This window comes from Ailuropoda melanoleuca, chromosome 2 (assembly GCF_002007445.2).
Source record: "Ailuropoda melanoleuca isolate Jingjing chromosome 2, ASM200744v2, whole genome shotgun sequence".
Lineage (NCBI taxonomy): Eukaryota > Metazoa > Chordata > Mammalia > Carnivora > Ursidae > Ailuropoda > Ailuropoda melanoleuca.
Genome location: NC_048219.1, coordinates 82,628,974 through 82,699,772, shown reverse-complemented (window position 1 = coordinate 82,699,772; position 70,799 = coordinate 82,628,974). Strand labels below are relative to the sequence as shown.

At 47.8% G+C, this 70,799-nt stretch overlaps 2 protein-coding genes across 4 annotated transcripts in view; both read left to right on the top strand.

Annotated features, from left to right (window-relative positions):
* Positions 1-10,510, top strand: part of IGSF3 (immunoglobulin superfamily member 3) — a 93,376-nt gene extending 82,866 nt beyond the window's left edge. For both annotated transcript variants that reach the window (XM_034654158.1, XM_034654159.1), the window contains 3 exons: positions 1,228-1,635; positions 5,019-5,486; positions 7,265-10,510. In XM_034654158.1, the coding sequence (XP_034510049.1) occupies positions 1,228-1,635; positions 5,019-5,486; positions 7,265-7,515 (1,127 nt within the window). In that variant the 3' untranslated portion in view covers positions 7,516-10,510. The remainder of the gene's footprint in view (positions 1-1,227; positions 1,636-5,018; positions 5,487-7,264) is intronic.
* Positions 10,511-14,474: 3,964 nt separating this feature from the next.
* On the top strand, positions 14,475-57,389 carry CD58 (CD58 molecule). Of its 2 annotated transcripts, XM_011230299.3 has the most exons (6): positions 14,475-14,632; positions 31,390-31,680; positions 39,459-39,722; positions 46,868-46,945; positions 49,353-49,389; positions 53,577-57,389. In XM_011230299.3, the coding sequence occupies exons 1-6, from the start codon at positions 14,563-14,565 to the stop codon at positions 53,584-53,586; spliced, it is 750 nt and encodes a 249-aa protein (XP_011228601.1). In that variant the 5' UTR covers positions 14,475-14,562; the 3' UTR covers positions 53,587-57,389. The 2 variants fall into 2 exon arrangements, with proteins under 2 accessions (XP_011228601.1, XP_019659722.1); XM_019804163.2 differs by lacking the exon at positions 49,353-49,389.
* Positions 57,390-70,799: the final 13,410 nt, after the last annotated feature.

The window sequence follows — 70,799 nt, the reverse complement described above, 5'->3', positions numbered from 1 at the left end:
TTTTGGAAAACACACAAAAAGAGAAGAAAATAATCTTTCAAGCCAGAGACAACCAGAGTTAATATCTTCATACACATGCACACACATGCACACCTATATGTACATGTATATTTTCAGGAGACTGGTTATTTAAAATATTTTTTCTGTTATTTTTTTTTAAGATTTTGTTTATTTGTGAGAGAGCGAGTGAGCGGGGCGGGGAGGCAGAGGGAGAGGGAGAGAGAGAATCTCTAGCAGAGTCTGCCCTAAGTGTGGAGCCTGACACGGGGCTTGGTCTCATGACCCTGAGATCGTGACCTGACCTAAAACCTTCACCAAATGAGTCAGCCAGGCACCCGTTTTTTCTGTTATTTTAATTTTTTGACCTTTTAATTACAAAAGTTACTGCATTGCATGGCAAAATATTCCGACAGTTTTGAAGTGTAAAAAAAGTAAAAAGTGCTCGTGCATGGCCCTACCCCCTTCTCAGGTATCACTCAGGAGGTGTCCTTCCCCAGGTGCTTCTATGCTTTTACAGTTTTGTAGGTTTTTGACCCCCCTGGTCCAGATAGGCTCATCAGCACCTTTTATGAAATCACACGCACGTCATCAGGCATACCATCATCAGTGACACTTTTTCTCTGGAGGAGAATCTGATTGGCTGAGTTTTCAAGTCACCGGTTCCATCAGTATCAGGCTTCTCTTTACTAAGGTCAGATCTGTTCTGTTCTTACTTTCTTGGGTTCTCTCTCAAGGTGAGAACTGCAGTTCGTAAGCCAACTCAGAAACATATTTAACTGTCTCGTCTGCAGTTCTTTTGTGGTGGACAGTCCAGCATATTCTAACCATCATGTGGTCAGTTTTCAGAATTTGCTCTTGGTTCAAAAGGGAGTTTCACCATGCCCTTTCCTGCCTGGCCCTTCCCAGCCAGCCCATAGGCTCATGGGCTGCTCTCATTTGGATGTGGAGTTATCTATACCTCATGCTTGTCCTGTCCTATGCATCTGAACCAATGAGATAGAAATTGGGGGACAGTGTTTCCATGAACTGCTTGCAATCCACACACTCGGACATGTGATCAGGGGACTCAGAACGTGCAGGGCGCTGCACCTGGGAAACATTTCTGCTAACTGAGTGGGCCGCTGCCCTTCAGTACAGGGAAGGCACCCATGGGCTTGCACGTGGGAAGGGTGCATGCGAGTTGCCTGTTGTTCTGTGAAGCTAATACGTTTTTCCTTACCTTTCTAGACAGCCGCCTGAGGCTCAGCCAAGCGCAGGGGAATCTGTCAGTCCTGGAGACACAGCAGGTGCAGCTGGAGTGTGTGGTGTTGAACCGCACCAGTGTGACCTCCCAGCTCGTGGTGGAGTGGTTTGTGTGGAAGCCCAACCACCCGGAGCGGGAGACCGTGGCCCACCTGAGCCGCGAGGCTACCTTCCACTATGGGGAGCAGGCGGCCAAAAACAACTTGAAGGGGCGGCTGCATTTGGAGAGTCCTTCCCCCGGTGTGTACCGGCTCTTCATCCAGAACGTGGCCGTGCAGGACAGCGGGACCTACAGCTGCCGTGTGGAGGAGTGGCTGCCCAGCCCCAGCGGCGTGTGGTATAAGCGGGCAGAGGACACTGCTGGACAGATGGCTGTGACGGTCATGCGGCCAGGTGAGGGTTCATGTCCCCAGACCCTCAGTCTCTGAGTATTTCCCCTCTCAGTGTCATACTTTGCGCACTGCACGAAAGTAGAGTATTAATACATTGTTCACAGTTAAATATATGAGCGTTTACATTTTGCATTTGCATTCAGAATTGTCTCACATTTTTCCCCCTAGTGAATGGAAAACGGCACGTCTGGCTTTGGCCTAAAGTGATTCTGTTTCTTAACCAGAATAGCATTTTTTCAATTAATTGTTTCAGAACATAGACTATTTTCTTTTTAAAGAGTACATTCCAACTCAGAAGGTGATGTGTCAATATGCAAAAATCTTGAAATAGTAGCCATGTGGCTTAAAAAAATTAACCTTGTGGATTTTCAGTGGAGGAGAATTGGTTCACGTGCTTTAAATAGAAAGAGTATCCTTTAAATAGGAAAAGGTGAAATTCAGTCTCTCGCTTCCCAATAATTTTGTTGGTACCAGTGACGACTCTGGGTGGCCTTTCTTGTCCTTGTTGTCGTTTCTAAAGTAGCTAAATGCACATAATTACTCCGTACCCTCATGGTTACACATTTCAACCCATAGTGACAGCAGAGGTAGGGCTGGAGTCCTGGGTCCCCAGCGACACCACACCCTCATTCATCTTAGTCCCAGCAACAAGTCAGTGGTCCCCCGGAGGATATGGAGCAGAAATGAACCGGTGGCCTGTGTCAGTGTGAGCACTTTGTCTCGTTCGTTTCCGGCGCATGCCAGTGTTCCTATTTGTGGCCTGTTGGAAGCCTTCGTCATGTTTGCACATCTCCCTAGAGCAGCCCTTTTTGTGGGCGGGACACTGGAGCCCCGCAGCTGCACTGGCCCCATGTGTCACGGAACACACTTCGGCAGTGAATACGCCCTTTGTTCTGGGAAAGGGGCATTATCTCACTGCTCTGTGTCTTGCCTACGCTGGACGGGAAATCACCTCTGCTTTGAGTTACGCATAGTTCCCGTGAGCTTTATTTTTTTTTTCTTTTTACCATGCCTAGAAACTGCTGCGTGTCTTCTCCTCCCAAAGGTGAAACTGTAGAGAGGTGGCAGCTGAACACACTTCTCCCCCAACACCCACCCATTTGCACGTCCCCACACCAGGGCTGCAGGGAGATCAGGGGGAGACAGACATTTATGGAGCACCATTTGCGTTCCTGCCTAACGTACAGGGGAGAGGGAGAGGCAGACTTCTTTTTGGGGGCTTATACCTGAAACAGGAAAGAGCGCTCAAGTCTGCACAGGGAGGTGGTTTGTCCTATTCTAGAAGGGGACAGACATGGGCAACCAAATTAGTAGAGGCGTATGTTAAGGGGGGTGTGTAGGCAAGTGGACATTAGTTTCATTCAGAAAACTTGCATTGGGTCATTACTGCAGACAAGGTACCCGAACGAGTCAGGAAACTTAAATTAAAACTCAAATGCTTAAATTGTAGGCATTGATGGGGGACTGCGTGGTGCAGTCCGTTAAGCATCAACTCTTGGTTTCAGCTCAGGTCGTGATCTCAGGGTCGTGAGATCAAGCCCTGCATCGGGCTCCACGCTCAGTACAGTCTGCTAGAGATTCTCCCTCTTCTCCTGCTCGTGCTCTCTCTCTCTCTCTCAAATAAATAAATAAATCTTTAGATTGTAAGCATTCAGATGAGAAGAAAACAAAGGGAGAGTAGATGGGGAAGAGGCCCTTCCAGGGAGCTAAACGTCCAGTGGTCTCTGATCATCTTGCCATTTTGGGTGCACTGCATCTCGTTGGCCAGCCGCCAGGAGCTTTAGGACAGTAGTGTGGTGGACTCTGCAAAGCAGAGGTGTCCTAGGCCACCCCTTGATCTGCACTGTTTCTCTCTGATGGCGCTGGGGTTGCAGTCAGCCATGCTATCTGGAAGGATGAGCCCATAAGCCAAGGAGCGTGCGTCGCCTACAAACGGATATTCTGTGCCCTACCAGCGTGCTCTCCCCCATGGGAGCTGGGCCGAGGCGCTGTTCCCATCCCCTGTTGCCGGTTCCCAAGCCTTTCTGTGCCCGCGATGCACACCGAGATTCTAGATGGGCCATGGGGGGTGGGGAGGGGCTTGGCAGAGCCCCACAAAGCTGGGGGGACCCCCAGGCTTTTGTTCACCTGTGAGCAACATTAAGCCAATTCATTGAAAGCCGAGGACAATACCTGGGAAATGCTCCTATTTGGTCTTCATGCAGGCAGAATCCGATTTGGTATCTCTACTTTTCTTGCCGTTATGTTGGCATCTTTCATGAGCATTTCATAAACAGAGTCAAACAGGCCATTTAGGAGGTAGGGAATGGATTATTTGTTTAGTACCTGCCCCTGTGAGCCAAAAAAAAGAGGGCAGCAGCAAAATAAAAAAGCGGATTATGGCTGCCTGGTGGTGTCTGTGACGTGTGACTCACCTGCTTGGGTACCTCTCCCTGGCCATTCTGTGTCTCCCATCTCAGTCAGGAGTATGCTGTCTGTGCCATCCTTTTGGGGCAGTCCAGGCTCAGGGCGAGGGGCCCCTTAGGCTTCGGGCTTGAATCCTTGGAGAATTCTTACCTCCCCAGGTCCACTGTGGCATAGATAACGGTCCACATGTGTACAGTTCAAACTCAGAAGGTGCTGAGGGGTGAATGAGTTTCCCAGGGCTGCCATAACAAATTAGCACTGACTTCGCAGCTTAAAACAACAACGGTTTATTCTCTGAAAGTTCTGGAGGCTAGAAGTCTAGAAGCAAGTTGTCAGCAGAGCCAGGCCCCCCCTGAAGCATCTAGGGAAGAATCCTTCCTTGCCTCTGCTGGCTTCTCATGGCCCCAAGTGTCCCCCGGCTTGTGTCTGCATTGTTTCAATCTCTGCCTCTCTGTGTGTCCCCTTGTCTTCTTATCGGGACACCAGTCATTGGATTAGGGCCCACCCTAAATCCAATGTGAGTTCGTTACATCTGCAAAGACCCTATTTCTAATCAAGGCCACATTCTGAGGTTCCAGATAGCCATGAATTTTAGGGGGACCCTTCAGCCCCTGCTAGAGGTTACAGTGAAAATAAGTGTCCCTTCCTCTCCGAGTTCCCATAAGCATCCATGCTAAGAGCTTGTGAATTTTTCTGTGGATATTCAACACAAATATAAACAGATACATGTGTCGGAATAAAACATATTTTCTCCCGCATGCAGTGCCTCATAGGGTACTCAGTGTTCTACAGCCTAGCAGTCTTTCTCGACTCTCCTTCCCCCTCTCCAGGCACATGGCCCCACCTTGCTCCTTTCAATAGGTATGTGTTGTATATTACTATGTTACTAGAGTGTATTTGGTGATGGACATTTAGGTTATTTTGAGCAAAGAAATTAAAACAGCCTCTTCTTCCTTTTTTTGCCCCTCGTCTCCCCAGATGCTGCCCTGCAGGTGGACACGGTGGTCCCCAATGCCACCGTGTCTGAGAAGGCAGCTTTCCAGCTGGACTGCAGCATTGTTTCTCGGTCAAGTCAGGACTCCCGCTTTGCCGTGGCCTGGTACTCTCTGAGGACTAAAGCTGGAGGGGAAAGAGATGGCCCTGGCCTGGGCGAACAGGAGGAGGAAGGGGACGAGGAGGAGGAAGAGGACCCAACAGAGCGGACAGCCCTGTTGAGTGTGGGCCCAGATGCTGTCTTTGGCCCGGAGGGCAGCCCCTGGGAGGGCAGGCTTCGCTTCCAGAGGCTCTCCCCCTTGCTCTATCGGCTCACTGTGCTGCAGGCGAGCCCCCAGGACACGGGCAACTACTCCTGCCGCGTGGAGGAGTGGCTGCCCAGCCCTCAGAAGGAGTGGTACCGGCTGACGGAAGAGGAGTCGGCGCCCATTGGCATCCGGGTTCTGGACACAAGTGAGTGTGCCCAGGTTACAGGGGAAGGTTGTCTCTGTTGGTTCCAACCGTTGCTTCTAACTGTTGATTCCAATGGTCTGGAAGAATAAATTCAGAGCTCAATTATGGGTTAATAAGCAGTTTTCCATACCAGTTAATAAGCAGCTTTGCCATACCAGTTTGTATAATTGACCCTTGAGGATGGGAGTTAAAGTGAGAGCGTACCATCCAATAAACTGCCTAATCAACTTGATGTTCCACCAGATTCTATTTTAGGAAGATTTCATTATCCAAGTATCTTGTTAGATGTTACGGTGTCTCTCTTTAGAATATCCAGCCTAGTCCCACTTTAGCCAGTTGGCATGTTTCAGACTTGTAAGAAGGACAAAAAAAATGAAGCCCGAGTACATCACTGCTCTGTTTTTCTCAAGTTCCTGGCTCGTGTGTATTTTGGAGGGTGACTTGGAGGTTGAGCTGGATTTTGCTTGATTGGCTGAGATGACCAGTGATCCTACAGGGCCCTGCTCACCATCAGCTGTTGTTCCAGAAGGTTCAGAGCTCAGACTTCTCATCAGATCAAGGGACTCCATGGCCAGAGCCTGGAAGAAATAATTGCTGACCTGAATGATTTGTTCTCACAAGGCACTCTTTTAAGTTGCCCTCCTGTCAAAGTGTGGCATAGAGCAGACTGTAGATAACGTTTGTCATTGTAGAATTGGCCTGCAACACAGAAATAAAAACTCTGCTAGAAATCGTAACTTCTTTTCCATTTCAGCCAAAACATTTTACCGGGTAATTTTGATTTGAGGTTTTTCGTTTTGTCAGCTTTTTCTTTTCTTTGACTACCTCCCGTTTAGGAGATGGAACCATATGAGATGGAGGTTTTGTAGATCAAAAGTGGGTGACTATCAGCAATTTCATATACTTTGGAAATCTCATAAGTTTAAGTGTGTGTTGAATTTCTGAATAATACTGAGCGATAGCTATACAGTAGAAAGGAAAGCAGAGAAAAGCCTAAATCGTGCTCAGACCCCCTAATAATCTACGGAATAACCCAAAAGTACAAGCGAAGAAACCGTGTCGACCACAGTTTATCTGCCCACTGTGAATGTCCCTATTAAGTTTTATAGCACATAGACGTCAGCAGCAGCCTTATTTTCCAGAGAAAACAGTCTCCTACTCCAGAGCAGACCTCGACTGGGTCTGGGGCATGGGGCTTGGTGGGGGATGGGTTTCATTCCTTTCCAGATTCAGGAATAACTAGCACTGAATTCTATGCAGCCACAGACACACTGTGGACATTTGTAAATGGTCCATAATGGCATTTCAATTGATAATGTTAGGCAGGTAAGGATCATTTCTGGTAAAACTGCTCTCAAAAGCTGGCGGGGGTAGAGAACGTGTCCCGTCCCAAAGTAGGACGTTTGAAGCAGAACTGAGTGCAAAGGGACATGTAAAGTATCACTGGGCAGGCGGCGCAGACTGGGGCGGAGTCAGCTGCCCCATCATCTAGACGCAGTTGGGTTCGCAATCGATAAACTGCATTTGATTCTGTGGCTCTCCGAGCAGCCAGTACTGGCTCCCGGCAGGAGACGGAGGCGTTGCTTTGAGTGAACTTCCAGCTGTGATGGGAAGAGACCTACTGTGAGAGCAAGGCTGGGGGGGGCGTGCTCTCCCCTCCCTTAGCAGCAGCCGGGGAAGACAGGGTGGGTGCGGGGGTTGGGTTGCGCTGGGCGAGGGCTTCGGGAAGAGGGCGGCGGTCCAGGCTCCCAGCCCTCACGCTCTCGCCTCCGTTCCAGGTTCCACGCTGCAGTCCATCATCTGCTCCAATGACGCGCTTTTCTACTTCGTCTTCTTCTACCCTTTCCCCATCTTTGGTATCCTCATCATCACCATCCTGTTGGTGCGCTTCAAGAGCCGGAACTCCAGCAAGAACTCAGATGGGAAGAATGGGGTGCCCCTGTTGTGGATCAAAGAGCCACACCTCAACTACTCCCCCACTTGCCTGGAGCCCCCTGTGCTCAGTATCCACCCGGGAGCCATAGACTAAGGGCAGCCCAGCGGACCTCAGCCACGGAGGAGCTGAGACCCTCCCTTCCTGCCTCTTGCTCTGTGATCGCGCAGCAGACCGCACCCAACCTCTGGAGTGCTCTCGCCCGAAGACTGTCAGACTTGAGAAGTGTTTGAAGTCCCCATCGGTCCCAGAGACAGACTGCCTCTAGGTGGCAGTCTTGGTTGGTTAGCTGTTCTGGAGCAGATGTCCTTATCCTGCAGAATTAGGCTCCTTGTTTTTGTTTTCGGTAATGTAGTGAGTAGCTCCAGGTGCCACGTCTACTCACCGATTTATATAGTATTCGCAGATAGATGTTACAGGGGTTCTTATTCTTTGTAATGGACTCTTTTTAATCCCTTTGGTTCACCCTTTTTGGATTCCGTAATGTGACGGACGAATTTCTCTTTAACATACCACTAGTGGCAAAAGGAAGGATGAACTTTATGGCACAAAGGAATCTCTTCCAAGACTTATTGTTTTTGCATACTTGAAAACGCTACCCGTGGATCAGAACACACCCGAACGTTTTTTACTTTCTTAACGAGACTTGAAAATTATGCGTAGTGTGGGCCCAATTTGTATCTTATCTTTTCCCTCAGCTGGAGTGGTTGGGACCACTTTGTAGTCAAGATGAAAGCGTTGAATTTTGCTTCAAAGAACTGTGTACGTACAGGAGAAATCCGGCATAACCCCATTAGGAGTAGACAGTGTCCGACTAGCCTGTCAGGGAGGCAAAAAATAGGCTTCATCCCAAGCTTGCCAAAAAAAAAAAAAAAAAAAAAAAAAAAAAAAAAAAAAAGAAAAGAAAAAAAAAACACTTTGTTGGAGAATAAGTCAAAAGCTGCAAACAGCACACACTTTGCCAGCTAAAGTGGGCAGAGGGCTGCTTTTAGCAGCTACTGACTTTCAGATTGATCAAAGCTGGTGATTAGCGAAGGAGGGAAAAGAGGCTAGTGGTTGCCTTGATCTGTATGCAGGAGCCTTCTCTAACTGATAACTGTGAGTGGCTGGGCTTCTATCCTAAGGTGCTTTGCCAAACTCTTAAGGGGAAGTGGCCAGGGAGACTGAAAGGGGGACAGTGCTGAGCTGAACACATCAGGCCCCAAGCAGCTACCACAGGACACCTTATACCGGAGCGCACGGGGCAGGCTGGCAGCTAAGTTCCTGCGAGGGTCAGTGGTAGGATGGGGTGGCTTCCAGAGCCTGACCTTGGAGACCAGGGGAAGAATGACTGCCACGCTGGAGATACAAAGACTAGGTTTTTCTTCTTCCCTCCAGGTAGATTTTCCTCCAAGAGAACGATGTCTTCCTTATTCACCATTTCTCTCGGCCTGTATCTTACTGCCGTAAGAATATCTGCCCAGGAGAGGTCAGACACAGCCCTTTTGTGACCCATTCAGATGACCTCGTCTCAGTGGAGAAGTGGTCACATGCCTGTGTGGGTGTTTGCTCTTCCCCTTCTTAGATCTTGTTTGTGGTTTTGGGCGATTTGGTTGTTCGTTGCTATGGTGGCGATTCATTCCAATGCCCACTAAAGCCCATCAAGGCCAGTGTCACCCCTGTTCCTTTATGGGGCAACGTGCTTGGCTCCCCTGGAGCACCATTCATGGGTTACAAGTGTTGCCTCTTGCTCACTCCATGGGAGGAGTGTTTATGCCCTGGGGCTTCTCTGTTTTGCCAGCCACAAGCACCATCTCCTTTCCTCTTAAACTTGCATCTTGAATCCCAAGGGAATTCCCAGTTTAGAAAAAGGCCACCAGGGATTCTGGAGCTAAGTCTAACCAGAGAGATTCTTGTCTGTTCTGAGGCTTAATGGACTCCACGGGAGGCCATGGGGGTGCCGATCCGGATTGGGGTCTTTGGGGGGTACAGGTGGCGTGGGTGCTCAGCAGATGATCTGCGATGCCATAGCTGTGGGAAAGCCAGGCGAACGACAGGCTTGCGTAGACCTGCCTCCTCTCCCCCGCTGCCCCGCCAGTGCTCTCCTATGAGACCGTGTGTGGGCGCCGCCACCTGCATCCCTCTGTTACAGCCTGTGTGCTCATTCGCATTTCTTACGTATGCTGCATCAACGCTGCGGGGGTACGGAGTCTGCTGGCTCAGCGGTGCAGGAAGAAGACAGTCCTTTGCCCCATTGCTTCCTTTCAGGCACGTGGGCCTTCTGTGGAAAATCGGCCCCTAATTAGCCTGAGTCAATGAGGGAAGATGACTTACTTTCCTCTGGGACAAGGGAAAGATGCCAGAGGGCTGGCTGGGACTGGGTGCTTAACGGACTACAAAGAGTTGACTTTGCTTTGGTTCACAGCTGTAGGAAAGTAGGTAATGCACGGAATTAAATATGTGAAGCAGTTGCAGGAAATTTGAAAGGAAGAAAAGAAACCGAAGCCAGTATTTTGATAATTGGGTTTTTTGGGGTTTTTTGTCCCCCTGTGTATTTTCTCTTGGGCTGGGGGATACCATCAAAGGGTGAGCTTTTCAGCTTTCTGTGAAAATCCCCAGGACCTTGTTGGGCTGTTTCTATGGAAATGTGGTGTCAGAGAGTGGTAATGGTGCCCTCCAGTGGCTGGAGACCTCATTGCACACGGCCTCCCGGAGTTCTAGGCCATGGACCAGGAGAGGAAAACTACCAGCTGTTCTCTGGACTTCTCTACAGCTACAATGTTGCATTCATGAGAAACTGCACTGTGCTAGGCCCATCCCAGGACATGGATATGACCACACCCTCCTTCATCAGGGTGTATCTGTAGCAGGTTTTCATATTCTTTTCAAACAATGGTTTCTCTGCGTTTATTGTTGAAAAAACAGGTAGGGTAAGGAAACTACCCACGCATGATGTAGAGAGCTGTTGATTTGTTTTTGTTTTTGTTTATTTTGGTTTTTGGTTTTTTTTAAAGGAAAACTATTTGTAAAATGTTGCACTAAAATGTTTTATATACACTTCAGAGACCTGTAGTAAATTATGTTGAAAATATGGCTGTTTACAGTTACTGGAGCCCGCTGTCCTTTCTCTTACCGGCCTCTCTCCTCCATGAAACTGAGCCCTGGGGGTGTGGAGTTCTGCCCCTGGCATTGGCCTGCTAGGCTCAAGGGTCAAGAATTGCAGACTTTATTACCCTGCCCTGCCCCCAGCCTAAAGAGTGCCTTTGTACAAATGATGGGGGGGGGGTGGGGAACAACAACCGTTCCCAAGACGCTTTACTGCCATCTGCGGAAGATGAATCATAATAAATGTACACAACTACCTGTCAAGGCCACGCTCTCCCCTGATCTGTGCGCACACCACACACCTGGAGGCCTGATAGGCAGATTCAGAAGGCAGAGCTCCTTAACCAGCTTTCCTTTTTGGGGGAGGGGGGGCGGAAGGGGTGGGAGGAGACTGATGGAGAAGGAGGGCAGGAACGGGGAACAACCTTCCCCTTGGCTATGGAGGGCCTCTGCAGCAAGACCACACCACCTTTCTCAAACGATGGAGTATTGTCGGACCATGGAATTGTTAGCAAGCATCTTCCAGGAGGCAGGAACCCAGCAGGAGCTGTGTCTTCCTGCTCAGGGGGCCTTCCTGCACAGCACACCACACATTCCCCGCGACACCCCAACGCTAGGATGGTACGGAGGAGTTCACCACTTCTGCAAAGTGAGAATGATAGAATGATTCAAACCACAGCAGTGATACAGGATTCGGCAGAACCCATCTGTAATTTTTTACATTGCACTGAATATGCAAAAGAAACTAGATAGCGGGTAAGAAGCAGAGGGAGGTGCTTCCTTTTCTCTTAAAAAATCAAACCTTTCAAAGGCTTTAATGTGTGCTTTCCTCTGCTCCACGGCCCCATCTGCTGCATCCTTATCAACTTCTTGCAGCTGCTGGCCTGGCCAGGAGTTGAAATGGGATTGTTTATCCCTTGGGTACCCAGAATGGTTCCATGTTATGTCTTACGTATTTCTTTTGCCTATTTTTTCTCCCAACTGCTGTCTTTCTGCCAGGGAACATTTTTAAAAGGGAAATGGAGTTATTGTGGAAGAAGATTTTCCCATCCATGCCTTTGGTGCAAATCTGCCCAGTGTTTATATAAGTGAAGTGAATGTACATTTCCGCAAGAGGCAGGGACAATTTCCATGTATGCAAGATTAGGAGCTGTGTTTTGCTCAGTTCATTCTGGGATTTCTAAGCTTCCCAGGGGGTAGTTCCAAGGTTGGCAAAAACCAGAGCCAGAGGACCAGAGAGGGACACGCTAGGAAGAGCAGCAACCCCATGCCATGTGAGCAGGCTGGAGGAGCCCTCCTTTCTTAACTCGAGTTCCTGATTTATCTACAGTGACAAACAGGTACGTCTGGACCTCAATACCGGCCACAGCAAGAAAAATACATCCACTCTCCTTTTGGGGGCAAGTCTTCAGTATAGGAATAGAGACTTTTTGGCCCATTGCCTAACTCAGGTCCACCTTTTGGAGCCACTTTTGACTCCAGATGAAGTCTGCTAGACTGTGCGTAGAAACTCCTCTAAAAATGCTTGGTATAAGGGGCACCTGGCTGGCTCAGTCGGTAGAGCATGTGACTCTTAATCTTGGGGTTTGGGGTTTGAGCTCCACGTTGGGTGTGAAATAAATATTTCAAAAAAATTGCTTGATAGAAGCACAGCATTTCTCTTAATGAAAAAGCTGGCACTGCATGCTGGTCTTGGTCAGAGCAGCATCTAACCAAAGAAGACCTAATGAATCATTCCTCACCCAAAGGCTGGAGACCATGACCTGAGACATACTTCCCAGCCCCATGTGACTGGGCAGAACTTTCCCCAGCCCTGCTGGGTCGGCAGCGCCGGCTGGCCAGTCCAGTCAAGAGCATGGCTACCTATCCAAAAGTTGCATCCTATTCCTGTATGAGAGGATAAGCGTGGCCCTCTAGATTTAACTTCAGTTGGACTCCCAGTTCTGCCCCTTACTGTGTGTCCTTGAGCAAGTCATTTACCTTCTCTGAGTCTCCATTTCCTCATCTGTGAAAATAGGGACAGCCAGAAGATTAAATTAATTCAGGTAATGCCCTTAATACGAGGCCTGGCTTAGTAAGTGCTCAGCAGATGTTTGCTGTTATTATCACTTCTCAGTTCAAAAATATTCAGAGGCTCTCCACTGTCTAAAAGTTTGACCCCCTCCTAACTTTCTTAGTTGGCCTGAGCTCCCACCAGCCCAGAACAGAACAGAAACTTGATTCTCTCGCATTTTGTGCTGTACACTGCGCCTGCCTCATGTCCCCAGTATGTACGGATGGTAGGGAATGTCTTAAGGTAGGATGCTTCCTGATACATGACATTGGTCCCAGAAATTTCACTGATAGAGATACCCTTTTAAGATGTAAGGTATTATTTTTTATTTTTATTTATTTATTTTTAAAGATTTTATTTATTTGACAGACAGAGACACAGCAAGAGAGGGAACACAAGCAGGGGGATTGGGAGAGGGAGAAGCAGGTTTCCCACTGAGCAGGGCTCGATCCCAGGACCCTGGGATCATGACCTGCGCCGAAGGCAGGCATTTAATGACTGAGCCACCCAGGCGCTCCTAAGATATTTTTTTAAAGTAGGTTCCACACCCAGCGTGGAGCCCAGCACAGGGCTTGAACTCACAACCCTGAGATCAAGACCTGAGCTGAGATCAAGAGTCAGGTGCTTAACTGAGCCACCCAAGGCGCCCCTAGATACCTTTTAGGATTTTATGCCTGACCTAAGAACTAATGAATTCTTACAGTATAGTTCAACTGTCTTGAGTGGTTTTATGGTCCTCACTTGAGCATGATGGAGACGACAGCAACAATAAAGCACATTTCCCCTCAGTTTCACAAGGTGGTGTTTATTAGGACATCAGGGTGTCCTGTTCACCGGAAGAGCTTCAGAGTTCCCTTAGCTCCCACAGCTGGCAGGGGAATTCATGTGCTTCTCTCTGAAAGGGGGCAGACAAGAAAGCCATGTGAGGAGCTGATTCGGGGAGTCATTTGGTCTGGGGCCTGACAGATTTAAGGGACGACAAGCCAATCAAGAAGACTAACCACTAGGAGGCGCCTGGGTGGCGCTGTCGTTTAAGCGTCTGCCTTCGGCACAGGTGGTACATAGGTCCTGCATCCCCCCGCTCTCTCTCTCTCTCTCTCTCTCTCTCCCCCCCTTCCCCCTCCCAAACAATTCTTTAAAAAAAAAAAAAAAAAGATTAACCACTAACGTGGGGTGTTCCAGGAGTCTTTTGCAACTTGGGGTGGGGGGTGATTTCCGAGGAGGCCGAACAGTGAGGGGGCGACCAAACCTGACTCCTCAGCCTAAGGGAAAGTCCACAGCTGAGATGGAGGAAGAGGAAAACAGAGGAAACCGAGAAGGGAGAAACCCAAGGCTAGAAGTCCCGGCTCCGGAGAAAGGGACGGTTGGGGGTGGGGAGCAGGCTTAAGGAAAAGATGACCTGAACTTGAATGAGACAGGCGGGACCGGCTGCACCAGGTAATCCCGCACTTTCTAGCAATTGCCCAAAACGTCCCGTTTCCTTTCGTTTTAATGTTCCAGGACGGTGACTGGCAGGGGACTCAAGCTCCGCGCCGCTGCTGCTGCTGCTGGAAAGAGCTGAAGGAAGTGCTTCGGAGCCTTCCAGTCCTTTGGCAGAGTTCTCCTGTCACCGTAGGGGCTTTGCGGGGGCGACAGCTCCCCCTTCCCCGCTCCCCGACACCCCCAGTTACAGTGTTGCCTCCGTCACGTCCCAAACGACCAGGAAAAGTGCTGGAGCAGCGGGAGGAACGAAGATAAGCCTGGTTTTAAAGACGCAAGCCACTTTGAAGGAAGAGCTGCATAGAGCAGACGGGAGGAGGCCGAGCGACTTTGGGGACTTGGGGGAGCAGAGGAAGCTGGCGCGGCGGGCGGGGAGGGGCCAGGCCGGGAGGGGCGGGGCCTGGGCGGGACTCGGGCCGGGCGCCGCGGGCACCGGGCGTCGCAGGGGCGGGGCCGCGGGAAGCTGCTCGGGAACTAACTAGTAAACTCCTGCGCAGTCCGGCCCCCAGAGGCCCGCGGGACGCGCCATGACCGCAGGGAGAGCCAGGGGCTGGGCCGCGGGGGTCCTCGGCGTGGTCTGCCTGGTGCTCCAGTTGGGTGAGTGGAGGCCTCCCCCGGGCCTTGGCCGGGGCTGGGCAGCGCTGCCGGTGTCGCTGGCTTCAGGGCTCCGAGGCTGGGTGGACGGGCGGGGCCCGAGGCGGCCACTACTGGCTTGAGGAGAAGAAACGCAGCCAGCGGGACCTTGTCCGGCAGAGCTGTCACTTCAAGGCTCCTCTGGGTAGTCAGGAAGCAACTTTGACCTTAGGCACCGGAATCCTCGTTTGGAGGAGGGACGGGACTCCGTCCGGCTCGCTCACTTCTCCGGTGGTTTCTTAAGAATCCTTAACCCCCAACTCCCCCAAGCCCTTTCACCTCCCCACTTTGGTGTTCTCCGGAAGGGTGTGCCTTTGCTGAGGTTCCAGTGACTGCTAAGCCACTTGACCCCACCACCACCCCCGGGGTGCCGTCGCCAAGCCCTTGGACGGCCCTTTTCACTGCTTCCGCAGCCGGTGAGCTCTCCCAGGACGGGTCGCCGCAGCGGGTTCCACCTACCCAAAGAACGCGGCTTATCCGCGGCGCGCCGGGTGGGGCGCAGGAGCCGCTACAGCCGAATGGTTTCCGTGTTCCCCTTTCTCCTCCGATGCCCCGCCGCGTTTGAGTTGCGCTCCTGTGGGAAGGGTACCGGGCCTGGGACAGGGACCCGCCAAGAGAAATGTCTGAATCGGTCCAGGATTCCGAAGCAGGGCGGCTGGTGCTCCTTTCCCGTCCCTTGAAAAACGTAAAAGAACTCTGTGCATCTAGAACTGCGTTCTTCCCTTTCCCACTTCTTCAGCCAGATTAACAGCCCCATGAAATAAGTATGTGTCACCATTTTTTACCTCCCCACATTTATAAACCCCCCCCCCCACACACACACAGTCATACCAAACCCCTGGAGCATAGTAATAAAAGCTTAACTAGTTCTTTCCTTGAGGGTTTCCCGTGGAGGCCCCCTTTGCACATACTACAGATCAGTCTTGCAGTCCTCATTCTGCACTAAGCTTCCATTGAGTACCTATGGGGTACGTGTCTATGGAGGACCGCCTAGCGGGGAGGGGTTGAGAGGTCTCAAAAGTGCCTACGTTCTAAGGCACAAAAGTAAATGTCCTAAGACAGGCTGAGCATAAAGTGCTATGGGCGTGCACAGGGAAGGGAGCAACGTCTTTTGTGAAATCAATATCTCTTGTGAAGCAAAGACTTCATGGAAGAGAGGGTATTTGAACCTGGCGTCTGAGGATAGATGGTGTGTGGACGTGCCATGATGTGGGAAAAGATTCCAAGACGTGAAACAGACAGGGGAGCACAGTGTACAGGGTGAACCTGGGCAGTTGAGAGGCACTCAGGGTCCCTGGAGCCGAAGTGTGCCTATGGGAGCTGGAACGTCCCTTGTGGGAGTTTGGATTATCTTTTGCCGGCAAAGGAGAATTCTTTCTGGGCCTCACGGAATCGGAACCATGTGCTTAGGAGGGAGGAATAATCTGAAAGCAGTACAGAGAAAGGATCGCATCTGGGAGTCATCGGAGGCAGGGATGCCATCACAGGGCAGATGCCATCGGAGGGCAGATGCCATCAGAGGGCAGATGCTATCACAGGACCCCCTGAGACTTTCCTGTGCTGGTTGTTGGGAAAGGGGGAGATACACCTACAGGCAGAGGCTGACTCAGTGGGAAGCAGCCCGCTGGTGATGAAGAGCATCAGCTCTCCAGTCCAGTGCTTGGCTTCCCACCCTGGCCCTGCTCCGCACCTGAGTTACAGTTTCCATGAGTTACCTAACTTGTGCGAGCCTCGCTGTCTTTGCCCTGGAAGAGAGAGAGAGAGCGCACCACTCACTGGTGAGGAAGGGTAATGATAGCATGTACTTCCTAGAATGTGAACCTGAGTCCCGGAACACATTCTTACTGGGGTCAGCTGTGTGTTGGGCACTGTACAAGGGACTGGGGTTACAACAAGGAAGAGACTTCCCTGCCTTTGCAAAGCTTACGTTATAGTGGGGGAGAGAAACAGAAAGTGAATAAATGGGTAAATATCTAGATATTGGGTGGTGGTAAAGTAAACATTTACTAATACAGAGATTAGTAATGCAGAGGAAAGGGGAGTGGGCATGGTTTATATTTCTTTTTACTTCTTTAAAACTTTGGAACATCAGAAATCTTTAGAATAGTTGCAAAAAATAGTATGAACATGTACACACTTTTCTCCTGGAATCCCCAGTTATTAATATTTTGACACATTTGGTTTACTTCTATTTATACACACACTTAATTTTTTTTGGTCTAAACATTTGAGAGTTGCAGATCTTATGATCCCTCACCTGTAAATATTTCAACATATGTCTTCTAAGAATAGTATGTTTCCAGAAATCCATGAAACCATGATCACAGTCAGGAAATACACCATCAGTATAATACTGTTTTCTGATAGAGTCCAGAAGCTGATTCTGGATCACACAATGCATTTGGTAGTCCTGCCTCTTTAATCCCCTTTAATCTAAAACTTGCCAACTCTTTTTTTTTTTTTTTTGGTACTTTATGACACCGTTTTTGAAAGGTCTCGACCAGTTTTATAGAATGTCCCTAGATTTGGATGGTCTGTTTCCTCATGATTAGGTTCTGGTTAAAACTTTCAGGAATGTTCCATAGGTGTGTCGTGTCCTTCTCCATGCGTCTCATTAGACAGTAGATGTAGTCCATTTGTCCCATTATTGGAGACCTTAATTGGTTAAGGTGATCCCCCAGATTTCTCCATTACAGAGGCACCTGTTCCCCTTTGTAAATAATACACAATTTATCAAGTGACACTTTGAGATTGTGTGACTCTCCTATTCCGCACCAATCTTTATTCAATGTTTTAGCTGTTTTATCATCCAGTGGTGATTCTCCCCTAAGTCCACTAAAATATTTGTAGATGACAATTTTCTATCCCTATTTTTCTTTATACATCATTGACATTCTTCACTAATGAGGAGCTTTTGTACCTCCTTTTAAATTTTATTTTTTTTTAACTTCCTAAGATGGCATTTTTGTCATCTGTTTTGATGCTTGGTGATCCAGATTTTGGCAAATGAGAAACTGTCTGTGCTTCCGTGTGCTTTGCCTTGTTTCCATCAGTTTTTGAGAACTTATTACTTTCTGACACAGAAGGATGTCTTGGGCTCATTTTGTACCATTTCTGCCTCAGCCTGTAATCATTAGATTCTCTCATAACTTTTAGTGGGAGATGGGATTTAGAAATCAATATCTGGGTTATAGGTGTGCTCAAGACTACTGGAGTCATGGTCTCTAGGCTGTCAGTTCTCAGAGCTGGGAAATAAAGTTTTCACAAAGTCATGAGTTTATCCTGTTACCACTAAGCCTAACCTAACCATTTGGTTCATCTTTCTCTTCCTCCATTCCCTATTTGTATCTCCCTTTGCCACAGCAAGAACTCTATTCCTCATAGCACCAGTATGTTTTCCTAATATACATTGAACACAAAATAGTTTCGTTAATTGCTATACCAATACCACTACCAAGCACAAACTTGACTAAATACAGTTCAAAGTTTCTTCATAGTTCTTTTTATTCATCCGTATGTCCCCCTGAATATGTACAGAATACTGTCTTTTAAAAGTTACTTAGGTGGGGCGCCTGGGTGGCACAGCGGTTAAGCGTCTGCCTTCGGCTCAGGGCGTGATCCCGGCGTCATGGGATCGAGCCCCACATCAGGCTCCTCCGCTATGAGCCTGCTTCTTCCTCTCCCACTCCCCCTGCTTGTGTTCCCTCTCTCACTGGCTGTCTCTATCTCTGTTGAATAAATAAATAAAATCTTTAAAAAAATAAATAAATAAATAAAAGTTATTTAGGGGTGCCTGGGTGGCACAGCGGTTAAGTGTCTGCCTTCAGCTCAGGGTGTGATCCCGGCATTATGGGATCGAGCCCCACATCGGGCTCTTCTGCTATGAGCCTGCTTCTTCCTCTCCTGCTCCCCCTGCTTGTGTTCCCTCTCTTGCTGGCTGTCTCTATCTCTGTCAAATAAATAAATAAAATCTTTAAAAAATAATAATAAAAAAATAAATAAAAGTTAATTGGATTAATTTTTTTCTTCTGGGTGGTTAGGCTATCAACTCAATATTAGTTGCATTAATTTGTTTTGTTTCTATTCAATTTTAGGGTTCCCCCCTTGATTTAATTTTTAAATATGTAAAATATTAATATGGTGCCAGTCAAACCACATAGAGATATGCTCAGAGAAATCCCCTTTCACCCTCTCCCTCTGTCATAGCAGGTACTGTTTGTTTCTATCTTTGTTTCTTTGTGTAGATACGAATAGATAATGCAATAGTAACAATAGTAATATACTCTATGTACTCTTTTTTTTTTTTTTAAGATTTTATTTATTTATTTGACAGAGAGAGAGAGACAGCCAGCAAGAGAGGGAACAAAGGCAGGGGGAGTGGGAGAGGAAGAAGCAGGCTCCCAGCGGAGGAGCCTGATGTGGGACTCGATCCCAGGACTCTGGGATCGCGCCCTGAGCCGAGGGCAGACGCTTAATGACTGAGCCACCCAGGCGCCCCTCTATGTACTCTTTTGTACCTTATTTTTTGTCTCTTAACCGTATGTCTGGATAATCATTCCATGTCAGTTCATAGAGATCATCATCATTCCTTTTTTACAGCTACATAGTCCTGCATGGGCTGAATGTATGATGTTTGCGTCAGCCGCCCTACTCTCTACTGGTTAGTGTTCTGCACTGTGTAGTTGGGGGGGGTCTATTTAAAGGGGGGGGCAGTCAAGTGTAGCCTTAAGTGGACCAGGCAACTGTCTGGGGGAATAGTATTCCAGGCAGAGGGCTAGCAGCAGAAACCCTGAGCCAGGCTTCTGCATTTAAGGGATTTCTAGGAGACCATTGTACCAGAAAGCAGTAGGAAATGCAGTTGTAAACACAGTTGGGGCTATGTCCTAGAGATAAAATGTTGTGGGCCCCTTTAAAGACTGCGACTTTTTTTACTCCCCGCGAAATGGGATGTTTTGGAGGATTTTGAACAGGAGTGAAATTACAATGACTGGAGTGTGTAAATGAATTATTCTGGTGGCTCTGTGGAGAGCAGTCTGTAGAGAGAGCAAAGGAGAAGCAGGGGGACCAGCTGGGGAGGCCATAGAAACAGTGCAGGTAAGAAATGACTGCAAGAGAGGGGGACTGAATGGGAGGTAGGGGGATATGTTTGGAAGGTCGAGCCAGCAGGACAGGGCTGACGTAGTGCCAGCTCATTAAGAACTGTTGTATTAGCTCTTTTTAGCAGAGCCGGAATTCTGCGGCTGCTTTGTATGGTTCCTTTATATCGCCAGCTATCTCCTCAGCTAGAGTTTCTTTCCTTGTATGCAGAAACAAAGACGTATACTACGTCTTAAAAAGTTCCTTTCACTGATTTGTTTTCATGGTTTTTTTTTTTTTTAACAATACAGCGTGTTAAATCTGGACATTAGATAATACAGTGTTTGTCTAGCATTTCTCCTTTTTAAGTTATTATCTCACATTATTATGTGAGACCTGTTCATGGTTTGTTTGGTTTTTGTTTTGTTTTGCTTCAATCAAGATTCAGAGTCTGTGTGTTTTTATTTGGGAAGAAGATGATCTAAGTCAAAATAGTGTCGTGTATTCCTATGAGAAAACTAGACCCATTGTTATAATAATAGCCGTCATGAACTGATACATGCTCTGTGCCAGGTTCTATGCTTAGTATTTTGGATTTTTGTTTTCATTGAATTGTCACACCAGTTTTTTTAGGTAGAGACTATTAAAGAGGAGAACAAAGGTTAGTTAGGTTAAGTACCTTGTCCAAGTTCACACAGGATAGGAGTGAAAGCGTGAAAGAAGTCACATTCATCTGACTCAGAATCCATGCATTCACAACCCAAGATTAGATAAGCAAATTTTATAAAGATTTGAAGAGCCATAGGTGACCTCTCTCTTTTTAAGTTTATTTATCTTTTTAGTAATCTCTACACCCAACACGGGGCTCGAACTCACAACCCTGAGATCAAGAGTCACACATTCTTCTTTTTTTTTTTTTTTAAGATTTTTATTTATTTATCTGACAGAGATAGAGACAGCCAGCGAGAGAGGGAACACAAGCAGGGGGAGTGGGAGAGGAAGAAGCAGTCTCATAGCGGAGGAGCCTGATGCGGGGCTTGATCCCACAACGCTGGGATCACGCCCTGAGCCGAAGGCAGACGCTTAACCGCTGTGCCACCCAGGCGCCCCAAGAGTCACACATTCTTCTGACTGAGCCAGCCAGGTGCCCCATAGGTGATCTCTTGTATGTGACATGTGTGTATTGTCCAGTGTAATTTTGCTAAGACATGTGAAATTATATAGGACAGCACAGTTACCAATCACGTAGGATTGTTTTCCGTATCATCATCTGCAGAAAGCGGTTAGGGAAACCTTTGTTTGGGCTGGTAGAACTCAGGATGGGGATTTATTTACATATTTATGAACATTTTGTTATAGTTATACTCTCCCTGTACACCCATACTTTACTCCCTAGTACTTTTGCACAATCCTAATAACATAATATTTATGAAAACTGACAGTAATCTCATCGTATCATCATATCCCCTAGTTTCTACCCTTATTCTGATTTCCCCAGTTGTCACAGATTGTCTTTTTTAAAACACCAGGATCTAATCAAGTTTCCCACATTGCATTTGTGACTGGGTTTTTGGTTTAATTTTAATGGGTATCTTTGAAAGTTTTTTAAAGAGACTTAGAAGCACCTTTGGAGAACTTGATCTAAGAATTTGTTTTATTGCCCTTTTGAGCACTGTAACGTTTCTTGAGTGAAAGCAGGCTTTCAAGGTAGGTATTGGTTCCTCTGTTTAAAAGCAGAAAGTTTGCCTGCATACATGAGGCACGAGTGTTTGTTTGCAGAAGTTTTCTGTCTTTTGATTTCCTCTCACATTTCTTCTCGAGTGCAGAAGGCTTTTTAAAGCTTTTACGTGGGGATACAGCCCCCTACACAAATCAAACCTTCTGTCTCAGGATTGAAAGTGAAACCAGGATACTCCCTTTTCCATTTGTTCAGACCAGTTGAGGTCTGAATAGGAAGTGCAAAATACTGAGACTAGTCCCCAGGAAAGTGCTAGAAAACATCTTAGCATTTCTCTGGAGATGGCTTTCAGTGTCTGTCCACTAGCGTCAAAAGAAAATGTCTTCCAGTTACTTTATAGACAGACGATCTTCTCCTTTGACCTTTTTCCTGTTTTGTTTCCTTGTTTTCTTTTTCTTTTTAAAAATCTTGCCATTGTGCCCTTTGGTCTTTCTTTTCCTTCTCAGCTGCTGCTGGTGCCTGTACCAATGACCTCATAGCCCGAGGAGTCCGGGGCTCCAATGAAGTCCAGTGGAAATAAGGAGACCTCTTGGCCGAATCCCTGCAATAAGTTCATGTCTGCTCTCTGCCCCCAGTGGGGAACCCCTAGTTCATAGGTTTTCCCTTTGTGACCCTGACCAAGTATCCATCTGAGGGAAACAAATTATTTCGATAGGCTTGTTCTCAAGACCCATTTCAGGTCCTAGCGGATTTCACTTCCTTTTCATAATGTTCCCCAAAATGTCTGTGGTGATTAGTGTCTGAATTTCTACCAGGCTCACTGCTGTGTAATTTTTTGAACACTTTTCCCCTCTAACAGTTAAAAACTAGGAAGAAAAATGCCATTTTATATACACATTCAGAAAATAATAAGAAATTCAGATTCATAAGAAACTAATAAGGTTGTGTCATCATAACTTAGTTTCTCAACTATGAGCTGAATAACCTGAAAATAGTAGGGATTATAAAGAAATCCTTAATGAAATGATCAATAGTATATAGAAATGCCTTGAATCAGACTTTGGAGAATAGATTTTAAAAGACTCCCAGGGTCTTAAATAGCTCTAGTAAAGACGTTCCCCAAAGTGTGCTGTAGATCTCAGATACATCCTCCAACAAAAACATGTGGCTTTTGAGCCTAATGAGCTCACAAATGGGGCTTTTGAGCAAGATGGTATGTGGGTATCTTGAAAGGACAGGCTGGAGGAGTGCAGACAATTAGAAACATAATATGAAACCTGCGAAATTGATTTTGATAATATATTGTATTTAACCTAATAGAGCCACAGTATTTTCATTTCAACATGTAGTTGATATAGAAAATATTAATGAGGGATTTTACAGTCCCTTTTTCATATCAAATCTTCATGACTGGTGTGTCTTTTTATACCCACAACACATCTCCTTGCGGACAGACCACACTTCATGTGCTCGTGAGTCATGTGTAGGCGCTGGTTATTGAAGCACACTGTACAGATTGGGAGGGAAAGGAAAAGGACTTGAAGTGTCAGCCCAAGGAGTAAAATGGGGAATGCTTTCACCTGACGGAAGACAGAAAAGCTCAAAAGGAAATTGGTTTAGACGGTTCCAACATCTCCATTCCAGATGAGGTCATCCAGGAGGCAAGGGTAGCTTGACAACTGAGAGCACATGTAGGGCAAGTTCTGAGGGGTTTCAAGGACTGGGGGGCCAGGGGGGTTACAACCTGCAGAGATTCAGGTGGCTGCCATTTCAGGCTGACATCAAAGAGCCAGGGAAGCAGTTGTGGTGTAGCTGAGAGCAGGAGAGTCCTGTCTTTAGCAATCGCAGCAGCACCAGTGATTGGGCCTGGACAAGGGGAGACTAAGGCATCTCATTTCCTGGCTGACAGTGCAGGCTCTGGAGCCGGCTGCCTGTCTCTGGACAGCAGCTCTGTGTCCTCTGCGTGACTGCGGTCAGCTTCTGAACCTCTCTGAGCCCTGGTTTCCTCATCTATAACCTGGTGGCTCCTATTCTTTGGAATGTTCCTCCCCATATACTCAGGCCCATGCCCTCACTTTTTCTGGGTTGAGTCGGCCTAGGGCTCATCTGGAGTGGATTTATAAAGAACTAGGTTAAAGAAACGAACTGCTAGGAACGAGTTCTCAACATTTGCTGCAACATGGATGGCACTGGAGGAGATAATGCTAAGTGAAATAAGTCAAGCAGAGAAAGACAATTATCATATGATTTCTTTCATCTATGGAACATAAGAACTAGGAAGATCGGTAGGGGAAGAAAGAGATAAAGAAAGGGGGGTAATCAGAAGGGGGAGTAAAGCATGGGAGACTATGGACTCTGAGAAACAAACTGAGGGCTTCAGAGGGGAGGGGGTTGGGGGAATGGGATAGGCTGGTGATGGGTAGTAAGGAGGGCACGTATTGCATGGTGCACTGGGTGTTATACGCAACTAATGAATCATTGAACCTTGCATCAGAAACCAGGGATGTACTGTATGGTGACTAACATAATGTAATAAAAAAACATTAAAAAAATAAAAAACCTTTAACAATAAAAAAGAAAGAAAGAAAAAGAAAGAAAGAAAGAAAAAGAAAGAAACGAACTGCTTTGCACTTCCTTGAGTAAAAAGACTCCATTTCCTCTTTATTATCTATATACTTGGTAAGCAGATTTCCTACCCCAAAACTGGGACATGGGGTCTGACTAATCTGAGAATATCTGTGGACAATAGGACAGATTATCTGATAATGGACATTTTAGGAGAGTGGCCACTCCTCTGTGTTGTAAATGTGTGTATGTGTGTAGAGAGAGACTTTGTCTCCCAAAATGCCACGACTTTCACACTCCAGGTAGATGTCAGCTGAGAGTGTGCCATGATACAGAGAAGAAAGGTCTCCCCCCCTCCCTCCCTCCCTGGTCTGGAGAAGAGACTCATCTGCTCACTTGGGTTCAGAATGCCCCCAGATCCTGCTGTCTTCACGCTTGAAGGAGTCTTTAACTGAAACACCGTTAGAATGTTGAACATAGGGGGGAAATACCAAGATTTATATATTCAGGTACTGAAACTTTTAGGGGATTTTTTTCATCAAATGAACTTTGATCTTAACTGGTAAAACCTGCAGGCCATCCTTAAAACATATTTTAGAGAAGGAAAAAGACTTTAAACTCACATTGTTCATTTCTAAGAAATAGCATCAATAAACAAATTGCATCTCCTCAGACCTGCCTTTGATTTGGAGCTGCCACCTGCATGGGTCCAGGCTTACCTGGTGCAGGAAGTAGGCGGAGCCTAGTTAAGCCTGAAGGGGAAGCAGGAGACAAAGGGGAGTATCTTGAAAGGAACAGCAGTTGGGGAGAGATGGGAGTGCGAATCCAGCAGCGCCTCCAGTCTGGGTGTGGCGCTGGTGACAGGCATTGGGGGACGGGGACTGTTTCACCTGCACACCCCGGGGGGTGGGGGGGGAGGAGAGGGGTCCCAAGCCACTTATTCTTTGGTGCCAGTTGAACATTTCCATCTCTCCTAGCTGAGTGATGATGATTCATCAACCAACTTCCACAGCACCTTAGGACCTTGCAAAGCTCAGGGTCTGGGGGAACTGCTAAATTCTGTGGTTCTATCAGGAAGCCCGGCCTTTTGGACTATAGTCCAGTTGTATTTAGATTACTTCACTCACTCAAATATTTATCGAGTGCCCTTCCTGTGCCAGGCTGCGGGGTACAGCAGAGACCAAGCACCACCCTGCTTTGTCCTCACTGGTTAGCCTGGCTGGGGGTGGGGGGTGGGATGAACTCTGATCCACTCTGGAATCAGTTACTGCCTTTAAGAATGAGAAGTTTTAACACAAAATTTGAACATCCAGCATTTCTTGGAAAATCAGAAGTTCTGCAAATTGCACGCGCTCACGTGGCTGGGACTGGAGGAGCAGGGCTCTGGAGGAAGGCATGCGCGCCAGTGCCCATGTGCCTCTGCTCCCGGGCCGGTCCGCCCAGTGCCGCCTGCAGAGGCACGGTGGCTCTCTATTCATGCCTCATCTCCCCGAGCTCTCAGGTTTTACGGTGGCTCCTGTGGTGTGGTTTCCCTTGCCACTTCTCCATTTATTTGTTTTCCTTTTTCTTTATTTTTTTTAGCTCCAGCTTTTCTTCCTCCCCGCATTCAAATCGCTCTCGTCCTTTTTCTGCGTCTCGCATGGTGCCTGCCATTACCCATGAGGAGTGCAGACTCTTAGGCCCTCCCTTCAACTTCATTTCTCATGGCCTTTAATTATGAAGCCCTGCCCCATGTCCCTTTGTCACATCTGAAGTCGTTTGCACACTGCAACACCACCATCACAGAACTCAGGTTGTCACATTTTGGGGATTTGGGTTTATCACTTTCTTGCTCAGTCAAACCTCAATTTCCTCACGTATATGAAGTTGAGGGCATTGGGGGCCACAGACTCTTGTTTTCTCAGGACCCCTCGGGCCCTGACTTTCAGTGATTTGGGGACCACTGAGCCTGGTACCTCACCTGTAGGTTTCAGAGGCATGCTTGAGTCAAGTAGAGCAGTCCCAGAACATTCTAGAAACGGCATCTGTACAAATCCTGTGTCGTGTCACGTCTTTAATAGCCATGTGCTGCATAGCAGGCCAGATAAGAAATAGTGGTTATGAGCATTCTGGGCTCAGACCGCCTACGTTCAAATCCAGTTTTACCACTTCACTAGCAAGTCGCTTAATCTTCGTGTGCCTCAGTTTCCTCATCTGCAAAATAGGGTCAAAAACAATGCCTGTGTTGTGTGGTTTTTAAGTGGGTTCACTGGGTACCTATTTGTAGAACTCTTCCAGCAGTGCCTCGCAGATAGTAAGTGCTATACAAGTGTTTGTTACTAAAAATAGCAGTCAGTGTCAATCCTAGCACCCAAGTGGAAACACGCAGAGGAATTTGTGGCTGGAGTGGGAATCCCCCCTCTTTAATTCAGTAGTTATGGTGACCATATTTTCTAAGTCAAAAATCAGGACACATCATCTGCAAAATATTTGAGTTCCAATTCCGACTTCAAGCGATATAAGAAGAATCATTAAAATTGGGTGTGATGACGATGTTTTGCAAGGACACTGCAACAAAATATTTGGAGTTGGAGCTGTTTTTAGGTATATGATTTCTCTGTTTGTATTAGGTACCATCCTATCTTTAAAAAATCATTCAGTATTCTTCAAAACAATTTAAAAATGCTGGCTAGCATGGACTGTTTAGGCAATCACTAATGCATTTTTTTCTCTTCCTCTATTTGTTTGTAAATGATGCAAGCTCACACCACACTTAGTGGCCACACAGCCAGGATCACATACGACAAAAGCATTGATGTGCCCTGACTCACTGCAAGAAAAGGAGGGAAAGCCCTGTTGAAAACCAACTTTATTTCAGCCATTGTGTAAAGATTCTCAATCTTATTCAAACTTCAAAACAATCGTTTGTGGTGGGCGTTATGATTTACATTTTACAGCTGAGGGAGCCTTGTGTGGGAGGCTTTTGAGAGTTCCACTGGGCCCATCTGCCTGAGAGTCAGGCACTTACCCCTCTGCCCCTGGCATGGGAAGTTGGCATCCTCTCTCACCACTCCGATAGCAAAGCAACCAGCTCACTGCTGACTCTTTTCCTTTGCTGCTGTTTGTGTGCAGATTCATTCGTTCATTCATTCAGTCATTCATTCACGGTGTGTGACCTTTGAGAAACAACTCATTCCCCTTTCTCCCGTTCTTCTTGTTCATTGGCAGTTATCCTACCAGGAATTTACTTCAGGGTTAGTCTTGGAAATGCAATGGAAAAACTTTACTGTGTGAAGAGAATGCTAGACAGTAGCCACTACAAATGTGATGATCCCCAAGTCTGTATCCTCTCCTGTGAGCCCCCGACCTGTGTACCCAACAGCCTACTGGACATCTCTACTTGGGAGTCTTACAGACCCCACACAGTGTCTGAAACTGAAATTAGGATCTTCGAGTCCCAGCCTGGCTCTCCTCCACATCCCCTGTCTTAGGGAATGACACCAACCACCCACCTTGGAGAAAAATTATAATACAGATAACAAAAATTTCTATAACATATAAGGAACTCATAAACTTTGATGAGAAAAAGACAACCAACCCAAGAGGAAAAAAAGGCAAAGGATACAAAAGGACGGTTCTCAGAAAAGAAGATCCAGATTACCAACAAACAGAAAAAATGCTTAAATTTCTAAAGGTCAGGAAAATGCAAATTCAGATAACAATGAGATGTCACTCTATGTCTGATAATTAAATGTGCAAAAAAAAAAAAAAAAGATCACCAGATGCTTACAGAGTGCAAGGAAAAGGTAACTCAGGTGTTTCTGATGGAAATGTACATTGCAAATGCAAGCAGTGTGGCAGCTTCTATTAAAATAAAAAATCTGGGGCGGTGGGTGCTCAGTCAGTTAGTGTCTGCCTTCAGCTCAGGTCATGATCTCAGCATCCTGGGATTGAGCCCCACGTCAGGTTCCCTGCTCAGTCGGAAGCCTGCTTCTCCCTCTGCTTTTTGTTGCTCCCCCTGCCTGTGCTCTCTCTCTCTCCCTGTCAAATAAATAAATAAAACCTTAAAAAAATAATTTTAAAAAATCTGTTTGCCCTTTAATTCAGCCCCACTCCAGGAACACTGTCCCACAGATATGAAACCATAAATACACATTTATGTACACAGGAATAGTTGTAATAGTTACTGCAGTAAAAGCAGCTAGGGACCAAAGGGGTGTTCAGCAGTGGTGGACGGGTAATTACGGTTCATTAGTACCCTGGAGTAATATGTAGCCCTTAAAAAAGAATGAAGTCTTGCCATACCAGTGGATTTGATGCGAGTTTTATGAGGTATCCTTGATGGGAAAGGCAAGATGCAGAGACATAGGTTTAAGACCATTTTTGTTAAATCATGACAAACCATGTAATTATGTGTGTGTGTGTATATATATATATATATATATGCACGCATTATGTGTGATATATCTTCGTCTCTATTTGATGATCTGAGCAGGGAGAGAAAAAACAAAGGTTATATTCTGAGTTGTCAGTGGAGATTCCCGGACTGAGGGTGGTTATAGGGCTTGGGGGATGGGGTAAGCCATCCAAGCCACACGCACACATACACCCACACACACAGGCCAGAAAAGACTGTGCTAAACGTCTATATCACCATTCTGCATCTATATAAAATTACATCTATGTCCATGTATATTTTGTTTTTAAACACATTTTTAAAATAAAGAGTTCATCTTAGTTGTTGCCACCCTGACTGAAACTCTTTGGTCGCATTCCCATCTCAACATGCAGGGCAGGATTTTGTCTGCGGCCTCCAAGGCCTGGACCCGGCCTGTGTGTGTAGCCCGCTGGCACCTCTTGTCATGGCCGGGCCCTCCTGCCTTCGGGAGCTGTTGTCCCTGGACATGGGCCTGCCCCACCCCCGCCCATGCTTGGCGGGGCTAGCTGCTCCTTCTTCACAAGCCATCTCTAACCCTCATGGGCTCCCCAGGTGGGTCCTCTTTAGTGACGCCCTGTGCTTCTACTTGCTGGCCCTGAGCACAGCTTCAGCAGGGTGTTGGTCCAATTATCTGGATCCAATCTGACTTCCCTAACAAAAAATGAGCTCCGAGAAGGCAGGGACTGCGTCTGTCCCCACATGGTAGTCGCCCAGTGAGTATTTCCAGAATGAGTACCAGGACCACCCTTCTGGGAAAGGCGGAGCTGCAAAGAGTCGGCAGCTCTGCGTTCTGGCCCCTCTGCTGCCATGAGCCTGGCCGCGTGAAGCCTGTTTGCCCCTCTGTGCGACGTGGTTGGCACCGCTACTGCACTGTGTGTGACGGGCGTTAAAAGGGACACAGGGTGCGAGACTACACTGCTGGCAGCGAGGGGGCATTCGGTGACCTTGTCCTTCAGTTTTCTTGGTGCCCTGTCACTTCGCCTGTGAAATGGGGGGTTGTTTGACTCAATGATTTTGAGAGTTTCTTCCAGCTCAAAACTGAATTTTTCGGAACTGGTCTCCCCCCTTCTTTCCCTTGCTTCTTGCCAGCACTAGCTCCGTTCCTGACTTCTTTCTTCCTCCTATTCTCAAGCCCAGGAAACATCTCTCCCTGGGAAGACGGCAGCCATCCACCTTTGTGCAGCCAAGATTCATCTCATACTACTGCTCTTCCCCCCGCAGCCCACCCACTCCCATTCATGCATTCATGCATTCACTCACAAGACATTTCGAGCCGCCCCTAGTGGCTGTGGATAGACCCTCACTCCTCAGATCCTGCCCCCTCTCATCCACCTTCCCATGGGCTCTGGTGGAGTGTGAGATGAGACAGGGCATGATCAACACCGCCACGAGGGCTGCGGGTGTAGTCCTGTGGGCAGTCCCCCTTAATTAAGGGAGATGGTTCTACAAATCCTCGCAATAGACAAATGGGAGATATTTACTACTTATTTGAAACTACTGAACACATTTGCCTACAATTGGACTATTTTAATAGTCTTGATGTTTCCCATGCTCTTTCAATTACCCTGATTGCTATTAGGCAGAAACTTCAATCAAGTTTTAATTTATCTTTAATGTCTTTCCCTTAACAGCTGCTCTTCTTTCTTAACAAGTGAGTGAAGTCTGGAACCGGGTGCGTTTAAACCCATGTTGGGGTATTGAGAGTATCCCAGTCTAGTGGTGGTAGTAAATATTTAACAACCGGGTTGGTGCAGAGTAGGCAGGAGTCTCCGTTTGAAGCATGAGTTCCTTTGCTGTAAATACTCCCCCATGTGGATTTCAGGCTATCAGCCAGGCTTGGCAGTGATGCTAATAGTTGAGTCACGATGGGGGACAACTGGAGCCAGCTCCCCCGTGCTCCCCACACCACTGAACCTAGTCCCATGCCCTGAGTCTGTGTCTCACCCCCGCTGGCTGGCTTCCCACTCGTTGTTTCTGATCTCAGCTGGTAGTCCCTGGCAGGCAGCCAAGAAGGATGCCTGACCAACACCAGGAGCTACCCCCTCCCTCACCCACCACCTCCAGTCACTAAACCCCATTGCTCTCTTGAGTCTGCCCTTTTGTCTGTCCCCTCCACCCACACCTTGTTCTGGTCTGCCCAGTCAGCCACCCTCTCATTGCTCCGGCACTGACCTCGATTCTGGTTTCCCTGCCTGCATGCCTGTCCCCAGCCTCCACTGTCCACTTCACAGGTGGTGTCAGCCTGCCAACACTTCAGTGACCTCATGCCGGGCTTGTGTGGAAAGCCGTCCTGTGGCTGTCTCTTGCCATTAGGTTCTATCCCAAACCCTTAGCATGTCTTACCTGACCCCCCAGGCCCCCACTCACGTACGCTCCAGCCTCACCCCCCACCTGTGACCCGCTTGCTTGCTTCCTCTAAGCCATGGGAGCTGCTTTTATTTCCTCAAATACACCCAGCTCCTTCTCGACTTGGGGCCTGCTTTTTTTTTTTTTTTGAAGCTCTGCTTCCTCTCTCAGTACAATTACCTCTCCTCCCCCTCCTCCCCCAGCCCTTGGGTGATGCCCCCTGGGGAGCATCAGCACGACTTCCTGGGGAAAGCCCTCGAGGAAGTGGCTCCCCAGGCCTGCTTTGTCGTCCCTGCACAGTGGGGCTTCTGGAGGGCCTGGAGTGACACCTGTCTGGTTGGCTGTCATGTTGGCAGAGCTGCCCGCAGGGACTTGGTGGTGCTCCATCCGAGTTGAATCCACTTCCTGCATTTACGTGGGCCCCAGTGCCCCCACTAGAGAGTAAGCCCCGCACGGTCAAACACGTCCTGCTTGCTCGTTTGCCATCAACAGTGTATCGGCTTCGTGCGAAAAGTAGCTGATGAATTATTTTTACTGCTAAATTTAACTTTTTTCCCCCAAAGAGCATCTTGGAGGATGGTTTTCTGTTTTCAATAAAGTCATGTTGGTTTTCCTAACCAATTTCTTTTTCCCTCCTAGACTCCATCAGCTGTGAGCTCCAGGTGGTGTTCGGAACCGTGAACGAGAGCGTAACTTTCAATGTACAAAGGTCCATGCACTTTAAAGAGCTCTTGTGGACAAAAAGTAACGATAAAGTCATCGAATGGGAAGAAGGCACTTCCCCTCATGTTTTCCCACCTTTTGAAAACAGAGTTCATTTAGACACCACGTCAGGAACCCTTACCATCTTCAATCTAACATCATCGGATGAAGCTGAGTATAGAATCGAACCTTCGAGCATTGACATCTCGTTCTTTCTGCATGTGATTGGTGAGTATTCCATAAATCGGTTTGTTTAAAATGGCAACTTTCCAACTATTTTAAGAGACGAACACAAATGAACGGTTTTTGAGAAATAAGAGAATTCGATCTCTGAGGCTGTCGGGGTTGTCCTGCCTGGCACACAGGAGCCAGTGTCCATCCCTTCGTCCTCCTCTGAGTGAGGAGAGGATGTGACTGAGGTGGAGGGAGCAGCCCCAGCTGGGCAGAGCTGCTGCCAGCAGCATCAGTTGTCTTTCTAGGAATATTCTGGAAAGGGAGGTAGCGGCAGCCATGAACTCAGAACTCTTTGAGCTCCATTGAGAGATGATGCTCTAGGAATTAGAGTGCCTGCTTGCACCTGCACCATACCCCGGGAAGTGGATTTTTTTCTCTCCTGTATCACTTTACACGGGAACTGGAGATGGAGTCCAGGTTCCTCCATACTTCCCATTGATGCTTCCAGATTATTCTCCTTGTCATCTACAGGCCAATGGATACATCCCAACATTTCTGGATCATTGGAATCCCTGATTCACTTTTGCTGTTTCTGATGTTCCTGCTGTCGTAATTCATAGGGATTATAATATTTAAATATATAATTCCAGTATCCTGGCTTCTGAGTCCTTGCCCTCCTCTCCTGTGATGGTCTTGTCATCCATCCACCCCCACCCCCCTTTCCCCATGGATAGAACCTAGAAGTTGTCATTACCACTCATTCAGAGCCCTCCACTGTGTCATGCTGGGTGTCCCCTGCTGTGCCCACACTGCCACCCCTTCACCTCACATGGCCCTCTGTCCTCCTTGGCAACCAGGATATGCGCACTCACTGGGTTTACGCACTGGAAGACTTGCTTGGTTTCCTTGATGCTTTTAATTTTTTAAATTTAATGTTTTAAATTATTTTTTAACGATTTTGTTTATTTATTTGAGAGAGAGATAAACCACAAGCAGGGGCAGAGGGAGAGGGAGAAGAAGGGACTTGATCCCAGGACCCTGGGATCGTGACCTGAGCCGAAGGCAGATGCTTAACCGACTGAGCCACCCAGGGCGCCCCATCCCTCTCCTTTTTAAATGGACTGTACTCCTATGACCTGTGCAACCAGGTCCAGTCCGATGCGCTGCCTATTCTGAGCTCACGCACAGTGGCTGCAGAGAAACTCATCGCCCCACAGAGCCCCACACGTGAAGCTTCTGGTCACTTGCCTCAGTCAAATCCAACATGTCCCCCAGTGTCCTGGCAATTATCCTTCCTCTCCTCAAGCCTCAGAGACCCTCTTCTCCAGACACACCCCTCAGCTGAAGGCTTTGCTTCTTGTTTCACTGGGGAAGAGAAGCGCTCGGAGGAGAATCTCCACAGGCTGTCCCCCTCAGCCTTCCTGCCTACCTGCCCTTGAGCACGGGTACCCTGCTCACAGAAGGCCAAGCCCTCCGCTGTGCCCTGAGCCCTGCCTCCTGCCACTGCCCTTGGGGACACCGCTCTAGTGACTGCCCTTGCTCTGTTCCTGCAGCAGTGTCCTCCGTGAACTGTCAGCCCGACCCCACCAGCATGCAGTATGCCATCAAACGTTCACGCCAGCCCCGGGAGCCCTCTGATGCCCCCTCCACCCTTCCAGCTACCACCCACTTGCCGTCTTGAGTTTGTAGAAGATCTCCTGGAAGGGTTGTCTATGTTTGCTTTCTAACCCCTTTTCTCCTATTTACTTTTAACCCACCCCAAACAGGCTTTCATCCCCTCACTGTACCAGAACCCTTGATCTCCTCCTTAATGAAGCCAGTGAGCCCTTCATGTTCTCCCCACCACATCTTTCTTGGCCACTCAGCAGCATTTGACATAGCAAGCAAATCACTCTCTCTGAAACACGGCCTTCTCTTGGCATCCAGAACACCACCCTGTTCTGGTTTTCTTTCAGCTCACTAACTGGTCCTTCTCGGCTTCCTTGGCTGGTTCCCTCATCTTGCCAGCTTGCAAGCGTTGGAGACTGGAGGGCTTGAGCCACCCCGCTCTGCCTGCATCCACACCCAGCTGGGGGAGCTCATCCTGTGTTTGGGCTTTAAATATTATTTTGATGCTGATAATGCACAGATTGAGACCTCTCGCCCGGAGCCCCACTGAGCTCCTTGTGTGTGTTTCTTTTTTTTTTTTTTTTAAAGATTTTATTTATTTATTGGACAGAGATAGAGACAGCCAGCGAGAGAGGGAACACAAGCAGAGGGAGTGGGAGAGGAAGAAGCAGGCTCTCAGCGGAGGAGCCTGATGTGGCTCGATCCCACAACGCAGGGATCACGCCCTGAGCCGAAGGCAGACGCTTAACCGCTGTGCCACCCAGGCGCCCCTCCTTGTGTGTGTTTCTGACCACTTCCTCTGTATTTCCATTTGGATATCTAGCTGATGGGCTTCTCAAATCATGTGTCCCAATGTGAGCTCGTCAACTTTCCCTTAACTCCTGTTCTTCCCCAAATCTTTCCCCCAGCTTGGTTAACGGCAGCCCCTCCTTTTCACTTGCTCAGGCTAAAACCTTGATGTCATCCTTGACGCCATGTTTCTCTTCCTCTTTCTCTCGAACACCATGTTTATCCCACCAGGAAATTTTGCTGGTTTTACAGCCTCTCACCGCCTCTCACCACTTCCTCTGGGGCTGATCCGGGGCTCCTTCGTCCTCATCCAGAGGACTGCAGCAGCCGCCTGATGGCCACCCAGCTTCTACCATTGCCCCTTATAGGAGGCATTTTGTGTTCTTTACAAATTTAATTACATTTAATTTTTTTCCAGTTTTTTTGAGGTATAATTGACCTATATCACCGTGTAAGTTTGAGGTGTACAGCATAATGATTTGACTTACATATATTATGACCACAGTTCATTTTTAAACAGAAGCAGCCAGAGTGATCTTAAAACAGAGGTCGGAGCATGTCATTCATCAGCTTAGAACCTTCTAGCGGTCCCATCTCACTCTGAGTTAAAGCTGAGATCTATAGAGCAAGGCTGTATGAGATCTGGCATCCGTGATCAGCTCTTTCTGTTCTTGGGCATCCTAGTGTTGCCCTTGACTTTGGCTGCCTTTTCTGTGCTCCCCTCCAGCATTTAAACCTGTACCCATCTCTCCCCTCTGTGAGGTCCCAGCTTCACTGTTTCCTCCTAGAAGAGGATGTTGTTCTAGCCCTACCTCCTCTATGCCAAAGGTGTTCTAGAAAGATCCAACTGGTAGAAAAGTGTGTAAGATGGTTTGCAAGGAATGGAGAAGAGACAGAAAGTCCAGTGTAGAAGTTCAAGTCGGAGCTCTCCAAGTCCCGTTAGAGGCAGTCTCAGTGGAATGGGATGGGCTGATGAGCTGGATGAATAGCTATTATTCACCAGTCCACCTGCCTGGCCTGCTGGAGACACTGGAAGGAAGAGAGAATGTCTCTCTTATTCATCATTGTAGCCCCAGAGCTCAGTAAGGGACTTCAACAGTCACTAGGCAGTCAATAAATATTTATTATAGCAATGAAACAATCGAACCAGGTGACTGGGAAGTGGGAGGTGCAGTTGACAGAAATGGGGGCTCTCAGACTGGGTGGCTGGTTTGTCCAGAAGATGATCGACTCCATTTGGAAGAGTGAGGCTTGTTAAGGTGTGCGGGCATCCCATTCGAAGAACCAGTGGATGCCTTTGAAGAAGCAGAATTTTTAAAACATGCAGGTTGGGGATCTGGCCGTTTATAGAGCCAGCAACTAAGATTGATTTCATATTTAGATAACAATAGAATATTATTTTAAGAGCCCTTTCATAGAGTTTGTAAAACTGAGTTCAAACTTTTGAGTACACTTATCTTTTTAAACTTGATGAAATGTTTAAAAATAATTTGGTTTTTATTTTTTATTTTTATTTTATTTTATTATGATATGTTAGTCACCATACAGTACATCATTAGCTTTTGATGTAGTGGTCCATGGTCACTTAACTAAGGTGCTTGATTTCAGGAGTCAGACCATCTGAATAGCCCTTAGGAAGCCTAATTAGCAAAGACCTACAGAGCATCAGAGTCCAGGGGACATGAGTTTTGATTAGGAGACAGTGATCGGACAGCATGAAATGTGGGACCCCAAGTCCCGGCTTGAGTGTCTGGATTTTAGCCTGTGACGGTGGGGAGACACTGTATCTAATGCTGGAACAGAGAAGTGACTTGATGAAATCTATTTTCAGATGATTAATCAGATGGTAGGTGTTGATGGTGGATTAGAGAGAGGGGGCACCAGGTTGGAAGGTACTGTGATCTTCTAGAAAGACAGGTCCTGCTAGTAGATGTTGGGAAAGGAGAGAAAGAGAAGATACTTCTAAGAAAGAGTCAAACAAATTTAGATTTTGGTTATAAAAAGATATAAAATGACTCAGGATTTCACACCTGAATGACAAAACGATTGGTCATACTTTTTTTTTTTTTAAATGAGGAAGGCCTACTTCCTCTGGGGTATGTTAATACCTAAGTGATTTGGTGATCTTCCGGAGACACCAGGCCTAATGGGAGATTTTCAGAAAGGATATTTTAGACAGGGGGATTTCCTGGCACCCCCTCAGTTCAGGCCATCTACTTCCTTCTGGGTGTATGTTGGTACTTGGTTTCCTTTTTCCCTCAAAATCCCCGTCAAATTTCCACCATCAATGTTTATTAGTTCTTTCTCTTGTTAGTTGCATTGAAGATGGTAATGTTCACATCAGTAGAGTTAACTACCCTTAAATGATCCGAAGTGGTATGACTTATGATTAAAGTTATGAGAAATATGCAAATATCATCAGATCTGTATAAGCAGTTCTCAGTCTTACAGGGTAGTGCACTGAATTCATTCATTGTAAATTAAGTTGTCTTAAGGATGACGTAAGTACATTTCCTGCCAGTTTCATGCTGCTTAAGGTATGGGTGTAACTAATATTTGTCGGCTATCGCTGTGGGGAGTCCCATGGGCAGTGAGAGAATATGAGGATTCTGGACGCCAAGTTCTGAGCCAGATGAGGCAGGAAGGTGTCTGTCCTTTCCCATGAGTGGGATGGGCTCTTCCACATTGGCTATCTGGTGACTGTGCTGAAGTGAGACCACCAGAAAGAGCTCTTGGATAGTGAAGGGAGCTCTAACCACACAGAAAATTATGCTAGCTTTTCCACGCAGGCTCTTTCAAAGTGCATTCATACCCCACTAGACCTTTCCAGTCTTTTAGAGTATTGTATTCCATTTTACAGGTGGAAACGACACAGATTTAGCAATGGGCTTCTCTGTAGAATAGGCCTGGGCTGGATGATTTCTTAAACGTGTTCCAGCTCCCACAAGAGCTGTGGGCCACGGTCACACAGCCAGCCAGAGTGCAGTTCACACCCCCAACTCCTGGTCATGTAACACACGCCCATGGAGGCCCCCTGCCTTCTCGCCATGCGCTCTATGATAGCTGCCGTGACCTTGCCAGGCAGTGCGTGTTAATCCCTCTGTCAGGTACTATCCGTATGACCTCATTTGACCCTCATCTCCATCGTGAAGGGGAGGCACTGTGTGTTTCTCTGTTGTATAGGAGAGGAATCCTAGCCATGGGGATTCGGTGACTTGGCCAAGGGCAAGTGGCTCTTCCTGGTGACGCTGCCGTGTGAACGCAGGCAGTCGGGCTCCTGAGTCCAGGCTTTTAGCCACCACACCCTTCCTTTTCGGGGGGAGCCGATTGAAGAATTTACCTTTTATACGGTGGAGAGAATAATTTGAAACCATCTCCCTGAATTTATGCATCTATCCACCCATCCCTCCGTCTGTCCAACGTACGTGCTCCTTACTGAGGAGCCACCTGTGCGCCTTGCGTCGTGTCCGGTGCCATGGGTAAAAGGTGAGGAGTATCTAGTCTTTACCCTCAGAGACGTGCAGCCCGAGGGGCTCATGAGGCACCTCTGTTGGGTTCAGAAAGTGTTGAACGAAATGCTAGGCGTTGGCTGAACTAGAATCTATGACAGAACAAGCAGAGCACCCCCATCAGCAGCATCGGGGGGGGGGGCCGGAGTCTGTATTTTTAACACACACTCCTGGTGATTTCTCGTGCCCATTGATATTTGAGAAATGCTTCTATGGAACATTTCCAAGGAACCAGAAAGCTCGGTTTCAGGCCCCTGAGAAATGCCCAGCTTAGTTGCAGCGGCAGGCATGGGTACATGCAGAATCTAGAACCATCAGTCCCATTTCTCAAGTGCATGGGGACGCTCGGGGTTGCTGGGAGGTGCTTGCTGGGGCCGCTTTGTGCGTGCGGTAGGCAGGACGGACCTGAGGAGGCTTGGGAAGGAGGGCTCTGGGCTTGCTGACTTTGAGTCAACGAGAGCAACTCCTTACTCTTTTGAAAGCTATGGGTCTGTTGCTTACAGTTTAATTTGGAGAAACGTTTCCACTGCTTAGTTTCAGGCAACGCATAACAAGTTATGTGAACTAGATTAAACCAGACAGCTGAAGAAGTCCCAAGCAGAAAGGGAAGTCATGGGTGACTCAGGTCTCTAACTGGGTGTGTTACTTAACTGAGTGCGAAAGAAGTCTAGAGAAGGTGGGGGAAAGAGGAGTTGAATATTTTCAGTTTTTAGATGATTTTAGATTAATAATTAGATGGCAAGCATTCCTTTGCCTTAGAAAATACCGTTTTAATAGCAGCATGGTGTTCTATCGTCTCAATGAACGTTACTTTGCTTTAATTTGCTTTTTTGTAGATGGTCATAAAGCATTAAAATTTTATCATCCAGATGCTACCATGACCATTTTCTGGAAAGTCCATATATTTGTACATGACTTCTCAAAATTTTTTTTTAAGTTTTATTGATTTAAGTGATCTCTACACCCAACATGGGGCTCGAACTCATGACCCTGAGATCAAGAGTCATGTGCTCTTCCGACTGAGCCAGCCCAGGAGCCCCTCAAATTTCTTATGGTTGGTTGTTGGAGCAAAGTAGAGATGCGAGAAGGCCTATGAATGAACAAATACATGAATATCTAATGGGGCAAACTAGCATTGTGGTTCTTAACCCGTCCTTGCAGGTTCAGGCTGCTGTAGCCAATAGGGGGCACTTGCCAGAGAAAGGCTGGGCCTGAGGCCTCTAGACTGATAGCTCTGTGACAGGTGCCATCCCGTACTCTGCCTATTAGCAGAACCTGCTTACAGCACGACTCCACTGTATGCTTTGCAAATACTGTAAGTCAGATATCTTTCAGAATTAAACATTTTTAGATTTTAGAAAGGTAGTATAAACTATTTCCTCTATGTAAAGAGGCACCCCGCTTAGTTTTGGGGACCACCTTATACTCAAGCGCAAGAATATTTTTAGTACAACAGGATAATGAATATTTGAAGTAAGTGAGAAAAATATGCAGCACCTGGCTGGCTCAGTCAGTAGAGCATGCGACTCAGTCTCAGGGTGATGAGTTCAAGCCCCACAGTGGGTGTAGAACTTACTTAAAAAAATAAATAAATAAAAATAAAAATGAAGTAAGCGAGAAAAGTAAAAACTGTTAAATCCTCACGTCAACTCAGATGAGGCTTCGCACTGAAGTGACTTTGCTGCTATCCTGTGGGAAATCTTTTGGCTTTCTCCATCGAGGATAAGGGATTTGGTGCCTGTGTGTGTTCTGAATTTGAGCAGGTAGACCTGACCCAGAAGAAGAGAGTTCTCTCCCCTGGGTGCTCAAGGAGGTGGTACGCTTGTCTTTTCCAGCTCATAAGGAAATTGGGAGTTCTTCATACCTTTGTAGACAATGAGTCTAAATGTTACTCTTTCCTATACTAAATATTATTTCTTTTACCAGATCCTCTTCCATCTCCAACACTGAATTGCACATCGACTGCTGAAGAGATTACAGTCCGTTGCAGGATCCCGGACTCTTACAACTACACAGAATTATTAAACTACTCATGGAATTGCTCTTCAGGACTGTGTGAAAATAGCTCTGATCCGTCTGAAGTGTTGATTAAGAAGAAAAGTGATCTCTCACAGGAAATACAGTGTATTGTTAGCATTGCCTTGTCCAAACAGACGTCATCGCTTGTTTTAGCAACCTGTGTCCCAGGTGGTGAGTAAACACCCCAATGTGTCATGGCGGACATACTATACACAGGTGGGGTCCAGGGACCATGGGTGGTTCGGGAGTTTCAAACCAGAGATGCTGACACGCATTTCACAAATCCACAATGTAAAATGAGGTGTGGTTTTCACAGACACTGCATTATAGATATCCAGCTAACGTTTCTTAGCCTTTTCTGTGTCAAGCACCGTTCTAATACATTTGTTAATGAATTCAGTGCTCACCCAGCTGTATGAGTTGGGTACTTGTCATAATCTTTATTTTATGGGGAGAAACCCGGACACAGGGAGTTTAGAGGGATTGCCTCGGGTCAACAGATAGTAAGGGGCAGAGCCTGGTTTTGAAGTCAGGCCATCTGGCTCTGGAGCCCGTGCTCCGAACTCTTCACAACACTTCGTAATGTTCTTAATAACCGCTGTGTTCCTAGAGGCTGTGTGCGTGCTGCAAGAGTGTGCACTTGGCACATTTATCTGGGCTACTCCGTGAATGGCATGACAATCTGTCTTGGCTATGGTCCTTTTGTTTTGTTTAACTGGCATGTACCTTTGTAATTTGCAATTTTTATTATCGGTTTTTTACATCATATTCCCAGTTTACAGACAAAAGGATCGGTAATTTCAAAGTGAGTCATTAGAACATAAAAGAAGAGATGAAAATAATGATTCCTGTAATGCAGAACAATATCATAACTGTAAATAGTGAACAGGATTTGAGGGCAAATACAGACTCTGTGAGTCTCCTTGGACGGCCATAGGGTGATTCTGTGAATCAATTTTTTCTGAACAAGCAACTGAAACAGGAAAAGGCAATTAGTCAATATAATGAATATAAAAAACCTTGGATTATATTTGATTAGTGAGCCCTTCTCCCGGAGTCTCTGATGTACTGCCCTTTTTGAAAATTTTCTTTCCTCTCTCCTCTCCTCTCCTCTCTTCTCTCCTCTCTCTCCTCTCTTTCCTCTGTCCTCTTTCCTCTCTCCTCTGTCCTTTTTCCTCGCTTCTCTCTCCTTTTCTTAGTAGGTTTCATGCCCAGGGTGGAGCCCAACATGGGGCTTGAACTCACAACCCTGAGATCAAGAGTCAGACACTTAACCAACTGAGCCACCCAGGTGCCCCCAAATTTTTCAAATAATGACATGGAGGCATTAAGTTCATTATATCATTTTCAGACTAAGCAGTGTGACTTCCTGGGTAAAACAAATACTTACAGACAAAGTGCAAAATGAGTTCCAGTTCATAACTGATGGTATTGGTTCCTAAAGGCAGAGAAAAGACCAAACCCACAGAGGACGACTCAAAGTGGCACCCTTCGTGCAAGTCACACAATTGTCCAGAAGACTCAAAAGCCAGCTGCAAAGTCAATGACAATTGTTATGCTTGGAGCAAACATTTATTAATTCCACTTAGTGGGTGTTGCGTAATATCCAAGGCATAGGGTGTGGAAATCAATTTGCATGCTAGCGGATAGTTGCCTTATCGTGGTGACAAAACACAAAAGCAGTGTGCTTTTTTGGCTTTGGCGTGTGTGTGTTGCACGCAACCAGCAAGAGAAAGTATTGTATACAGAATGAACAAGCAAGTTGACATCTTCAAAAGCTTCTTGTGTCCCAAGAGTCAAATGCTTGAAGGAAATAATTTCTGAAGAAGATTCTCTATAGACGTATATGGAATATTTTAAGAGATTTTCCAGCATTTTGCCCTTGCATAGGTCTTCACTTAACCTTTACCAGTGGAATTGAATGTCCAAATAAGAATCCCTTCCCTGTAGACACCTTGATAGAAGACTGTCATGATCACATCCCTCTCACTGATGGTAAGAGGTTGTTAATTTGCAAACAAACCCTCTTTGTTATGCAATAATGGTGATTCATCTTCCTTTTACATTTCCCCCCAAATTGATAGTTTACATTGCATCATAGATTTTGAAAGTTTGAGAAACATTGCTGGTTCTTAAGTCATTTAAATCCTGGGGCCCCTGGGTGGCTCAGTCTTTAAGCCTTTGCCTTTGGCTCAGGTCATGATCCCAGGGTCCTGGGATGGAGCCCTGCATCCATCTCTTTGTTCAGCAGGGAGCCTGCCCCTCCCCCTGCTTGTGCTCCCTCTTTCTCCCTGACAAATAAATAAATAAAATCTTTAAAAATAAATAAATAAATCCTGGAATAGTGCTACAGGAGACCTGTATCTGGGGTCCCACTAAGCCAATGTTGAAGGATGTTTTTCTTTCCTACCCCATATCTGGGACCCAAATTTAATGATCTTAATGGTTCTTTTCAACAATAAATGTCTAGGATCTCTTTTTTTACCATGGTGACTTTTGAATACTTTTCTGTAGAGTTGCATGCATCATAACAGATAAATTTGTGTAGGTATAACGGTTAAATATTGGGTCTTAATTTTAAGTGCTGATTTTTTTATCCAGACTTTTAATATTTTATCAGTGAAACATAGTAACTCACACTGACCAGCATGCAGCCCTTTGGCAGACCCCCCCCAAATAATCATTTTGTTGGCTGTTCACCATTACCATTCCAGTCTGGCCACAGTGTTTTTTACCTTTTAAGAGTGAGGGAACGGGTTCCACCAGATGAGGCAACTTCCTCAAGTTCACTTATGTAATGGACATAGAATTAAAATTGAGGTCTTTGACTTCTGGAGCCCCTTTTTTTTTTTTTCATGACATCATCGTGATTGTGTATGTCTTAAGTCAAATTAAGAAAAAAAATTGGGGGCGCCTGGGTAGCGCAGTCGTTAAGCGTCTGCCTTCGGCTCAGGGCGTGATCCCAGCATTCGGGATCGAGTCCCACATTGGGCCTCTCGGCTGGGAGCCTGCTTCTTCCTCTCTCTCTCCCCTGCTGTGTTCCCTCTCTCGCTGTCTGTCTCTCTGTCACATAAATAAATAAATTCTTTAAAAAAAAGAAAAAAAGAAAAAAAAATTGATTCATGCACAGGAATTGGCTGGCGAAAACCATACCATGTGGAATGATAGTACAGACTAGGCGTGGGGGATCTATAGTCCCAGTGATCAGGTTTCTTCAATAAATAAATTATAAGGGGAAGAAAAAGAGAGGTGAGGGGGAGCTTAGAAAGTGAAGAGATTTAAGAGGCCTATAATTAATTGCAGTATACAGACCTTATGTGATCCTGATTCAAACAGAAAAAAGTGAAAAAATAGAGATTTAAGTGGTGACTGTATATCTGATTTTATCAAGCATTTAATTAGTTTTTTAGATATGATAATGGCATGGTTATGTTTTATAGATAATCCTTATCTTTTGGAAATATATACTGAAATGTTTATGGCTTAAAAATTGTGCTCTCTGGAGTCAAACGGGTTCACATCTCTACTTGCCTCATGGCAAGTGGGAAGGGAGAGGATGGATCACAGTCCTTCCCTTTCAAGATTGTGACCCAGTGTGGCATGCGTCACTTCCAGTGCCAGCAGGTTGGCCAGACTAAGTTCATGGTCACAGCTGCTGGGGGAGGCTGGGAAATGTCCTCTTTAGCTGGCTGGCCATGCACCCGCTTAAAACACAGGGGTTCTATTACCAAAGGAAAATGGGGAGATTGGGTATGGAGACCAATAGATGATTCTACCACAATGAGTATAACTTGTACCATTTTATTTTATTTTTAAAGATTTATTTATTTGAGAGAGAAAAAACCTGTGCAAGTTTGGGGAGGGGCAGAGGGAGAAGGAGAGAGAACATCTCAAGCAGACTCCCCACCGAGTGCAGAGCCCGATGCAGGGCTCAGTCTCATGACCCATGAGATCATGACCTGAGCCAAAACCAAGAATTGGATGCTTAATTGACTGAGCCACCCAGGTGCCCCTAACTTGTAGCATTTTATTTATTTTTTTTTTTAAAGATTTTATTTATTTATTTGACAGAGATAGAGATAGCCAGCGAGAGAGGGAACACAAGCAGGGGGAGTGGGAGAGGAAGAAGCAGGCTCTTAGTGAAGGAGCCTGATGTGGGGCTCGATCCCATAACGCCGGGATCACGCCCTGAGCCGAAGGCAGATGCTTAACCGCTGTGCCACCCAGGCGCCCCAACTTGTAGCATTTTAAAACATAGACAAAATCGGAAAAACTTAAAGACTGAAATAGGTAGCAAATGTAAGTAGATGTTTTCGCTTTTTTGCACCTCCCTGGTCATTTCGTGTACTCCCTGGGGTATACGCACCCAATCTAGAAACTCTGGGTCTCAACCAGAGGTTATGGTGTCTCAGAAGACCGTGATAGCAGCAGAGATTGGGAGAAGTGGTTCAGGTTTGGTACATGTTGAAAATACAGCCACAAGGAATTCCTAGCGGTTTGAGTGGTGGAGAAGGGTCCCTAATAAGAAATGTGCAAATGACCCCCAGATTTCTGGCTCAAGCACTGGATGAATAGTGTCACCATCTACTGAAACTAGAAAGTGGAGCAGCAGGTGTGTGGAGGCTATGAGAAGTTTGGTTTGGGACGTGTTAGAGGTGCTTATTGGATTTCAAATGGAGACATTAGGTAAGGCACTTTGATTCACTTGTCTAAGTCTCTGGTGAGTAGTTAGCACGGAGAAATAAGTTTAGGCAGAATCAGCATAGAGGCGGCACGTAAAGCCGTGGGACTAGGTGAGATCACCTAGTGAGAAGATATGACAGAGCAGTGGACTGGGATTAAGTCTGAGGAGCGCCAGCATTTAGAGGCTGTTGAGGGGATGAGGTCCAGCAGAGGAGACTGAGAAGGACCTCCAGGGAAGCAGGAAGAAAACTCCAGCAAACTGGTATCTCAGGAGCCAGGCGAAGAGGGACGAGCACCAGTCAGCACAGCAGGTGCAGAGGGAGAGCAGACATAAGAACTTGTATTCATTGTTATCTCCCCTGAGTATCTGCCATCTCAGAGTGGTGGCAGCGTCTGGCATCATCCCTGGGAGAAAGGTTTTTGGAAGGGACTGGATCAAGTACCATTAGATTCAACCATTAAAAAAAAATTTTTTTTTAATATCGGTGGCTTAAAAATGATGACTTCTTTCACATTAAATATATATATATACACACACACACACACACATCCGAGGTAGGCAGCCCTGGACATACTGCTGCTTGATGAAGTTGTCAGAGACCCAACAGCAGCCCAGCTCCTCCTGCCTTCCCCACGATTTCAGGCAGGAGGATCCAGAAAGGGGAGACTTCGGAGAAATCCTGCACAACCCTTCCTATAGCTTAGTGCCCAACACTTAGTCACGTGGTCAAACCTAGCTGCAAGAAAGGCTGAGGAATTCATCTTTGAGTGGAGTGATGGTATGCCCAGCTGAAAATCTGAAGTCTGTTACTAACAGAGCCGAATGGGTAGGGGGCATAACAGGGAGGTAACTAGCAGTTTCTGGTCAGGGGCCTCTCAGATCAAATAGGTGGGTGACTTTCTGTTTGTTCTAACCCACCTGTGTTCCAAATAAGAGGAAAGGATGTGTGTTCACGTTCTCCTTCTCATTTATTCATTCACTTTCTCTCCCCCTGGCGGCTCCTTTCCCCAGCCTCTCCCTTCTTTCTTAACCCTCAGTGTTTGCTGTTAGTGACCCCACCCTTCCCTTAACCACTGCATTGTGATCATTTTGCCACATGCTTGGGTATTCTGCCTTTGTATTTTTAGTGGCTGGATGGAGTCTGCCTTGTAAACATGTCATACTTTCCTGTTGAGGACACGTAGGTTGTTTTAGCTTTTTGATATTGTCAGGGACGCTGCGGTAAATATCCTTGTGCCTTTTTTGGAAGGGGAGGAAGGGCACATCACTGATCGTTTCTGTAGGTTAAAATCTTAGCAATGGCCTTGCGGGGCTAAAGGATGTTGGTAGAGATACCAATAGCATCTCCTCAATAGGGTGATGAGGATAGCTAAAGCGGTTCTCAGGGATATTAACTCAGTTGATGCTCACAGCTGCCCTACGAGAAAGGCATATTTATCAATCCCATTTACAGTTACGAGACTGTGGGCATATCACTTAGCACCGTGTCTGGCTGCTTTAAGATGAACGTTTTTACTGAGCACCTATTATGCACTATTGCCAAATTGCCCTACTAGACACATGCTGCTAAGTTAAGCTCCCACGGGCAGTGTGGGCTAGCTGAAAACAACACTTCCAGTGTAATATTCGCATCTTTTAATAAATAACACTGGGCTTGCTGTGTATCAGCCTTGTGCAGGTAAGTTTATTTATAAATACAGTCAGTTCTCTTGATTTGCAGTAGTCGTGCGTCATAAAGTCACCGTGAATACAGAATTAGTAAATACTGGATGTTGCTTCTGGGAAATGCAGGGTTAGGTTCCCGCAAGCTTCTGGTCACATTTTTGGCAAGAAATCAATAAATAACCTTGCGTTATGTGTGCTTCTATTTAAAGAACCCTTATTATACATGTGTTGTTGATTGATGAACGTTGGACTCCCAGCCAACAACTCCACGACTTATGCCTAGATGAAGCGTGTCTAACATATATTTCTCTGAAAGGCATAGCCCAGCCTTCTTGCACTTAGGAACGCCACACAGCACTTTGGCACTGTGTTGGGGCTATTTTAGACAGTGAAATAGCCAACAAAAAGCACAAAAGTGTGAAAAATATGGCAGTACACAGACCAGGCATAGGACACTTGCTTACAGTAGAGGAGAGGACTCAGGAAGGCAGAGCGTTGCCTTGTTCGGCCTCAGCTGGGGACATGCACACCAGAGTTTTCACCATCCTGGGGCGCCTGGGTGGCTCAATCATTAAGCATCTGCCTTCGGCTCAGGTCATGATCCCAGGTCCTGGGATCGAGCCCCACGTCGGGCTCTCTGCTCAGTGGGTAGCCTGCTTCTCCTTCTCCCACTCCCCCTGCTTGTGTTCCCTCTCTTGCTGCCTCTCTCTCTCTGTCAAATAAATAAATAAAATCTTAAAAAAAAAAAAAGACTTTTCACCATCCTGCTGCACGTGTCCTCCAGGGACAATGAATGTGCTGTGAGCATTGACGTGGGGACAACACATACATTCTAGCAAGTAGGTAGATTGCAGATATGGAATCTGCAAATAAGGAGAATCACCTGGATCTCTGTTTTGATCAGTCAGCTAATTGTATTTCTTTCTTTCTCACTGGCTTCCTTTTTTTTTTTTTTTTTTTTTTACAGGACATTCAAGGCACAATTTTGTGATTATACCAGCAGTAGTCGTCGTAGCAGGAGTAACTTTTTTGCTGTTTAGAAAAGGTATGTATACTTCCTTTCAAAAAAATAAGTTTCCAAACTCGAATTGGTTTTTCAAAGGCCAGAAAATTAATAGTTTAGAGACTAAAGCAAAGTTTGAAATTTTAGGTGTTTGGAAAGAAACCAAGCCTTTTGTTTCATTTTGTGTTCCTTGTTGTCCGAGGTTGCTGGGTCTGGCAGGTTTGCCAAGATTTTGCATGATCTATGGCAGAGGGAATCCTCAGGCAGTAGGGGCCTTTACAGATGTGGGAACAGGGCTGGATGTTCCCCGGCCTGCTTCAACAGATTTTCTATCTCTGGTCTCCAAGCTAGATTTTGCAAAAGACCCCTTGCTCTTGGCTTCCAGGGCTGTACTTTCCACATCTTCTAGCCCAGAAGGAGGTCCTGGGGAGGAGGAAGCTGTTGTTGGTGACTTGGAGTGGGTCATAATAACCTGGTATTACCTGCGCTGCCTTCCCGAGCCGTCCTCGGTCCTTTAGAGATGTGGGCCAGCCTGGAAGGCAGCCCATGTGCCCTGGAGAACGGGTAACCTGTCCCCCGTCCTGTTCCTTCCTGGGAACAGGAAGGCCCTCCTCAAGCCCCAGGGGACACGGACCAGGCTGTAAATGTGAAGATTAGATGTTCTTGCAGCCCCGACACTCTCCATATCTGCTTTCTCAAGAGTGCTCTTTGCAAGACTGATCTGTCCCTGCCACAGGGAATGTGAAAGAATAAGCTTTCAGCCACGTGCTGGCACGTAGGACCCATGTCATTTCACATTCATGTCTTGGACCAACTTAGATTTCAGGTTCCTAGACCTGCACTGCTCAGTACTGTAGGCACTGGCCACGTGCAGTGGTTTAAATATAAAATTCAATTCATTATATTTAATGTAAAATTTCTTTCTTCATTTGAACTATCCACACGTCAAGCACTCAGTAGCCACACAGAGCTCGCGGCTACCATAAGGGGACGGACCAGATAGAGAAGAATTCCATCGTCACAGAAAGTTCCATCCGCCAATGCTGTCCTAGACTGCTGTTGGCGCATTGCCACTAGAATATGGCATCCCAGGGATACTGTTTCTGTGTTATAGGTTGCAAATACGGCGAAGATCCCTCAGTAGTAGATTATGAGTCAGTTGACTCTCCTCTAAATAAGATATAAAAATCAGCTGAAGAAAGTTCTGAGCCTTCATTACGAATGAGCAAAATATTTGGGGAGCTCACATGTTCTTGTAAAAGATTATTTTTAATCCCCAAATAGCAGCATTGTTGTTAATCATCTCCTTAACAGATTGGTCCCCAGAAACCAAAAGCATTTTCCACTCAGAGTTCTTGTGGGTCTATTACCAGAATCCCTGAACCAAAGACAGGTGGTACTGAGTGCTCATATAATTCCAAATCAGTTGGCTGATTTAACTTTAAAACAAAATAAGTTCATTCAATGGAGAGAAAATTACTCCCATGGTCAGGACCGGTATAACCTGGAAAAAAAAAATGCCTTGAAAAATATACTTACTTCAGCTGGCTTCACAACCCTAAAGCCGTAACTTGGGAAAGAGTGAGGCATTTGGCAGGGAGCCTTCTGAGGGGGACAGGGAATGTAAGTTGTAGTTGTAGTTGACAGACACAGGGACAAGTTCAGTCGAGCCTGTGGACTAGGCTGGGGGACCTCTAGTCTGGCCCCTGACAAGGGCTGATGCCTTTTATGGGAGGACACCGATGTGTATGTGTCTGGAAGCCATAGCTTACTGTCCAGAACGGCGCTGTCCAAAATGTTAGCCATGAGCCACCTGCGGCTGTTGAACCCTTGAAACGTGGGAGTCCAAACAGGTGTGCCATAAATATAAAATGCACGCTGAATTTATAAGACTTGGTGTTTAAAAAGGACTGCAAAATGTCTCATTAGTAGTGTTTATTTTGATTACATGTTAAAATGATAGTATTTTTGACGTGTTTGGCTACTAAATAAATTGAAAATTATTAAAATGTCAAAATTAAACATTAAAATTAATTTCAAAATTAAAACATTTTGAAAATGAATTTCACCAGTTCTCTTTACTTTATGGCGTGACTACTAAAATTGTTACATTACCTGCGGGGCTCACGTGTTCCTGGGCAGCGCTGGCCCACGCTGTGTGAGCCTGCCCTGCGTCTTTAGCCTTATGCGTAAGCTGCTGTAGAAATACCCGTTTTTGTTAGCAGTGTTTGTTTTCTTTTTCTGTCTTCTGATGAGCAGTTTTGGAACACCTCTTTGGACCCCTCTGCAGTTAGTTTGACTTAAGCAGTGGGAAGAGCAGGAAAACCAACGTGACAGGGCTGTGGTTTAGAATGTTCCAGAATCAGGTCTTCATCAGGCAGGCAGTAACTGCAGATTTCAGCTTTGCTTTTCAGTCCTTTAACTGAGTTGCAAATTTCTTCATTTGTAGCTTGTCTGAAAGGTGGCAGAAAAACAGAGAGAACCGAGTAAGTACCCTGCGGACGGTGTGGTGGGTAAATTATATATCGTGTAAGCAGCACCGGAACAGCCCTGATGTAGAGCATCTCTTCCCTGGGGACCACGTTCTGTGTATCTGTCACTTGTCTTGAATGGTAATAAGTGACATCAGCGCTGGGCTCGGCACTTCCCGTGTATCACTCCTCACACCCTCGCAACGGGCCTCACACGGGGTGTCATTACCACTTGCTTAGAGAGAGTGACTATGAGAAGTCAAGTTCCATTGCTAAGAAGTAGTCGAGCTGGGATTCAAATCAGGGTCTTCAGACTCAGAGGGTTATATCGTTAGCCTCCTTCTCCCGTCCCGGGAGAATTGGACCAGGGATTGGGTTCACTTCGGGAGCCAGGGTCAGAGCTGGGCCAGTATCACAAACAAAAGCTAGGATCCAGACACAGTCAAGGGCAGCAATGCTGACTAAACTGCCATAAGGAGGCTCCAGAAGGACCCCTGTGCCCCGCAAGGTCTTTGGCAGTCAGGAGGCAGGGGCCCAGGAGCTGGGCGTTAGGGGGTGATGGGAAGAGTACAGACTCAGGGCTGTAAAGGGCGAGATAGGGAGTTAAGAGTCATCCTCCTTCGGGCACCAGATGTCGGTGAATAGAGGGAGCTGGGGCTGGCCTGGCGGGTTGGGCCAAGCCAAGATACCGAGAGGGAGTTGCCAAGAAGTCTGTGTCATTTTTTTCTGGGAAACCACTGAGGATGTCCGAGCAGAGCTATGCATTAGACAAAGCACAAGGGGAATTAATAGGCAAGAGGCTGGAGCTGGAGACTCTGGTTGGTGGGCAAATGAAACAGTGCAGCCGTGCAGAGAGGGCCTGAATCATGGTGGTCGTCGTGGCAGAGCCGCCGTGGGGGGCTAGGTACCGGAGGAGGTGTTAATGAAAATAAAATGCTTAGAACAGTGACTGGCTCAGAATGGAGCTTAATAAATGTTATTGTGCTATTCTGGTTATGAATAGTCCTATGATTATTCAGGAAAGAAGCCAGAAGTGGCAGGAATTCCAACGCTGGGTGCCCAGAAGACGGTGGCACTGCCAGGCCTAGCGGAGGAGTCAGGCGGGGCTCTGGGTGGGGAAGCCAGGTCTGAGGCTGAGTTTGGGGTGTGGGCGCGTCACTTGGGTCATGAGGTCCGGCACATAATTGCAGAAGTGGCTTTAGGGGCTGCAGCTGGAGCTGTAGATGGGGGCACATCTTCATCAGGATAGTAACTGATGCCCTGAGCGTCTGAGGTCACCAAGAAAGCCAAGCCCAAGGCCCTCAGGTGACGGGCCGAGGTGAGGAGCCCAGGTGGGGCAAGTCCGGGAGGAGAGCGAGGGTGGCCCCCTGCTAGAGACGCTCAGGGAGGGGGCTGCGTATTCAAGGTGAGGAGAAGCTAAGGAGGAGGGCAGGTGGTCAAGACCTTTGGCTTTGTTGAGTAAGTTGCTGGTTTTCCAGAAAGCCACAGGGTCACAGTTGGAGTGGGAATGAGGAAGGGCCACTGAGCAGCAGTGAGCACCTGCGTGCCTGGGGCCCATGGGCTCAGAGCTTCCCTTTCTCCCCAGCTGCCCAGCGGGACACGCCCAGGTTACCAGGGAAGCTGGCTGTGGCAGGAGGCCCAGGGCAGCTCTGTGAGCCTCACAGTGAGCCTGTGGAGGGCTGATGGGCCAGGAGGCCATGCAGAGGGGGCTGGAAAGGAGGTGAGCAAAGGTAGGTGAGGTGAGGAACAGGTGTGCCATCAGCAAAGCAGGGAGAGGGAGAGGACAAGGGGCTGTTCAGACGTGGGTATTACAGATGTGCGGCAGTAAGCATGAGTGCCAGGGGAGGGCGAGATTCCAGGGGGTTCTCTGCAGAGACCCAGCTAGTTACAGCAGAGGGGTGGCCATCAGAACCTGACTGCCAGCACCGTTCAGGGGACGCCGCGAGCCAGGGCCACTGGGAGAGGCAATGGACTCTCCCGGAGCTCCTGCCTCTGCCGGCGGCTCTTTTCACTCGGCACACTTTCCCGGAGATTACTGCAGCGAGGTCAGGCACTGTGTTAGCCGATGGCGTGACGTCATGGACCCGGGGAGGCCTGACACTGTCAGGGCTCCCACCCTCGGGCAGCTCGTGGGCACACTGGAGAGAGAAGACGAGTACATCAGCAGAAGGGCTGAGGCACGGGGTCGTGGGCCAGAATGTGTGGTGGGGATGGTCAGGGCTGGGCAGCCAGCAAAGGCGAGGGGAAGAGGCCGGGGTGACCATGAAGATTCTGAGGGGGTAGGATGTGAGCTAGATGTTCAAAGCAGTCAGAGGTGGAGTGGAGAAGGCATTCCAGCCGGGAGCAGCAGCAGAGGCAGAGACATGGAGGGGACTAAGCCCTCGTGGTTTATTGGACAGAGAGACTGGCCTACTTAGCATCAGGCTGAGCAGGTGGCAAAAGAGTGAAGTCAGGGGCATTAAGATGGAGCGATATGGGAATAGGGAGCCATTGTAGGTTCTTGAGCAGGAGAGTTCTGAAAAGCACGAAAAGCAGTGCTTTCGTATAATGAGTCTAGGAAGGTAGAGGTGACATCTGAGGGTGACCTCCTGGGCAGAAACCTGGGTAGCTTGGGGCTGGGTGTGGGAGTTCACATCTCTTGATGTATTTTTGTTTACTATTCAGATTTTGTACTTTGTGTATTTGCTACCTATTTAATAATAATTTTTAAATTTAAAGAGCCCACTGTGGCTGCAGGGGGACTTCCTTAAACTCAGTTATTCAAGAGTTGTATATATGGTGGAGGGGGAAGTGTTGGAAGAGTCGTGGGGGTGGGGACAAACATAATGAGGAACAAAGGCCAAATTATCACATTTCTGTGAGGACAGTGTCTGAAAGAGCTAGACCCAATTAGAAAATATCCAAGGACAGCCAAGTAGATTTCAGATCACTGAGAGAAAAACGGACATAGTATCACACTTTTCACCTGCACAGTTCAGTGTTGACAATTTCTGGAAGTGCTCACAGTCTCCGTTTTTGTGTAAATGCCTGGAAAACAGATCACAAAGTTGACCAAGTTAAAAAGGGAGCAGAGCCCTGTTTTTCTGGGAAGACAGATTTGCAGGCTGGAGGCGGTGTCTCAGCCTGAAGGGGAGCTGGAGAGACAGGCCCGATTGGTTGGCAGGACATGCAGCGATGTGGGCGTGGGTGAGGAGAGGTGGGGGGGGTAGCAGCAGGGCACCAAGCCTTGCCCTTGCAGAGCTGCTCTAAGGAGTGCTGTGCCTTCCGGGACATGTTTGAGAAGCACCTCCCACGTCATCTCCCTCAAAAATTCACAGCACCCATTTTCACATTCTATTAGATTTTTTTTTAAAGATTTTATTTGTTTGAGAGAGAGAACAAGCAGAGGGAGAGGCAGAGTGAAAGAAGCAGTCTCCCCGCTGAGCAGGGAGCCCGACAGGGGGCTCGATCCCAGGGACTCCGGGACCATTACCTGGGCCAAAGGCAGACCCCCAACTGGCTGAGCCACCCAGGCGCCTGTCGGATTCTTAATAAGGAGAGCTCATTTGCTCCCTTTTAGCTAACCCCTGTGACTCCAACGCTCATTATGATCTCTGGTCACCAACGGGTACACATATTTTGGGAACCCTGGTGTGGTCTGGGCTGCGCCTGGAGGAACTGGTCTGAACCATGAAGTACAGACTGTAGGGAAGGCACGAGGCAAGAACTGGGACCTCAGTTTGAAGGGGCGTGTCTAGGCAATTCTGCAGCTTTGTGCTCGGGCTCATTTCCTCCGAGCTAACCCCGGGTTGGTCCCGTCATCACTGCAGAGATGACTCATCAGGAAGAGAAGCTGAGGAGGGGTGGAAACGGACCCCAGGAGACACATGTGGCAAGGTGCAGATAACTGCCAGAAGGAGCGACAGCTCCCGTAAGGGTTCTTAAGGTCCCAGTTTTGTTCTTTGGGGATTTCGGTGACGCTCAAAGACTGAGTTGGCTTGAGGAAACGGGGCTGTTAACAAGTGCCTCCCACTGAAGGTGGTACTCCTGGGGGCCTCCAGCTACCATCCCAAGAGGGCTCAAGACCAGTCTCCCTCCATCTCTGCTCCCCGGGGCCCTTGGCTTTGATGGGTTTATTATAAAAGGGCTACTCACAGTAGAATAGGAGGGTAACCGGGTCTGCATTTTACAAGTTACTAACATGAGATCTTTTTCTTTTATAGCCCCAGTTGACTGGTACTACAAGATGACATCGAATGTATAGTGACTAAGTTATTTAATAATGGAATAAAAAGCCATTTAATTTACCATTCAAGTATTCCGTCATCTTCGAGACCGGTTTGGAATTCTAATCTGAAGTCATCCTCCATCAGAAGGTTCTTTTTTGGAAGAAACATCAGCAAACAACCCGCACCAGTATCCATCCCACCCTCCTCTGGGCTATGACTCGATACTGTAGATGACTTCTGCCTTTCAGTTTTTTACTATAGACTTCCTGTCACAAAGAAAGTTGTAAATATGTAAATATATACGGAAGTGATAGGTGGTTTGGCTTTTTTTTTTTCTTCTTAAATCAGAAGAATATTCTGAGTCACATACCTCAGGAGGTGAAGCCTTTTTACTAAAATCTATCCACCTCTTCTCTTTTGTTTTAAAGGGAAAAGAATTCATTGCGGGACTGGCAGTGGAGTGAGGGAGGAGGTAGACAAGATCCGTTCCGCGTGCTGGGTCCGTGGCTCTTGACGGGAGGCGAGAACACACGGGTCTTCCGCTGCTTTTGCTAAGACCAGACCACCGCCACCCACACGCGGGGAGACTTGTCTCGGGAAGGTCTCTTCACTCGGTGTCCGTTGTTAGCCGTCACATGGGCAGGGAAACGGCAGAGAACTCTTAAAAGCTGTTAAGTCCGATACCAGCGTGGAGCAGTAGCCTCTGCTGAATGAGGAAGTGGACAGCCCTGCTGTCCCTCGGGTCGCCCTCGTCTGTACCAGCATCCCAGGCCCTTAGCTCCTGAGCCCACACCGCCCCTGGAGCTCCTGTCACGTGAGAGTCTGCAGCCTGAAAAAGGAAATACTGCTTTTTCACATCAAGGCAAAGTGTGCTGAAAGGAGCCTCATGAGACAGCTCTCTCTGGACCCCTCACAGCTATCAGCAAGAATGAGGCGGGGGCCTGGAAGCCCTGAGTACTCCTGGGAAGACCCCTACTTCTCCCTGGTCCTCCTACCTTGGGGCAGAAAGATTCCTACCAAAGTGTGTGTCTGGCTCATCATGTGAAACCCTGTGTTCCAGGCCCTGTGGGGAGCCTGGGACTCCCAGACCATCCTCTGTCTTCCAGACCGTCGTCTCTAGATGCTCTGTAAGGCCCTTTCTGATGCCTCCATCAACAGCAAAATTCCTAGTATTCTTTGCTATGAACGTTCCTTCCACCTTTCTGTTCTCACCGGAACCTGACTCTCCCCGAGGATGCTGCTTCCCGAGGTCCTCTCAAGGGCCGGCTGCTTCCTCTCCTGCGCCCCTTGGATGCTGGGTAGGAGGGAGGGCCGGTGTCCTCCTGGCTCCTGTCTGCTTCCAGCCCACGCCTCTGTCCTCAGTTCCGAGGGCAAACCAGCAGATCACCCCCACCAGACATCCCCTTTTCTAGTTATCTTTTGTTCCTCAGCTTGTGAAGATGTTAGCGCTAGGTCCAGATCACCCTTTCCTAATGCTCCTCCCTTCAGAATCTGAGTGTGCTTTCAGAACCCCCAGCTCCAGTGCCCCGGCATGGTCTGCCCCAAGCATCTTGCCCCCCTCCCTTCCCAGCAGCCACCGCCCTGGTCTTGCCTCCGACCTTCCATCACCAATGCCCACAGTCCCTCACAGTCCTGGTTACAAGTGTCCCTGCTCCACTGTCCTCCTGAGGGCCCCACTCCACACACCCTGCAGCCCCACCAGGTCCTGCAAGCCAGTGCCCCCACTGGCCCCCAATGGCCCACAGCCTCTGTACTTCTTGTCCCCGGAGCCATGCTGGGTCTCCATGTTCATCAGGGAGCCACTCTGCTGCCTTCAGTCTTTCACCCTCCCCTTCATCCTCCTCATTTGGCCAGATCCCAACTGTGGGCAGAGTCACCTCTGCTGGACCCCTCCCCTCACCCAAGCTGCTGAGCACCCCTGTAGGCAAAGAACCCCCTGGGTTGAGTAGTGTTGTCTCAGTGACTGCAGACCCCCAGGGGGCTCCAAGTGGCTCTCAGATGGCCTTGCAGCATTGCCCTGGTCTGCTCACTGTCTCCTGATCTCTTTCTAGACCTGCACCCCTGCGTCCTCATGCTCGGCTGCTCGCCTCACTTCCTCTGTCAATGAAACAAAAGCATCCACCAGTGCCTCCTGCCATATGTCTACACAGCCAGCTGCATTGGCAGCCACATCCTTTGCCTCCCTTCCTGTGACTGTGCATGAACCCGCCTTGCTCCTCCTGATACCAGTCTCCCCCCTCGTCTTAGTCTTCTGGAGCCACCATGACAAAATACCAGTGACTTAAAAACCAGAAGTGTATTTCTCACAGTTCTAGAGGCTGGAAAGTCCAAGGTCAAGGTGCTGGCTCTTTGGGGTCCTGGTGAGGGCTCTCTTCCTGGTTTGCAGGTGGCTGCCTTCTCACTGTGTCCTCACATGGCTGGGGAAGAGCCCTGGTGTCGTCTCCTTTTCTGAGGGCACCATCTGTATCAGAACAGGTTTCTACCCTCATGACCTCATGTACCCTTTGTCACCTCCTTACGGTCCTGTCTCCAGATAGAGTCACACGGGGGTTAGGGTCTCAACATGTGAGTCTTAGGACAAAGTGTTCCATCTGTAACCTGCTTCTGCGTGGGATCCCACGGGCCCTCACCCACTTAAGGAGATCACTCCTTGTCTACCTCTCTCCCACCTCATGAGCATTCACCTTTCTGCCGGGCCATACAAACAGACTGTCCTATCCCATAGCTTCAAAAACCCAAAATCCTCTTGATTCACTTCCCATCTAGCTCTTGTCTCATTTTTCCACTATCTTTAATGGAAAAGTTTCTCCAAAGAAATGATCTGTACTTCCTTTTTTCTGACTTCTCTGCTCCTTTCTTGAACCCACTTCAATCAGGCTGTCACCCCCATGGCTCGTCAATGTTACCAGGCACCGCCCTGCTGTAGGACCCCCCCCACCCCCGCCACCCCACTGTAGGACCTGGTGGGCAGCTCTCCGGCCTCATCTTGCCATGTCTGTAAGCAGCATTTGACTCACTGGAGCACCTTCGACATACTTAGTGCTTTGGAGGAGCCTGGTTCTCCGGGGTGTGCGAGAGGAAAGCTTGTGTTGTGATAGGACGCGCAGACCAGTGAGCGCTTGTGGCCAGTGTCCCAAGTCCTAAAATGGAAGTATATACAAAGAAGAAATTATAACCTTATGATGCGGCTGTTCCACTCCTTGGTTTATACCCCAGAGAAATAAAAACATGCCCACACACAAACTTGTGTATGAATGTTCATAGATCATTATTCATAATAGCCCCATAGTGAGAATAATCCATACGTCCTTCTACCGGATGAAAAGGTAAATGTGGTCCATGCAGACAATGGGATAGCAGTCAGTGTAGAAAGTAATTGGTGGCTCAGTTGGGCAAGTAAGTGTCCGACTCTTGGTTGCAGCTCAGGTTTTGACCTAGGGGTCATGAGTTCAAGCCCCACATTGGACTCCCTGCTGGGTGTGGAGTCTACTTAAAAAAAAAAAAAAGTGATGAGGGTCTGATACATGCTACGGCATGGGTGTGCCCTGAAAACGTGCTCAGCGGAAGAAGCCAATCCAAAGAGACCACATACCGTATAATTCCATCCATACAAAATGTCCAGAATTGGCACATAGAGCTAAAAAGTGGATTCCTAGCGGCCCAGGGCTGGGAGGAGGGTGTGGGGTCAGGGCAAGGAGTGACTGCTAATGAGGGCATGGTTTCTTTTTGGCGTGATGACAATGTTCTAATATTGTAGTAATTGTATAACTGTCGGACTAAAACCATTAAATTGTACACTGCAAATGAGTGGCTTGTACTGTGTGTGAATTATGTCCTAATAAAACCGTTAATTATAACAAAAAGAACTAAGCAATTAGAGGAGGGCTGGCCCTGGGAAGGGTGGGGGCCCCCTCTCCCCGGAGCCGGCCTTCCCCATCAGCTGCTTCAAACCCTGGCTCAGCCCTGGAGGCTGACGGGCTATGTGGGCGACTTCCCTAATCTCAGGACCCCAACTACAGTTTTCCCCTCTCTGCCTGGGGCTGAGAATTACCGGAGGAAGACAGAGCAACCTTCTATTTGGAAGTCAGAGCAAAGAACAATCATTTAGCCTCCAACACCAGCCAGTGAGTCTATGGAAGTGTCATGGACCAGAGTTCAACTTAGAATCTTGAGACGGGCACCTGGGTGGCTCAGTCGGTTAAGCATCTGCCTTCGGCTCAGGTCATGATCTCGGGGGCCTGAGATCAAGCCCCGTGTCAGGGTCCTTGTTCACTGGGGAGCCTGCTCCCTCTGCCCACGACCCCACCCCTACCCCACTTATGCTTTCTCTCTCTCTCTCTAATATTTTAAATCTTAAAAAAAAAAAAAAAAAGGGGAATCTGGAGACAGATCATCCCGCTGTGTGTCTCCTCCCGGCCGCCCTCAGCCGTGCTCTGCCCCGCGTCCACATCCCCTGCTCATCCCTCATCTCCTGCATTCCCATTCCCTGTCCTGCTCCCCCTTCCAGGCTGACCCCCTGCAGAGCCAATGGGACCCCCAGCCCTCGGCCTTGTCTCTGCATGCCTGGTGCTCCTCCCCGAGGCCTCTGGGAGCCCTCCCCTAAGGGACAGGCAGGTGCTATTGCTTTCTCTGAGTCACGCATGAGGAGACCCACAGGCACCTGTCCAAGGTCAGCCAGTCACAAGTCGAAGAATCAGGAGTCCAACCCAGGCAGTGCAGGCCCAGAGGGCTCTCCACCACCAAGCTCTGCTAAGAGAAGCTAGAGGCATGTGGTCAGTCTTCCCCGGGTAGTGGGGAGACCTCTGAAACCCTCAGTTTTACTCCCCTGCCCCTCACCTAAAACGTCAGGTGTGTGTGTACACCAGCCTGAGGGAGCACAGCCCTGGCCACTGGGCCATGTAGTGAGAGGCCTGGTGGCAGCCTGGCCAGGGCCTGTGTGGTCAGAGAGGGAGTGGCCGGGGATGGCGGAAGTGAGAGTGAAGCAAGCAGATGTGTGGGTTCCCTGGGCAGCCTATGTTAGTATCTGACGTCTAGGGACTTAAAGTCCTTCCTCTCTCCAGACTCTTCCTCTTCTTGATCTCTCTTTCTTCTTCAAGATTTATTTTTCAAGAGTTTTTCATGCAAAAAAAACCTATTGATTAAAGTAATAGGCTTCTGATCAGGGAAATACAAATCAAAACCATGAGATACCACCTCACACCGGTCAGAATGGCTAAAATTAACAAGTCAAGAAATGACAGGTGTTGGCCAGGATGCGGAGAAAGGGGAACCCTCTTGCACTGTTGGGGGGAATGCAAACTGGTGCAGCCACTCTGGAGAACAGTATGGAGCTTCCTGAAAAAGTTAAAAATAGAACCACTCTACGATCCAGCAATTGTACTACTAGGTATTTACCCAAAGGATGCAAGCATAGTGATTTCAAGGGGCACATGCACCCCAATGTTTAGAGCAGCAATGTCCACAATAGCTCAAATATGGAAAGAGCCCAGATGTCCATTGACAGATGAATGGGTAAAGAAGATGTATATATATCTTGCCATTTGCAACGATGTGGATGGAACTAGAGGGTATTATGCTAAGTGAAATAAGTCAGAGAAAGACAAATATCATATGATTTCACTCACATATGGAATTTAAGAAACAAAACAGATGAACATAGGGCAAGGGAAGGAAAAATAAAGTACGATGAAAACTGAGAGGGAAGCAAACTGTAAGAGACTCTCAATCCTAGGAAACAAACTGAGGGCTGCTGGAGGGGAGGTGGGTGGGCAGAATGGGGTAACTGGGTGATGGGCATTAAGGAGGGAACGTAATGTAATGAGCACTGGGTGTTGTAAGCAACTGATGAATCACTGAATTCTACCCCTGAAACTAATAATACACTATATGTTAACTAAATTGAATTTAAATAAAGAGTTCTTTTAAAAAAAGAAAAAAACAAACAAGAAACAAAACAAAACAAACATAAAGTAGTGGACCTATGTGTGTTGATTTGGGAATCACTGAAATCACCCCAATCAAGACCGCTTCCCTCACCAACCTCTTGAAATCCAACCCCCTTCCCTCCTTCAGGGGAAAGCAGTTCAGGCCAGGGCAGTTAGAGGCCTGTTTAAAGATGACTCATGAAACCCCTTAATCAGCACACCTCCTGGCCAACCCATTTGGAGACTGGAGCAAAAGAAAAAAAATCCATGCCCCTGTATACACATCTGTATGTATTTTCTTAACGAGCAAGGTTTTTCTAGAACATTACAGTAACTTAAAAAAAATTGAGAAATAGGTATATTAAAACTCACCAGTATTTTAAGTTTAAATATTTTATTTATATCCTAAAATAGTGTTTATTAGAATGGTACTTTCCTGGCTTTAACGAAAAACTCATTAGTAAGAATTCAAAGTTTACTTCTTTGCTTATCTTATTTTCAGTGGATAACATTGCCATGTTTAAGAATTTCTCTTGACCAGGTGGACTGATGACAGCTACTGAGGCCCGCCCCCAGGGCTGGTTGTACCCCATGGTGCTCTGTGACCCTGGCCAGGCCTTGGAGACCAACACCAGCCCGGCCTAAGCACTCAGGTTTGCCTCACCCACAGGAATTAAAAAACGTTATCACCCCTGCTGTTCCCCAGGGGGGGTGAGGAATGTCTCCTGACCAGGTGATGATCTGAATTTTCCAACTGACTTTAGCTCACTGCAAAGCCCTTCAGCTCATGTGTTTATTTAAAATGCTGAGATTTCATTCTTCACAGATTTTTTGCATTAATTTTGAATCTTAAAAATATGGCATTAAATATTATTTATCTTGATTACTGAGTTCTTTTGGTACCCCCTTAAATTTTTCACCCTAGCTGAGGGTCTCACTGGCCTCACCCTAGTCCCAGCCCAGCTGAGAATCTTCTGATAACAGAAGTATCATAGGAGGAGAAGAAAGAAAACCAATTCATTCATTCAACAATGAAGTCACTCATCCGTCCATCCATCCATCCAACCATCCATCCCTCCCTCCATCCATTCATCTATCCCTCCATCCATCCAACACGTTAACTGAGTGCCTACTATGTGCCAGGCACTGTTCTGGATGCTTGAGATATAATAGTAAACAAGACAGACAAAAGTCTGCCTTTAGGGACCTGCATTCTAGTGGGTAAGACAGACATGAAACAGGATAAATAAGGGAAGTACAGCATTAAGGGCTAAGAGAAGAATAAAACAGGGAACTGGGGGGAGTGTCAGAAGAGGTGGAGGTAACGCTGTAAGAGAGTGAGGGCCCACCGTGTCCACGGAGTAGGAAAGAGCCCATGGGTGTGTTTTGTGTAGCCTTCACAGGGTTAATTTTTTTTTTAATTTGGATGTCTTTAGATGTGACCACTCTCTGTTTCATCATGGACTCTATGCTTCCCTATTGTCTTGCACCCATTTTTTTCTTGGCTCTGTGCCTCAAGCCATGGAGACAATTGTGTGCTCTAAATATACCCTAGAAGCAATAGAGGGCCACGGACAGATGGACAGGACAAAGAACAGCCAGACCCAGCCCGTGTGGCTGGGAAATCAGGGGCAAGTACCCTCCACCCCCACATCCTTTACAACGTGAAGTCACAGTCCACAATGCCACAGTGGGGGCGTTCCCTGAGAAAGGCTGGGGTTTAAGTTTTCCACCAACAGAGAGAAATGAGAGCTCAGAGTCAGAAATAAGTTGAGTTATGGACACTAGAGGACATTCCATTTCTTTCATGTCTTAGTTTGTGGACTAAGAATCCCGTCCACAAGAGCAACATCTGTCGAGACTTTCCTGTGTTCCAGAAGCCTTTGGACTCAGAAGCTCCATGTCCTCACCATTGCTGCTCAAGGAAAGTGTGATCTTCCCGCTCTTGTCCTCCGTTTCCAGGTGACAGGCGGATGGTGAGAGAGACAAATGACCTGCCCAAAGACGAGCAGTGAGCTCCTGGTGAAAGTGTCCTCAGACCCTGTCCCTCTGTCCCAAGAGCAAGTTCTTTGCTGTAAACCTTGCTGCCTGTGGAAGGGATGGAATGCCTCCTCCCATCCTGTTGCTACAATGTTATGTAAGGTGTGCACGTCTGGAAGCAACCTGGCCGGTCCTCTCCTGGTGGTAACTACTTCTATGAAGACCCATCTCATTTGAGCCTCAGGAAAACTCTGTGAGTGAGATGGTGTCACCTCATTTTGCCGAGAGAGGGACAGGTGTAGTGACCTAAAATGACATGTCCAAAGTTACCTAGCAAGTTGGGAGATGTGAAGCTGGGCCAGAGTCCTGTCCCAATGCTGTATCGCTCGTCCCAAGACACGATTGCAAACGTGTGGGCTGCCCGCCCCCCCAGTCAAGCCACTTACCCCGACTTCTTGCTGTATCAACAAAATGTATGGTAAGGGGGTGGGACCCTCCTAGTCTGACTCCCACACTCACTCCCAACCCCCGATATTTCAACCACCGAATACCTGACTGTGTCACACGGAGAGCGGGAGATGCCCCAACAGGGCAGCTCCCCACTTTCCAACACACACACGTGGAGTTCTGCATCTCGTGGCGGACTCGCCAGGCTGGGTGACCCCGTGCGTTCTCCCCGCGAAATGACGGCTGCCCTTCCCTCCCAGCGGGCACACTGAACGCGCAGGCCAGAGGGTGCCGTGACCCCCTGATGCCACAGACGCTGTGTCTACCTGTTGACCTGAATGTCACCTGCAGTGCGATGTGTTTGTTCCCGAGCCTGTTCTATGCTGGAGTGCTTCAGCGAATGTCACATAAACTGGGGAAACGTGGGTGTCAAAGAGAGAGTTATTGTTTCTCTAAGAACCAGGTTGACAGTTTGGAGAGACTTAATAAAGGAGAGATCCTAAAATAAGGTTATTGTTGAATTGGATGTAGGCAAGACAACGGGAAAGATTGGAGGCAAAGCATGGTATCTAAAAGGTTCCCATACTCAACTTGTTTTCAAGTGTCTAAGTTCGTGCTCCGCTCTGCGGAAACCGAAGTTAGAAATTGTAGACAAGGCATCAAGGGTGTGATTTTTGTACAAGGGCAGGGAGGGCAGAACTCCAAAAAGTAGACATATTCTCAATGCAAAGGCCTTGACTCTGTGTCAAACTACTGGTGCAGGAATGTCCATGTGTATGTTTTGGGTTAACAAAAATGTTCAAGATATGTATATGGAATTTAAATTTTCTTCTCACATATACCCACCTACATGTTTTTACATTAATGGAGAAATGGGATTATGTTATATATATATTGTTTTAATTTTGACACAGTCCTTTTCTTTTTTTCTTTCTTTTTCTTCTGATGGGGTGCTCCCTCACTTTCTCCCATCCACCTCCAAAACCAGGATGACAGCTGGGGCTGGTTTCCGCCATGTTTCCTCCATGCTCCTGCATGCTGGCTCACATATACAATGGGGCCAGACGGTGGAGAACGGTGTCATATTTCTTCTCAGAAGTGGGAAAATTTTACGTACAATTTCCTGCACTTCACTTTTCCTCACCGATTATTCATGGTAATCCCTATGAATCACCGGTTATAGGTCCAAATGTTCTTTATAATGGCTGCAGAATATTTCCTCACATGTCCTAATATATTCACCCTCCCCCCTGCCAAAGGACTTTGGTTTTGTTTCTAGGTCTTGTTTTCCACCATAAGAAACAATTTATTATACATCCTTGTGCATGTAGTCGTACATTCTGACAGTTGACCCTTGAACAACAACGGGGTTGGGGCACTGACCCCCATGCTGCCCAAAATCCATGTACAATTTCTGACTCACCGAAAATTTTACTAAGTAGCCTACCGTTGACCAGAAGCCTTGTTGATAACATAGTCAATTAACACACACGTCGTATGTCATATGCATTATATAGTGTACTCTGACAATGAAGGGAGCCAGAGACAAGAAAACGGTATTAAGAAAATCATATGGAAGAGAAAATACATTTACAATACTGTACTGTGTTTATGGGGAAAAAATTGCATCTAAGTGGACCCACGCAGTTCAACCCATGTCGTTCCAGGGTCAACTGTCTTTTTATTTCCATGGGGTCGATTCCCAGAAGTGGAACAGATATATGTATTTTTAATTTTCATTTTTAGTAGATGTTGCCAGATTGCTTCTCAAAGATCGCCGTGCCACCCGAGAGCAATGATTAAAGTAACCTTTTCCCGCATTCCCCCCAGCAAGAGGTAGCATCAGTCTTAAAATGTAGGTCACTCTGATAGAGGCAAAGAAGTATCTCATTGCTGCTTAAATTTACTTTCCCTGATTGCTAGAGTCAGAAAGCTTTTTCTGTTTTTTGATCATCGGGACTTGCCTTTCTGTGAATTGCCTATTTGCATCCTTCGTATGGTTTCCTTCCTTTTTTAAAAAAATCCTTCATTGCTTCAGTTAATTCTGCAGCTAGTCCACCAGCTTCCACTCCCTGTCCCGTTAGATAGGACTGAAAATGTTGTAAATATTGATATGTTGCTATTGTAAACCATTTGAAATGAGCAGGAGAAATGAAAGCCACGAAAGGGCTAGGAAACCGGTGTGGGAAAAGAGGTTAGAAAGCCCATAGGGGGCGCCTGGGTAGCGCAGTGGTTAAGCGTCTGCCTTCAGCTCAGGGCGCGATCCCGGCGTTCCGGGTTCGAGCCCCACATCAGGCTCCTCCGCGGGGAGCCTGCTTCTTCCTCTCCCACTCCCCCTGCTTATGTTCCCTCTCTCTCTGGCTGTCTCTCTCTGTGTCAAATAAATAAATAAAATCTTAAAAAAAAAAAAAAAGAAAGCCATAAAGCAAGAGGAAGGATGAAATAAGAAACCAGGATTTTTGAAAAGGTAGAAATGATGTAGCCCCGTGGTGCTCGAAATGGTAGATGGTGAAAAAATACAGCGAGGGAGTCAAGACTCAAGAGGGATATACACATTCACACGCATGTGCTCGCACACACACACACACACACACACGTCATTCACTGGACCTTTGCCACGTGCCAGTGGCTGTGCTAAGGGCGTGGCCTGCTGCACCCCACCCTTCACTAGCAGGTAGACAGCAGTAGTATCCCCATCATACAGATGGACAAACAGAGGCTCACAGAAGTGTCGTAACATGGTTAGGCCTGCATTGCTCATAAAGGGGTAGAACCGGGACTGGGACCCAGGTCTGCCTGACCCAAGCTCTTAGCTGGGAGATGACTGGCTTGAGGGGTGTGGACAAAGCTGCCATCAGGGGGCTTGGGCCCAGACCAGGGTTCCATGCTGGGCCCGAGAAGGGATTACAGACCAAGCGGAGACAAGTTAGAAATGCCGCAGCCTGGGTTGGGTGGTTGGTTTCTTGAGAAACTGGTGTGATCAGAGGGGCCTGTGGTGGCAGGTTTCGGCTCCGTAGACGATCAGGGGCCCTGCGCTGGGGCAAGGAGGGCTGGTGGGTACAAGAGCGCACACCCCGGATGTAAGCCCCCAGTGGATGAAGTGACTCACGGGCCCTGACATCACACCACATCCTCGGCTGCAATCACAGTGAAGTCCGTGTCACAACCAGTTGGAGGAAGTGCATATTCAAGGAGCTTCCTGTCTCAGCCCCTGGAGAGAACGAACAGCCTTGTTACTGCTGAGTTTCCAGGTGCTTTGCCGCTCAGCCCTCCCCACACCTTGGCTTCTGGGTGACAAGAACCCCTGGGATGAATGGCCGAGTGGCTGGAGGCGTCACGCTGGTGCAAGCCTGTGAGGGGATGCAGCAGCAGGTGCAACGAGCACTGGGCCCAAGCTCCTGGGGGCCCCCCTGCCCCCTTCCCCACCGCGAGCCAGGGAATTCCCCGCACCTGTTCCCAGCTGCAGCATCAGGGCAAAAATACCCCCTCCCACCTCACAGGGGTGAGCGAACCCCTTGGGAAGCACTGAGGAACCAAATAAAGACCAATGTCTGCCATGCGTTGGGTGGCGACGCTAGAAACGCCTTGACTGGCCCAAGGAAGCAGCCGAGAGATACCCTTGTCCCAGGTGGCTGGTGAGGCTGGTTCCATTCGGGCCAGAATGAAGGGTGTTCCGAGAACAAGGGGAGGTTAAATATGACTTGGAGAAACAGTGGGGCTTCCCCAAGCAACCCCCAAGCTGAACCCCCTCCCAGCAGATTGTGACACCAGGGAATCTGGGAAAAGACGGTTTGGGGTGGGATCCAGCGGATGGAGGTTCAAATCTCAGGTAATCCATTTACGAGGGGAGGCCACCGTCTCGGCTTCCGTTCTCCCTCTGCACAGCGGCAGAGCCCCACCTGTGCGTGAAAGACGAAGACTCGTGTTTGGTGCTGGAAAAATGCTGGATGGAGTTCAGTTCTCAGCTAACTCTGTCTTGCACTTGGGTCGTTCCCATCCCCAGTGGGAGGATGGATGATTTGTAGGAGTCCTGCCAGGATCTGTGCTCTGTATTCTCTCTGTGGAAACTCCTCGAACCCCGTGAGTTGTGCTCTGTGATCCTTCTTTTACAGATGAGGCCTCCGGTGCTCAGAGGAGGTGAGCCGTCTACTTGAGGTCTTACCCTTTGATCCCTTGCCTGACATCAAGATCTGTGCCCTTTATCAGAGACAACACGCACAGTCAACTCAAATCTACAGTGATATTACTTGCGAGTGACAAGAAAATCTCAAAGTACAAAATCCATGAGGATGAGGTCAGCTTCAAATAGTCTCCTATCGCTCAATGAGTCTGCTGTTAAATTACCTCTTGGATGGCTCCTGAGCACCAGGTCCTTTTTCTTGTCTCGCTCTGCCCACACCCCTAGGCCCAGGTTGGAGAAGAATCCAAGACCATTCCACCCTGACTTTCCCTTGGGCGGGGGGGGGGGGCAGAGAATGAATTGGGAACATCAGGTGCCCAAAGCCGCCCAGGAGAGGGCTGCTGCGTGCCAGCCGTGCCCCTTGGCAAGCCCCCTCCCTCCGTGGGAAACTCAATGCCTCCCCTCCCCCCTCCAGGCCCCTTTCTCCGAAGCAGGCATCTGAGACACCCAGTAAGGACAGGGTCATTTCACTGCATTTTCCTTTGGACTAGACGACTGGTCCCCTGGACTGCATTTTCTTCTTCCAGATCTAGGACCATTGAATGAATGTTTCCATATAAGGTGGAAATCAAAAGTCCTTTTTGCTAAAAAGAGCAGAGAGGAAGGAAGGTTGTGGCCTGAGGAAATAGGACAAAGCATGGAGCTCCATGCATATGATGGAGGCCTCCTCCGCCCAGGCCCCTCTCCTTCTTCGTTCCCCTGTCACAGCCCTGCTGTATTCTTCTCCTTCTCCTCCTCCTCCTTCTTCAAGATGTTATTTATTTATTTGAGAGAGAGAGTGAGAGAGTACAAGTGGGGAGGAGCGGCAGAGGGCCAAGCAGACTCCCGCAGAGCAGGGAGCCCGACGCAGCCCCAACCCAGAACCCTGAGATCATGACCCGAGCTGAAGGCAGATGCTCAGCTGACTGAGCCTGCCAGGCGCCCTGCGTTCTGCAGGTCTCGGCGCCAGCCTGCTCTTCCTCCTCGGGTCCCGGGCTCTCCCGCTCCCAGGGCCAGCAACCCCCTACTGAGCCTTCCACCACGAGGCTTGCTCCTGCGCCCTCCGGCCCTCTCTGTATTCTTCATACACTGAGTCCTTACATCCTGTACTTTCATGAAGTCTTGCACATTCTCTTCTGCCCAGTGCTGCTTGGTGGAAAAGAATTTGCTCAGAAACCTGACAGACACATCAGGTTTAAAAACTCATTCTTCCCTGGGCTACCTGTGTGATTCTTGGCAGCTCAGTCTCTGGACCTGTTTCATCATCTGCAAATGGGGAGAATAACGTTTCCGGCAGGTCTCATATCAGAATCACCAAATAGCGTCCCTAAAGCATTTTGCCCACGGTAAGGGCACAGTAGATGACCCCTTTTCTTCTAGGGATTAGCCCGGACTCATGCTCCTGCTATGACCACGCCTAGCGCCCGAGGGGCCCTGCTGGGGTGGCACCAAGCGGGAAATGTCTTTCTGCACCCCAGAGGTCTGCCCTGGCGCCCAAAGCCCCCCTCTGCCCCTGCACGTGGCAAAGTGACCCTCCCACAGGCTGATTCTACTGCACCATCTGTGTCGGGAGCCAGACTGGGCAGGCCTCCAAAGCCATCATGATTTCCAGGGCGCGATTACTCATCACAGCCCCAGGAGGCCCACAGAAGCCCCAGAGACAAGAATGACAGAGTGCAAAGAAAATGTGTCTTGGGAACTGGGGTCTAACTTTCAGCTGCGTCCTTGGGCGAGTCTTTTAGGTTCTCACTAAATTTACTCATTTTAGATTCAACTAAAATTCCAGCAAGAAATTCCTCCCTTTCCTCCTCCCCCTGGCTATAAACTCAACAAATACAAGTTGGACCTGTAGGCACTAGGGATACAGGTGAAGTCCCACTATAATGGCATCATGGAACCCATCATCTGATGCGGGCACAGATGTGTTCATTAAATAAATAAACGCAGAATTCTGCCCCTGAGGAGGGGTTCGTGGGGCTGGAGTCTGACCATGACCTAGACAGAGAGGTCAGGGAGTGCTTTTGGATGCAGCTGTCATTGAACAGAGATTGAAGGACCAGGAGGCAGTCACTGGCCACCATGGGGTGGAAGAGATTTCCAGGCAGAGGATGAGGTCAGTTGTACAGACCCAGTAGCTGGAGGGGACAGAGGTGTGGGAGGAATTGGAAGGCCAGTGGCAATGCTGGGTGGGGAGGAGGGCTGGCGTGGTAAGGATTTGGGCTTCAGTCTCCTATGAGCCCTGAGATGGTTTTAAAAGAAGGGGATGGGGGCGCCTGGGTGGCACAGCGGTTAAGCGTCTGCCTTCGGCTCAGGGCGTGATCCCAGAGTTATGGGATCAAGCCCCACATCAGGCTCCTCCGCTATGAGCCTGCTTCTTCCTCTCCCACTCCCCCTGCTTGTGTTCCCTCTCTCGCTGGCTGTCTCTATCTCTGTCAAATAAATAAATAAAATTAAAAAATAAAATAAAAGAAGGGGATGGATACTCCCAGGTGGGTGTTGGAAGAGTGAATGAGTCTATCAGCACCTTGTCTCCCCATCCATTTCTCAGATTAATTTAGCAATCACTTAACAAGAGCTTGACAATTTGGGACATGGCAGAAGACGTTTTGATGGAGGATATTTTGACACACAAAAGGGATTGGAAAATCTGGAAAGTGAGGTGATGTCTCAGAGTTTAGGCCCAGACGCTATGTTACAGTGGGGTCCCTGGGCCCCTTTCGGGGAGCTCAGGGCACTGGGCATGTGGCACCAGAAGGGGGTCAAGACAGGGGTCCTAAGGAAGGGAGAGAATATTCCAGTGTCTTCCACACCAAAGACCAAAGATATCTTGGCCACTTCATAATCAGTATCATGGCTAGCCATTCCTGAATATATTATGGGTAGAAAAAGAGAAAAACCTTAGGATTGTTCGGAGCCTTTGCTGAGCCAATGGTGCCCTCTAAACCAATGGGAGGAGCCTGTTATCTGACGAGGAAAAATGCATGTGTCCATAACCGAAACTCAGTTCAAGTATGTGGCTCATAAAGACATTTTCTGTCTATGCAACCTAACTTTCTACTATCTCAGGGAATCAAAGCCAGTTCTCCTGCCTACCTGGTCACAGCGGTTAATTGCACGGGGTATATACTCGCTGTCAGACCACAGGCAGATTGCTTAGGGATGATGAATCCCAGTGGCTGCATTATGAGTTGCGAACAATGACACCTACTCCCCTAGGTTAGATGAGAGAATGTATGACCACGTGCAGCATGGTGTCTGGTCCCGTGGCAGCAGCTATTATGGTGGCAATCGTCTGTATGTGGGATGTAGCTGTGAAGTTTCTATAGGGACCGGGAAGGCAATGTAATCAACAGCACGGCAGGAAGTAAGGGACGATAGGGGATGGTGGGGACTGCGTCAAACTGAGAACCCTTGCCTGTCCAAAGGGGGAAGCAATTCTTCAGCTTCAACTGTTGGCTGCTGCACAAGATCTCAGAACAAATGTGGTCTGACTTTTCCAGAAAGGCTGGGAATCCTGGTTTATGATTTTGGTATTCAATTCAAATAAAAACCCCGCAAACAATAGCAACAAACAAAACTAACAATATCATGGGACACGCAACACAGGTCCTGGAGCAAAGCTGGACTGAAAGAAGCTAAAACAAAGCTTCACAAAGGCCAGCTATTCTCAGGAGTCGGATGTGCCCCGCAGATAAGACTAAAAGTGCAGGAAAGGCCATCAAGGCAGCCCAAAGGAAGTGCTCCTGACACAGGTGGGGAAATGGCAGCATTGTTAAACAGGTATACTGTCCCAACGTCCCTCAAGGAGGATTTCGAGGAGGACAGCTCTCATTTACCTGCCTGTCCTGGGGCAGTTGCTCAAGGACTATACCAGTGATTTACACTGCCAGCCTAAGAGGTGAACTGGGGGCCCCAGCTGGGTGCCAGAGTGGCTCTAGGTGGCTGCAATACCACCTATGTCCACTAGGGGACTCTCTCCTACAACTGATGGCATCCCCATCCGCGGCTTGAGGGGAAATGGCTACCCTGGGCCTCAGCGCCTGGCAAAGCCAGTCCCAGCCCCCTGTGGAAGGATTGCCGTGCCCTTCATGGGGATGTGACTACCTGTTAAATGTTTACAGGAGCCAAGCTTGGATTTTAAAGGACAGCTCTCCTGCCAGCCACGCAGTCTGTCAAAGTAGTCTTCCCTGTGCGCAGAAAGCCCTTGGAGATACTCTGCACCCGAGGATCTCAGGACAATCGTAGGAGTTGGTCTATAGGTCAGCTAGGTGGCTTCCCACACCCAGTCTCTCTCAGGCGCTGACACCACGGGACCTGCTGCCTCCTTCCCCGATGGAGCCGAATAAGGACAATCCCAGGCTTCAGAGATGGCCCTGCCAGGAGTAGCTTTATCTGGTCAAAAACCCCAGCTGAGAGGTCAGAGATCCGGTCCTGCCACTTCTTAGTCCCATGACCATGGCTAATACCCTTTCTGGTCCCCAGTGTCCTTGTCTGTGAAATGGGCCTAATAGTAATCTCAACAAATTGTTTCAAATATTAAAGAAGAGAGCACATGAAACGCTTTAAAAACGGAAAGATGTATGAGTCATCTACATTGTTACCAGAGGGCAGGACTTGGCAAATGTTTCCTGTAGAAGGCCACAGAGTAAGTATTTTAGGCTCTGCTGGCTTTACAGTCCCCGTTGTAGCCACTCCATTCTGCTAGTG

What these genes read in the sequence shown, in the direction of transcription:
- CD58 (XM_011230299.3), top strand. Translation starts at nt 14,563, where the DNA reads ATGACCGCAGGGAGAGCCAGGGGCTGGGCCGCGGGGGTCCTCGGCGTG. An exon ending in CTGCCTGGTGCTCCAGTTGG is followed by an intron (nt 14,633 to 31,389) that starts GTGAGTGGAGGC and finishes TTTCCCTCCTAG; the next exon opens with ACTCCATCAGCTGTGAGCTC. An exon ending in GTTCTTTCTGCATGTGATTG is followed by an intron (nt 31,681 to 39,458) that starts GTGAGTATTCCA and finishes TTCTTTTACCAG; the next exon opens with ATCCTCTTCCATCTCCAACA.